We start from the raw sequence: 72,089 nt of genomic DNA, 5'->3' as shown, positions 1-72,089 counted from the left end.
ACTGGAGGGATAAGGAGACTAGCTCGAAGAAGAGAATGAGAATCTCAAAATAAACCTTATTCACTTCCCCTCTTTTTCTCTATTATCCCTCTTTTATCGTCTTTTTGTGAAATGTTGAAACAAACAAAAAATGAAAATCCTCAAGTTGGCCGCGTGAAGCTCTACCATTGGTCCCCCTTTCTATTTCGTTTTTTGCATGCTGAGAAAGAGTAATTAGTTCCACATGGAGCGTGTATATTCCTCCCATTGGTGGGAGAGTCTCTCTTTTTATTTATTTATGCTTTTTTATTTCCAAAACCATAACCTCCTATTATGAGTTATCATTGGATTCCTTTTTGTAATATCCTATTGGCCAATTTTTAAGTGAGATAAAGGGTCTCCATTGAGGGAGTGTCAAGTGTCACCTCTTGGCTGGCAATTTATTTTCTTTGATTTATTTTTATTTCTCTTACTATTTTTGGAATTATAAAACTAAGTTTTTGTAATTAAATTAAAAACAAATAACACAACATAAAATCAAACTGAAAACACAGTTAATTAAATTAATTCTACTGATTATATTGACCAAAAAGTAAAAATAAAAGGATCAAAAATGAATAAAAATTGGGCGCAAAAGTGCCAGAAAAAATAAAATGAATGCACTAAAATGGTCAGCGCAAAATAAACTTCTAGAAAACAGATAGGTTTTAATCAAATTTTGAAGTAAAAAATGTTCAGTTAAAATGGCTTAGGCTGATCAAAATGCGACCGCAAAAGGAGTCAAAAAATAAAACGAGCACACCAGGTTAAGCTACGCGAACTGTAGATTAATAAAACTGACATCTGCAAGCCCAATCTTAAAATTTTATGCACGCTACATTTACGCACATTTGAGAAACGATTCAATCGGTATGTCTGTAAAACCAAAAATTTATTATGGTTGATATTTTAAGCATTATGCAGAAAGAAAAATGTGTTATGATATGTAGGTGATGCGGATGTCTCGTGAATGCATCGATTTATTGATCGAGGGGTAAATTTGGGGTATGATAGTTCCCAATAAGAAAGTACATATCATATGTGTTCTTTTTATCTTATATACTTACATCGCAATCAACATTACAATACCTACCCAAAATTGAGTTGGTGTCTTGTGAGTAAAGAATATCAAGGTTACATGACCCATTGACACACCTTAAGATTATTTTAGTTTGATCTAGATGATTTGCCTTAGATTTCACTTGAGATGTTGCACACACCCAGATTTCATGATCAGACATATACTTCTTCTTGAAGCTCTTTGTTATCTTGTCATGAGACTTGATTTATTTCTCAATGATTTCCTTTTTTATGATGACAAAAAGAAGGTCTTTAACTTTCTTATTCAAGTACCTATCGAGAAGGGCTCTTTTAACGTTCAACTGATAAAGAATAGCCTTATGACTACTTAATTGATTTGGTACCAATATGATGTCTTCAAGAATATCATCATGATATAACCCTCCATCTTCTGCAGCATATAGCACATCTTCACACAATGTTTTTTCAGGATCATGGCTTTTTTCACCACCACTGGATATGACAGTTTTAACATCTTCATGTAAATGATCATTATTTTCCTTATGCATTAGATATTATGCCAACATGTTACACTGAATCCTTGGCACATTTTTAGTTCCCAAATTGATATCCTGGGTCTCCTCACAAAAATCCATGTGATAATGATTCCTCATCGGTCCATTTAGGAGTAGGACATCAATCTTCATTCCTCCATCGGCAAAATCAGTTTTCCCAATATGTGGAAGGTTGATGAGAGTGATATTGAGAACACGTTTCTTGACATACAGCCTGAGACTGGACTTTAAAATTCTAGGAGTAATACCAATCCTAGCGTTACCCAACTCACTATCATGATTTTGGTTAATTTGAACTCCGTACATATAAGAAGGAACGTCATAATTCCTTTTTTACTTCAACTCTTTCTTCTTAACAACTCCTGGTTGTTCATCACTGAGAGGACCTCCATCCTGACATCAGCCATCCTATCAATGAGCAACCCTTGGTTAGGTCCCATAAAGTCCATATGTGGTTAATTAGAAGTATGAGAAAGATGATAAACAATTTGATAATACATCTTGGTTTGCTTCTCAAGATGGAAAACTTCATAGCTACTTCCTTCTTCAGAATTGAGATCATTACATATGTAACAACTCTTTCTAGAATAATCCCCAAGCTTTTTGTTCCACAAATTAGTTTCTATTTATAACATGACTTTCATGATTTTTGACACAAGATCTTCAACAGTCTACTCTAAAGAGATATCCATCATCTTCTTCTTTATAAATTTCCTCATCCTATGGTTATCACAAGGAGCAGCAAATTTTGTTTCTCCAATCATCTGCCTAATGTAATTGCTTTCAATATCCCAATCTTCACAAGAGTACTCCTTGTGGAAAAGACAAGCAAATATTATTTTTTAATTTCCAAGCCAAACTTATTTCCATTCCCTTTAAAGCTTCTAATTCCATCAAGTATATATCAAATACATGGGAATGGAGGAGACTTACTTAAGAAACTGGTAATCATGCTTAACCTGATGTTGAGACATGTTACCTGACATTCTGCATTCTGGTTTCTAAATATAAGCAAAACATATCAAAATTTTATGAGTTTCATTTGAGTTCCACCGGAGTCTTACGTAAGTACCATCAGGGATGGTTAAAGTCCTACATGGGTTCCATCAAGAGTGATTGGGGTATCACTAGAGTCCTACCTAAGTCCCGTGAAGAATGATCAATGATCACTAGAATCCTACTTGAGTCCCATGAAGAGTAATCGAGGATCACTAGAGTCCTACCTGAGTCCTATGAAGAGTGATCAGGGTATCACTAGATTCCAACTTAAGTCCCATGAAGAGTTACCAGGGTATCACTAGAGTCCTACAAGGGTTCCATTAAGAGTTTATCAAAAGGGTTCCACCAGGATTTCTTAGAGTGTTTTGTCGAAAGGTTTCTACCAGGGTTTCATCTAAGGATTTTTATCAAGGGTTTCACACTTGGATTTTATCAAGATGTTTCAGCAAGTTATTATCAAAGGGTTCCACCAGAGTTTCATCAAAGGGTTCCATCAGGGTTTCATCGAGAGTTTTGTCAAAAGGTTTCTACCAAAGTTTCATCTAAGGATTTTTATCAAGGGCTCCACAAGGATTTCACTAAGGTTTTATCAAGAGGTTTCGTCAAGGTATTATCAAAGGCTTCCACCAGGGTTTCATCAAAGGTTTACATCAGGGTTTCATCGAGATTTTTTTCATCAGGATTTCATTAGCAACGACCGGAGGATCGTTAGAGTCCGACCTGAATTTCGTCAAGAATGATCGGAGGATCATTAGAATCGTACACAGGTTTCACCAAGAGTGGTTGAAACTTATTAAAGATTTGGGTTTCATCAAAGTGTTGCATGGATTCCCCAAGGAGAGGTCCAAAGATTGGAGTTCCACTAAGGGTATCATTTGGGTTCCATCATATTGGTTATGTGAATTTCATAGGGGTTCCATCAAAGGTTGGTTTGGATACCAATAGAATACTAGAGCCATCAAGTCCTTATTGATCCCCACAATATATTAACTCCTTGGACAAAATTAGAGTCCCTTTTTATATTTAATTCCCCCTCCCTTCCCAGAGGATGAAGACTCGTCGCCATCATCATCTCAATTTAAAGTTGATTAAATAGGGGTAGCTGTCGTACTGCAAATTTTGTCCATCCTTCATATGCTTTCTAGTGTCACTTTATCTTGAATAAATGAAATAGCACAATTGGTAGAAGAGTGTGTTTAAGGAGCTATAAAGGAGAGGTCTTGAGTTTGATTTCTGATTTTCCCACTTTTTAGAGTCTTTTCTCTTTTTTATGTTTTTACCTTCATTTACATTATTTTATAATTAAAAATTGCACCTTTTTATTTTTTTATTATTTTTTTAATCATTATTATATTATTGATTTTTCATGTTTTTTAGTCTAAAAATTAAGGAAATCAATATAAAAAAAATCAAAGTCCTTTTATTATTAGATTTATCACATTATTTTTTATTTTTAAAATCAATTTCTATTTAATTCATTCACAAAGGCCATGAATCCATCCAGATTCATTGACTTGACCTTTAAAAAATAGATGAAATCATTTCAAAAATAGATAAATCTCATTCAATTTCCTTACTTAATTTTCATTTATAAATAGCACATAGTTTTACACATTTTTTTCATCCACAATTATAAATTCATTATCCTAGAGTTGTTGTTCTTCACATCAAAGAACAACAACACTTAAACCCTAATTTCAGCTTCAGTCACAAAAATGGCATATGAACCCCCTCCGGTGTGATCAACACTGCACCAACTCCGCGACCATTGACGTTGACCGCCCCATCAAACATCATAATCCATTTGGATTCAGGTTCAGGCCCCTCCTCCGGGAGTGGTTCCTCGCAATCTTTCGATTTGAGAAACATGATGTCCTCATCAGGAAAGTCGAACCTCATAGGTTGGTAATCATCAATCGGTTGTCAAGATAGTCTGACAAGACACTTCCTTTGATGGCTTTTTGTGAAGTGTATTGGATGTCATACTCTGTCAGCATCATTTGCCACCTAGCAACCCTGCTGGCTTTTCAAAAATATACTTGACTTGATCCATCTTTGATATCAATAGAGTCGTGTGAGTCAACATATACTGTCTTAGTCGGCGAGCAGCCCATGCCAAAGCGCGACAAGTTTTCTCGAGCAGTGAGTATCTTTGTTCACAGTCGGTAAACTTTTTGCTAAGGTAGTATATTGCATGCTCTTTTCGACCTGACTCGTCATGCTTACCGAGCACACAACCCATTGACCTTTCTAACACAGTCAAGTACATGATCAACGGTCTTTTCCTCTCGGCCTGTAGACTGGCCCCGATCTTGATCTCTTTCTTGTCGTCTTCGGTACCAATGTTGATGGTCTCAACCACCTCCTGATAAGGTGTGATAGCTCGGTCCTCCTGTTTCAACAACCTGGCTAACTCCTCAGGCAATTCACAATCTTCCTCAACCCCTTCTTCGACTTGATAGATAGGATTGTCGAAGTCATACTTGGCCATAGCAGTGTCGTTAGCAGTGAGATCCGGGTGATCAGTTTTACGAGGTGTTTTTTGGAAAGAAAAACGAAAAAGAAACATGAAAAAGAAACATTGCCGTTTTTGTAAAAGTAAAAATAATTGAAAGAAAGAGAACACAAAATTGTTTGCAAAAGCTGTCCTTTATTGATGATGAAAATAATTGCGAAATGTAACTAAATGGATGGCCCTACATATGAGTCATTACACCTTGGTCAAAGTGTAAGACTTTGTTATGCATGTGATAAAAGGAAAACAATAAAAATTACTCCTTCAGTAGAGTAAACCGGACGACTTTTTTAGACGACCAATTATCGAGCTTTTCTCCTGGGACACACGGGCGAATCCAGCTATCTAAGTCACAGTCGCTGTCAGCCTTGTCTTCATCTGCAGCATTGACGGTGTGGGGAGAAACCAAACCCCCGCTGGAGAAAGTACCGACTTCATTCTTCTGAGACCCCGGAGTATACCCCAATCCAAACTTGTCTTCTTTTATGATTGGCTCCACAAATTTGCCCCAGCCTTGGGCATTACCAGCCTTAACCACTTCAACAGCTTGCTTGTATGAAGAGATAGAAGTCCTGACCTTCTCAGACTCAAGTGAAAAGACAGCATCTCATGCATCTCGCCATCCATCTCCACATACTTAAATGTAGACAGGTGGCTAACAAAAATATCCTTTTCACTACAGACGGTGACGATCTGACCTTCTAGTCCATATTTGAGCTTCTGGTGGAGAGTAGAAGTAACAGCACCGGCAACATGAATCCAAGGTCGACCTAGTAGACAGCTATAGGCAGGCTGGATATCCATCACATAAAAGGTACTCTTGAACACCTGCAGTCCAATCTTAACTGGCAACTCAACTTCGCCACAAACAGCTCGCTTAGAGCCATCAAAAGCCCTTACAACTAAATTACTCGGCCTCAGGGTGGCGTCATCGCAATCCAACTTCGTTAAGGCTTTCTTTGGGAGAACATTCAGAGAAGAACCTGTATCATTCTTTGGGCATCATTCTTCACTGGACGAGTCTGATCGAACTGAAGACAACCTTCATCTATCAGTTGTTGAATACCCCTTCTCAAACTATCACATCCGTTCTCGGCGTCTTGACAATTTATGCACTCTTCCCCACAGCCCGGGAAAATCTGTCCTTTCAAGAGTCGGTCTTTGACCACCGATAGCGAAGTCTTCACTTTAGTCACATCAGAAACCAAATTCAAAGTTTCCCCACTATCAACAGCATTAATCCTCTGCCCGCCGTGAGCTGGCATCGGGTTTTGGATAACATTAGGCACCGGAGAAAAATTGATGGCCTGGGCATCTCTCAAATCTTGTACCTTTAGCTGGAGAGCCTTGCAATTATCTATAGTATGGCCAGGTGCGTTGGAGTGAAAAGCACATCTGGCGTTGACATCATAACCTCTAGGCAGATTGTTGGGATCGACCGGTGGGGCCAAAGTTCTCAACGTAACCAGATTCATGTTAATCAGCTTGGGAAGTAATACAGAATAAGGCATTGGGATTGGCTGAATGACCCGGTCCGCCTGCCTTGGACGTTGTTGATAGGGTCTCTGCTGACCCGGATTACCTCCTTGTTGTTGATTGTTGTACCTGGGTTGCTGTTGCGGATGATACTGCGGTTGAGGAACAGGTGTTGGAATAGTGACTACGGCCACTTGATCTTGATAATAATTAGGGCGTCCTCTGCCCCTGCCTCTGCCGGCATATACAACACTCGTCTCACCTTCTCTTCTTTGCTCACCGTTACCAGCAAACGGTTTCTTGGGAACTGGTGAGTTGGAAGCACTGTTGTCTTGAATTCGGCCCATCTTCAACAGACTCTCGATCCTTTCTCCAGCAATCACTATCTCTGCAAATTTGATTGACGGGAAAGCAGCCAATCTCTCGATATAATTGCCTTGAAGAGTGTTCATGAACATGTCCGCCATCTCCCTTTCAGACATAGGGGGTTGGACGGATGCAGCAATCTGTCTCCAACGCTGAGCATATTCTCTAAAGGTTTCCTTGGAAGTCTGAGACATTCCTTGCAACAAGGTCCAATTTGGAGCCATGTCCAAGTTGTATTGATATTGCTTGACAAAAGCCTCTGCCAAGTTTTTCCAGCTCTTGATGGTAGTACGAGACAAATGAGAATACCATTCACGAGAAGCTCCAGTTAAACTGTCTTCAAAATAGTAAATCCACAGCTTTTCATCTTCAGTGTGAGCTTCCAACCTTCACAGATAAGATTGGAGATGAGTGCGTGGGTAAGAAGCCCCGTTGTATTTCTCAAAAGTAGGGGGTTTGAACTTGTGAGGGATCCTTACTCCCTGAACCAGACCAAGATTGGTGACATCAAAACCTAAGGAATTTTGAGACTCCAAATATTTGAGCTTCTCAGCAAGCTCATCCATACGGCGAGTGGTCTCGAGGGCCTCGTCGTGCAAAGAAAATTGATCATACTGACAATCTTCAGTAACGGGGCACCCGTTAATCCGAATCCCTTTATTCACATTGTACCTTCCGCCAATACCATTCCCAACATTTCCCGTGTTACCAACATTACCCGGGTTTCCATCAACATTTGCGTTACCCGCGTTTCCAGTGTTCACAGGGTTATCAGCGTTCCCAGGGTTACCAGGGTTCCCCTCAGCATTTGGTATTTCCACCTCTGGATCGGGCCTCGGTTGCTCAACCAATTCCTTCAGCTTCGCCTGGCCTTCTGCCATACCAGTCATCAATGTCATGAACTGATCCATCCTTTCACGCATATCAGCCAGTTCTTTCTGTATTTGGTCCATTGCTAGTCGTGGACGGTTTTCCTTTGTCGGGTACCTGTGAACTCGCTTGGGACCAATAACTGCCTGATACAGGGAACAAACTTTAGACACTGCGGTGACACCTGCAAAACAAACAAGGGTTAGTATGTATGGTATGCGATGCACTGCTTATTCAATTTTAAGGCACCCCCCTTAAAAAGGGAATACCCTGCAAATGAATAAGCATGAGATGTTGGATGCAAATATGCAGATGATGTTAGGCAATCCAATGGCATGTCAATCAGAATTGCTGGATCCGCTTGAACATCTGTCAGGTTGCACTGCCTGGAGAGAAATTAAGAGGATAAAGCAAAGCACACCAAACAAAGGTCATGGGATGGATCATGTTATCCTTAATATCAACCATCCATTTTTGGTGGATTATGGTTTACACCTTATCAACACCCAAGTTTCATTGATATTAAGGATACCTGAACGGATCGACCATGAATCAAGGGTTTGTTGTAAGTCACGAGCGTGGAGTTTAGGTTAAGAACCACCCAAAGGGAGTGTACTAAGGTTTAAACCTGCCAAACATGTTCTACAAAAGGTTCCCATAGTCATAATCCCATCTTTCGGATATTATCGGAGGAACGACTACTCGTATTCCAAAAATATTCTCAAGAGAGACTCTTATGAGTGTAGTATCGCGTAACAATCGTATCAAATCTTACACTTGAACGACTTTCGCACTACGTCCTACGAATAGGCCAAGATGGGTTTGGTAAACTAAGGTCCTTGGCTTCTAAGGTCTATATTGGAAAAAGTAATGTCTAACCACAACTTACTTGTGTGACATTATTGATCTCAACATGACCTCCACCAAGTGAATGGGCTTGCAAGTCAACTTGCTAAGGAATAACTCCACACAAGTCGACAAGACTATGCCATTCTCCTATCCTAAGTGCACTCGAGTTCGGGTATAGAACTCATCTCACAAACAGAACCAGCAGATACGACAGTCATATGTACACAATGCAATAAAGCAGGTAAATGCTGAAAGATAAATAACTGTACAAAAGAATAAACACCCAATAAACAAATAACCTATAAAAACTAGGAGGGACTCGCTTAGGGAAACCGGTTCCCCAGCAGAGTCGCCAGTTGTCCAAACCTGAAAAATGGAATGCGAAAAAAAAAAATCGGCGAAGAAAGACAGGAGAGTCGCCACCGTGCGTTATTTATCCCAAAGGAGGGAAAGGAAACGCTCGAAGTAAACCTGGAAAAAGGAAAGGACAAGACAGGGTTTCGCAACCAAATCTTGGGTTCGGGAGTCGATTATACGAAGGGAAGGTATTAGCACCCCTACGCATCCGTAGTACTCTACGGGATCCACTTTTGTAGTTCTTGTCTAAAGGGTGTGGGTTTATCTAATATGTTATTTACTAAAAAAAAGGGTCAAAAGAAAATGACTCGCACGGATGTCGCATCCACTGCATACGTATCTCATCTGAATATGAGAATCAGAGTCTTCGTAGCTCGGCTAACTACGGGGTTATGGATTGGGTTTTGGACGAACGACGTTACTACGCAATCTACTGGATGCTCGACCTTTGGAGACTTACTCGCCTGTAGTATTAGGAGAAGAAAAAATCAATGATTTGGTAGGGTTAGGGATGCTCATGCAAAAAGAGTCCTAGACGAAGGAACCTGTAAAAAAAATAAACACACAAAAACATTGTCTCCTATCGAGGTCTTCCAGCTAAGAAAGCGGTAAAAATGCGGGAAAAATGTAAAAGGTACCACGCGGATAAAGATCCGAAGTAACAGTAATTAACGGAACAAGGAAACCCTGAGATCCTCCCAAGCTAACATCATCAAAGAAAGTGGGTCAGTACAGGTAATCGGAATGAACCTCCAGGGGGTATCCCACAAATAAAGTGGAATATCATGCAAACCATCTCTGCAAGAGTCATATGAGCCCTCACAAAACAAAACTCAACAAACAGGTTAGAGAAACAAAATAGGGTAATCAAGAGTTGCCCCCAAATCAAAATGTAACCACATGAATCATGCCCTTTCAATTCACAAAAAGCTCACAAAAAGCAACCAAGGGTAGGAGGCCTAAACCTCTTGTCAAACACATGCATCAAAAGGGTATCAAATTCACCCATAATACCTCATACATTTAGAGCATTCAAATTAAAGGCATAAAGATGATGGATATAGGGCAAACCTGATTGGAGAGATCGATTGAAATTGAGTTGCACCCGTAAGGTTTACAAAACAATCTTTATGGTTTATGTGAGGCAGAGGTGATTCTGTGCAGTTGAGTTCCCTTCAGGGTTTGGAGGCTACTCTGAGTTCTCTGTCAGGTTTCTCTCCAGGTTTTGTCCAGGGTTTTGTTCCAAGGAAACCTCAGAGTATTTTGCTTCTCTTCCTTTCTCTGTCTGTTTTGTTTCAATGAAACTCTAGTATTTATAGGCTAATATTGGTAGCTTAGTGGGTTTTTGAGAGAGGTCCAAGTTTGAGATTTTTTTTTCTTCTTTTTTTTTTCCTAAAAATAAAACTTCTTGGATCTGATTCTGATTGACATGATGAAATGCAATATGAAATGTTAAATGACCTAAAAATGAATGCATGAATTAGGAGGACAAATTTTGGGGTGTTACAGTCATGGGCAGTTGTATCAAAGTCGGATGAAGAGAGCCTTTGATCATAAAGTGTGTCCTCGATGCTTCCAGGTCGGAGATTTGGTGTTGAAAAGGATCCTTCCTCCTCAGACAGATCACAGGGGCAAGTGGACTCCTAACTATGATGGACCGTATATTGTCACCAAGGTTTTTTATGGTGGGGCCTTAATGCTTGCAACTATGGATGGTGAAAACTTCACTTCCCCTGTGAACTCAGACGCAGTTAAAAAATACTTCGCATAAAATAGACCCGCTGGACAGTAAAAAGAATAGTCCAGGCGAAAATGGGCATCCCGACGAACCAAGAAAATGAAAAGGTTCGGGCAAAAATTAGGGATTAAAAATGAAAAGATCGTACACCCGGTAAGTTGAAAACCTGAAAAGGCAACTTAGGCAAAAATGGGTATCCCGGTGAATTGAAAACCCGAAAAGGGCGATCCAGGAAAAAGTTAGGGATTAAACGAATGATTGCATTCTGAGTAGTTCTGAATCTCATCTCGTGTCAATGACTGGAAACTTTTGAAGGATAGGAAACAGTCCAATCACTCTTTTCAGAAAGCTGATCATCTGGAGGATCTTGAAGACGAGCAAGTCATAGCAGAATTGGAACCCAATAGAAATCCATTTCACATTGCCATTAGATGAATTTCTATTTTTATCTTTTGTGCGATTACCTCTTTCTAGGGATTGCTTCCTGATGTAAATGCCTATTCAGAGGCCATTCAATCAATAAAATCATGTTATTCAGTATATCTCTGTTTTCATTTTCATTTTACTGTTTTGTTTGCAAAAATGACGTCCGAATTTTTGATAAACATTGCATCATGAAACATAAGAGCTTTACAGGTACATGCTTAATAAACATTTAAAATTGTTGTAAATGTTAAGTGCTTTAGATCGTCTATTCAGAACAGGTACCCTCGGGGCATTTCCTTAAGGTTCCCAGCCGATGATCGTGAATGTTTTCCCCCAACAGTCGAAGTTGGTATCTTATCCCTGCAGAGCTGATCAGAGCATTGGATTCTTCGATCCCCAGCAGGCTCTCACTGTTGTACCTCCCCCAAGCGGTTGTTTCAGAATATACACTCCCTAGTAGAGTTGACAGTGTCAGACTATACATCCCCAGCGGAGTTGACAGTGCCAGACTGTATCTTCCCAGCAGAAGCGGTTGCTCCTCAGGGTTCGATGCCAGATCGATGATCTCGACGCCAGATCCATGGTCTCTTTCCTTGAAGCAGAATCTCGGTACCGTATCGGTGTTTGATTCCCCTGCTAAGTCGTCTCTCTCGCAGATTATGGTTGCCAGAACCACTATCGTTGTCCCCAACAGCAGGTTTTCAGTGTCGTTCTCTCCCCAGTCAGAGTCTCGGTATTTCGTCATTGCTAGAACACCGTGTGGCGGGTCATTTCCCCACAGAGTTCTTGGCACTGTGCATCTCCAACAGCCTTGCCAGGGTCCAGAAGATGGTGATCATTTCCCCAGCAGATTCCCTTGCCTCGGCTTGGCATTCTACCTAGCATTTCGCATCCCTGCATGTAAAATCATATTGCATTACATCCTCCCAAATCGCATAGCATTTCCATTTTCATGGAGCATTACGCCATTGAAAAATTCAAACATACGCATGTAAGCATAAAACATTCTCGGTATCCCAAGTGATAAGCCAGAAGTTGTTTCCAGTACTCAGACTGAAGATTGTTCATGACTTACCTTTATTATCCCCAGCAAGTGTCATTGGCCCATGCGCCGCCTCTATTATCTTTCCCTATTTCTGCCGATGTTGACAGGCATGAAGTTTTTCCGGTATTCAGACCGAAGTGGCATTCAGGCCAATTTTCCGATGTTCAGATCGAAGAAGTTTCTGACATTCAGGTCGATGCAACTTGTGGCATTCAGGCCAGTTTCCGGTATTCAGACCGAAGTGGCATTCAGGCCAGTTTCCGGTATTCAGACCGAAGTGGCGTTCAGGCCAGTTTTCCGATGTTCAGATCGAAGAAGTTTCTGACGTTCAGGTCGATGCAACTTGTGGCATTCAAGACAATTTCCGGTATTCAGACCGAAGTGGCATTCAGGCCAGTTTCCGGTATTCAGACCGAAGTGGCATTCAGGCCAGTTTCCGGTATTCAGACCGAAGTGGCGTTCAGGCCAGTTTTCCGATGTTCAAATCGAAGAAGTTTCCGACATTCAGGTCGATGCAACTTGTGGCATTCAGGCCAATTCTCCGATATTCAGATCGAAGTGGCATTCAGGCCAGTTTTTCGATGTTCAGATCGAAGAAGTTTCCGACATCCAGGTCGACGCAACTTGTGGCATTCAGGCCAGCCTCTCGGTGTTCAGACCGATATTAATAATCTTATATCTTTCAATGTTCAGATCGAAGTCATTTCCAGTATTCAGACTGATGAGCGGCATTCAGGGCATGGTTATTTCTGTGTTACCATTTATTTTGGTATCCAGATTAACATTCTTTTTCGGTATTCAGACTGACTCTCACCGTACCAGACGGATTCTTCTTTCAAGACCACCTCTTTGCCGATTCTGACAGGCATTGTTACTTCACTTCACTTCAGTGCAAATTTTCGGTCTTTTATCGTATTCAATCCCTTGATACCTCGAAAGTGCGAAAGCCACTGCTATCTTCTTTTCGGGTCTCCAGTTGATTGAATAGGGGCAGCTGTAATACCTCAAAATTTGCCCCCCTCATTCATGCATTCATTTTTAGGTCATTTAACATTTCATATTGCATTTCATCATGTCAATCGGAATTAGATCCAAGAAGCTTGAATATCATCCGAGACACTTTGTGGGTCCTATCTGGGTGATCAGTCAACACAAGGGAATGGCTTGAGATACTTCCAACATGTTCAAATGGGGTATATTCATCAGTCAAAATGTTAATCTTGAAGGAGCAAAAGTTTGTTCGTGAACTGTCATGCTCGCTAGGCGAGCCGAATGGGTCGCCTAGCGAGTCCCAAGAAAAGCCACCAGAATCACCTGCGCTCAGAGGAATTTCCTGAACTGTCATGCTCGCTAGGCGAAGCCCACGCGTTTTGAAAAAAAAAACGAAAAATAAATGAAAAATAAATAAATAAATAAATAAAATATAACAGAAAAATGTTGGACTTGGACCTCTCTCATTTGAGCCCACAAAGCCACGAAAATCAAGTTATAAATTTTGAAATTTCAGTAAAGGAAAAAGAAGAGGAGAGAGTGAGAATTGGTGAAAGCTGAAAACACTCTGAAGTTTCCTTGGAACAGAACCCTAGAGAGATTCTAACTAATTCAGAGCAACCTCCAGAGACTGAAGGGAACTCATCTGCAAAGAACCAATTCCCTCTCATATAAACCCTAAGATTGTTCTGCAAAGCCAACGGTGCAATTCAATTTCAATCGATCCTCCCCAATCAGGTATGCCCTATTTCCACTACTTTATACTTTCAACCTGAAATTTATGAATGTATGAGGTATTATGGGTGAATTTGGAAGAGTGGGTATCGTTAGGTTTTGCATGTGGGCACATGTTTTAGTATGTATGTCATGTCTTGATGTGTGGATCCTTGCCCCCTGACTTTGAATTTTGATACCCTTTTGATGCATGTGTTTGACAAGAGGTTTAGGCCTCCTATACTTGGTTGCTTTTTGTGAGCTCTTTTTGTGAATTTTAATGGCATGATTCATGTGGTTACATTTTGATTTGGGGCAACTCTTGATTGCACCCCATCTTGTCACTCTAACCTGTTTGTTGAGTTTTTCGTGAGGGCTTACATGACTCCTGAAAGGATAGCTTGCTTGGCATTCCACTTTATTTGTGGGATACCATTTGGAGATTTATTCCGATTACCTGTATTGACTTGATTTCTTTGATGGTGCCAGCTCGAGAGATCTCTGGGTTTCTTATTTCTTTAGCTGTTATTACTTCGGATCTTCATCTGTGTGGTAGACCTCTTGATCCCTTTATCTTTCCCGCATTTTACCGCTTTCTTAGCTGGAAGACCTTGATAGGAGGCAATGTTTTCTTTTGTTTGTTTACTTTTGTACCTAAAGACCTCCACGAAGAGGCAATTGACGGATAAAAGGGATTAGTAGTCAATCCCCCGTTATTCAGTGTGTCGTTCTTTATGCTCGCACTACGTGTCGAAGCTTCAGAACAAAAGCCCAAGATCTTTTGTCCGGTCAGTCAGTGGAGAGGGTTCCACCTTTCTGAATCCCCACTTTTTGTCATGAGCTCACCCTGTCCAGGGTTAAGAGCTATAAGGTCTTATCCTCATTACCCTTTTGATCTGCTCACCCTGACGTTCAATGTCAGTGGTTAAGAGCCCATTTGATTACCTATTCCATGGCTTGTTTGTCGAGGTTGATATGACCCCTCTTGACTAAAGCCCTACCCATGTAGGTTTGAGCCCCCTTGGTGGCATTTTACTTTATGCATGTTTGTTTTGTATGGTGTGATCGTCTCCCCATAGGATTGCTAGGCTTCGTATAGTCTCTCGTTTGCATGTCAATTAAGGTAGCATTGTTCCTTCGTCTAGGACTTCCTTTTTTTGCATGAGCATTCCTAAAACCCAAACAAACTCATTGATTTTTCTTCTCCTAAGAACACGTTAACTCCTTCTACTACAGGCGAGTAAGTCTCCAAAGGTCGAGCATCCGGTAGATTGCGTAGTAACGCCGTTCATCTAAAAAACACAACCCTTAACCCGTAGTTAGCCGAACTACGGTTTGCTCTGATTCTCATTCCAGATGAGATACGTAGGCATAAGACGCGATATCTTAGCGAGCACACTCCTCTTTAACCCATAGGTAGCTGAGCTACAAAGACTCTGATTCTCATATTCAGATGAGATACGTATGCAGTGGATGCGACATCCGTGCGAGTCATTTTCTTTTGACCCCTTTTTTAGTAAATAGTACATTAGATATACCCACACCCTTTAGACAAGAACAACAAAAGTGGATCCCATAGAGTACTACGGATGCGTAGGGGTGCTAATACCTTCCCTTCGCATAATCGACTCCTGAACCCAAGATTTGGTTGCGAGGCCTTGTCTTTTCCTTTCCTTTTTCCAGGTTTACTTCGAGCGTTTCCTTTCCCTCCTTTGGGATAAATAACGCGCAGTGGCGACTCTTCTGTCATTTCTTTCTCGCCGGTTGTTTTTTCGCATTCTCCTTTTTCAGGTTGCGACACCTAACCTACGTTGATGCGAGTTGGTTCGTTGGTTAGACGGAGACATACCTAAAGGCAAAAAAATTAGAAGTGTTGAGAGACTATATGCCTGACGTGGATGGGTGCGAGTAAAAATGATAAGGATGTTATGGAAGTGATGTTTTGACCAAATGATATTTGTTTGATTGTTGTAATCAGTTAGGAATATTGTGGTTATCGCACAAAAAGTCAATTGTTGACCAAAAGTCAATTGTTGTATAATTGGTCAAATTTGTAGTCTTTGTATATGTATGGACTTTGAATGTGATTGTATGAAATGATATTTTATGTTTGAATGGATTGACTATTTGAAATGAATTGTATAGATATGAAAGATATTGAAATGAACATGATAACATTAATCAATGGACACGAATTTTGAATGAATCAAGACCTAAGGACCAAAATGGATAATGATTAGGACCTATCCAACGATTCATGGACCAAACACCAATGAAAATGACATGGAATAGACTAAGTGATGAACTTGATGAATATCTAATCATGGATCAATGGACATGACCATAACTTGGATGAACAATGTCAAACATGAAACAAAAACTCTAGCAAAGCCCAAGATGTACAATGAACTAGGTCATAATTAAAGATTCATGGACCAAACAACAATGGAAATGCAAATTGCATGAATGAAATTGGCCAGATGAAATAGGTTAGGCATGGACTAAGCATGAGGATATGATCATATTTAATGTTAGGGATGAATTGAATCAAGTGGAAGTTGTGATGCCATGGAAATAGGCTTGAACCAACGAACATAAACAAGCAAAAGATGAACATGTAAGGCCAAGAAGTGAATGCTAAACAGACCAAAGAAACCTCCATAATAGACCATCAACAAATGGGCCTTGAATGGATCTTGACCAGGCAAGTGAAGCATACACAATGGATGATGCAACAACCATATGGCTACCAAACACCACAACTATCATTTCAACATTTCCTTGATGCATCATTCACACCAATGTCTCCCTTCAATTGTCTTGGTCGTCCTCCAATAACTCAAACACATCCCAACTACTCTAGCATGGGCCAGGAACTCAACTATGGAGGTAGTGCTTCATTACAGGTGGTGGTGATGTTCCTGGGCCCTCAAATCCTCAAACACCTGGGGTGAATCACCAACGTGGGTTAGGGCCACACATTCGGGTATCTAGGGAATGTGGTACCAGAGGTCGGTTAGGTCATCCCGGTCAACGACATTAGTCTTTATGGTATTCGTATGTAAACACATATTAATATTAATATCAATTGGTCTGATTTTTACTTTTATCTAAAACGTACATTGTTTTTCAAAAAAAAATCATGTAATACATAGAGGCGTCAAACCAATTGGTGTCTCCTCTCCTTTTTACACATGGGCGCCAATTGGATTGGCAACACCAAGTGCACTAGTCAATCTAATTGGCGCCACCTCTTTAACTTAGAGAGCAAGTGCCAATTCATCTGGTGCCACCTCTTCAAAGTGGGGTAGTTTGGGAATTAATCTGAAAAGTGAGTTATTTTGGGATTTTTTTTGAAAAAGTAGGTTAGTTGAGTAAAAATTTCTGACACTACCACTCAACTCTAGACAAACCTTATATGTCAAGTTATTAAAACATTAAGGTGTACATACATGAATAACAAGAACTCAAACTAAACCCTAGCACTTTAAATCTTCAATGTATTGCTTGGTTTCCAATGTAGGTTTTGAGCTCCTTATATAGCATAATAATATTGGGATTTTCTTCATGGATTTGAGATTTAATTTCGTACATAATTCATGCAGAACATGTTGGATATTATTTGTTCCATAAATATCTCCAACAATATATGATTTGTTTTAATTTAAATATTCATTTAAATTTGAGTCAATCTTCGCCCAGTTGTCAAACAAATCACCTAATCATATTGATAAGTAAATTAGCAATAAAATAGAACTGGATCTTCTCAAAAGATTCATTCAAAACACAACAATCTGGTGAATGTTGAGTAAGGCCCAAATGGCATACCAACATGTTGGAGCATCACGCCCATCATGTGTCATTTATATAGCTTAAGCAAGCTATAACAATCTTGAACACTTGGGCCCCTCTCAATGTTGGTGTTTTTCTAAATTCAGTCAATCCAAAGGGTCAATCCAATAGGAACTACAATGATCATACCTAATCATCTGTGTTTAATATTCAACTTATAAGACTACAATTATCATTATCATTAATCATCAACAACGAATCACATCAAATTTTCATGCTTCATTTATCAAATTATCACATAGCATATGAACATCAACAATTCAATCTTTAGTACATATTTACATGAATTTCACAATACTAATAACTAATTTAGCATCAGTAATATAGAAACAAAATCCACAATTACAAAACCATGGAGGTTTTGCACAAACCTCACATAATTCCACAGCAACTCATACAAAAGGAAAAAGGGATTAAGGGATCCCTATTATCCCTATGCTTAACACCCATCATGAAATAATCTCCCCACGTTACCGGATTAAATCGAACCTTGAGATTTTTGGTGATTGAAGTTCCTAACCTTGAAAATTTCTCTTATAGGGCTACCTCAACTTTTCTCCTTGTTTTTGCTCTACTGACACGTTCTAAACTTCCCTCGGCTTTTTTATAAAATTAGGTTTTATTTTAATTATTCTCACTAATTTCCCATATTTTATTAATTCTAATTATTTAGCCCATTATTTCTAAATAATCACAACCCTCCCTATTTTCTATTATTCTATTTGATTTTAATAACTCTTATTTTATTTTATTAAATCATCAATAATAACACAAATTAAATCACAAGGCACATCAAAAATTCAATTAAAATTCTAATAAAATCCTAATAAAGTTTTCGTGGTGTTACTTCGGCGCATCTAAGGTACCACCTCCATCCATAAAGCCTAGACCCTCCAAGAAGGAAACAGACCCGACCTATCTTCCAATGCCTTTTCTTATGACTCGTGCATATAGTTAATCGAAGTATTAATCCCATTATGGATAACAAGCACTTATGAAGGGGTAACGAGCATCCCTTGAAGCAGGAGCACAGTCTTTTGTCATGCTCTATGTGAGAGTCCGACCAATCAGCATAAAATAGACCAACATCCCAGTAAGCATTTTCCATTATGTGTGCCTCTTAAACACAAAGTTCATCACTAAAATGTCCCTTTTCACTCGAGGATACTGATTTGCATTAGTAAGAAGCACGAGATCTTACTGTTCCCTCCAAACCAACTCATATTCACTGTCAACAACTAAAAAAATCATGACAGTGAGTTCTGGAACATTCTTGAAATCCAAAGTACCACCTAACCTCATCATCACTAGGTTCCCGTCTATTTAAGGTTCTAAAAGCTTTAATATAAGTATGAGCCCTCAAGTTTCCCCGATACTCCCAAGCGCCTACGGGTTTAGAATGAGTACTTAAAAAAAAGTAAAGTCACTGACAACTTCCCTAATATCAAGCATAAATGGGTTAGATTCCCCCATCTTTCTCTACGGGCTCCTCCAGGTCCTACTTACATTGAGGGGCCCCATATTCATCATTGTCATCATCAAAACTCCCCCTTAAGTCAAAGTTATCATTAATTTCTGTAGAGTTTACAATAAGGGGTCTTATCGCTAGAGAGACAACATCCAATATCTTACGATCAACTAGCCTAGCACGCGAAGAAGCGCCACTTTTGTCGTCCCCACTAAATAAGTCTACAAATGCCATATTTGAGTTTCCTAAGTTGGTCATAGCTAAGCAATAAATGGGAATAACAATAATGAAGTAAATAGACAAATAGTACCTTAAAGAGACTGTGAAGTTGAAGACAAACAAGAAGTAGAGAAAATCATCAGAAACTTAGAAACACTAATTAAATGCAAAGAAAAAAGGAGGAAAAGTAGTGAGACGCCAATAGGGATGATACCTAAGCTCATAGAAAGATAACTAGAAATGAAAGAAATGCTAGGCATTTAGACAAATAAGCAAAAAGAAAAATCGTGGTAAAAGATCCCATTTATATAGGCAGACAAAGAAGACAAATATACAGTAAAAAATATAGGGAAGTTGACGGTGAAATTAATGGTTTAAGATCGATCTCCATATCGCAATGATACTTGAGTGCACTCGATTGTTATAAGCGAGATTTTCATTCCCTGCCTTAGGGCCCTAGAGCCACATGTAAGGTTTACACTACAAACCATTTCAGTTATAAGACAGACATTTGATATGCATGTTTTCGAGACCAACTACTCTCACTCAACAGACTATTATGTTCCCATTCTCTAAGCCGAATACATACCTAGATAATCAAAGACAAGGAAGAACAGTGGTCTGAAGGTCGGACGCAGACCTTCTAATGTAATCCTAACTTCACTTGTGATAGCAAGGACTTGTTGAAAAACTGTTTTGGGTCGGGCAAAGGCTCGGTAAGATAAGCCCAATTACAATGGTGCAACCCAAGACATCATTGAGGAAGGGCAACTAATAGGTGGAACCTCGGAAAAAGGATCGCACACCTAATCTGAGCTGCAAATCCATTATCCACTATAAGATCTAATCGGATACTTCCCCATGACGCATATCGAATTAAATGGAGACAATTTTAACCATCTACCATATATAAGCACTACAATTAGAGGTGGCAAACGTGTACATTTGTCCCATTTAGGAGAGGAGAAGGCGGAAATTATTGAGGGCACGTGGCTAAAACTTTGGCTCGCCTCATAAAAAATGAGGGCAAAGCGAGCTCGTGGGTACTGTACCTTTAAAGTTTAAAATTTGCAAAAATTTATGTTAATGATCGCGTTCGCAAAAGACAGCAAAAAATGGAGCGGGCATAATATAGGGTCTCGACATAAAAATTTGGTATGCCCCCGTAAAAATTTGTGAGCAAAACGAGTATTGCCCGGTGGACCGAGTCCGTTTTGCGACTGCCATGCATCATAATTGGTATATCATATCATTCTCACTCTTACAAGTTACACCCGACTAACCTTACTTATTTGAGCAATAACTTTACATATTTACTATATTTTCCGTAAGATTCGTATCACGGCACCAATGGACTCCCTCCACATCATTGATCTCTCGTAATGTGATTGGAACATTTGTTTATTAAAAAAAAGTATTTTTATTGTTAAAATATATTTTTAATGTTAAACTAATGATATAAAATTATTTTGGGAATGTATTCAATAATTTTTTGAGGGGTTCGTTTAGATATACAAAGTCGTTATTAAATACGAATATTAAAATTTATAATTGAATGATGTGTATATGTGGAATCCACTTAGAGTTTTATTGGTTACATCGTGATTACATGCAAAAATGATCAGCGAGTGTACCCTCGATGAAAAGGGAGAAAAAATTAAGTTATGCGGTGAGCGTGGATCGAACACGCGACCTTCAGATCTTCAGTCTGACGCTCTCCCAACTGAGCTATCCCCGCTTGATGCTAATACTGACACGATTAATTTAGTTAATATAAACCTTTACTGATTCTAAATACTTCGTGATGTTATTTGCGTGTTATAACTTATAAGTGAGACATACTCTTTTGTAAGTGAAAAACATATTTTTTATTTTGATGCTTTATTAGATTTAAAAGTTAAAATAGCGTCAAATTATATTAGTATTAGGTGTTTAATTTCATTATATATGTATTTGGAAAAGAAATAATTTTGAATTGAGCTGGAATATTTGTACAAAAAAACAACTTTACGTGTTTGGAGAGACTTTCTCACATCCATGAAAAAATTATCAATCTAAATCTAGGGCCTCACATTAATATACAGTGTCTTGCCTCTTTACATCAATGAGTCAACATATATTGTCCTAATAATTATAGCTAAAATAATAAATAATACAGGGTAGTATTTAACATATTTTGGTGATGAATATTCAATGTTTAGTGGTGGAGATTTAATTTCTGAGAGAGTATTTTTTTTCAAGGTTTTAGATTTGTATTTTATTAAATTCTAATAATTATTGTGTTGAACCAGTCTATATTAAATTTTTCTTTAACTTTAAATAAGATCTTCCACTAATAAATGGTGAAATTTGTTCTCTTAGATGATATCAAGATTAAAAAATTAAAAATTAAAAAAAAAAGATTTTCCAAAAGGAAAATAGATTTTCAAAGTTGTTTATGGTGCCCTATATATCTTTTTTATAAATTTTACGAAAGTTATTTTTTGAACGAATGTATTACATTGTTGTTTATTTGATATCACTGAATAAAAGTTTAAAAAATTATGTTCTAGAACATAATATTCGTACATACCATATAGAGAAGTTAATTTCTCGAACATAATATTTGTACGCATCATATAGAGAAGTTAACTTCTAGAAGTATGTTGATATAATATGAAATGATTTTCCCTCTTTTATTTAGTAACTTTAAAAAAACTCCAAAATACATCTTTTATTTAGTAACTTTGAAAAAGTTAGTCTCACCCCTAGATGTTAACACTAACAATTGAATAGCTTATTTATGTAGAAGTAATATCAATAATTTTAAGCATATGTAGTATGTATTTATTGATCTTATACATTAGAATCAATTATTAATACATTGAAAATGTGTTAACAATTTGATGTATTTTGAATACGTCTAAAAGAATATCTCAAACAAATGTTCAATCCTAGACACTATCTATATCTAAAAACATAATTATGTTCATTCAACAGTTTCAAGAACGATTACATTTCAAATATTTAACCTCTTATTGACGTGTTGTTTGTATGTCGAATATTATAAACTTATTTAATATTTGAGATATTATCAAACTTGTTTTGTTATGAGTTGTGAAGCATGGGTACACTATTTTAGACAAAGTACATGTACCAGATACGTATCATACGTATCAGATACTTGTACGTGTTCGGAGACGTATGGTATGTACCAAGTCCGTACCCTTATTTTATTTTATTTTTTCATGTTTGGTATGCGCGTTGGTACAAGATTGGTACATGTATCCACAAAAAATATAGCTTTTTTCTTCGGTCCATATAGTTTCAGATTATTTTAGTGACTCAAATATAAGTTTTTAATTTATTTATAAAAGAAGAAGTAAAAATTCAATTTTATATAATGTTACACTTTTGCTATGCAACTTTCAAATCTTAGCCATTTATTTCATGAATTATTGACACGTTTCAAATGTGATTTTTTTTATGTTATTGATCTTGATTTTTTTTTAACAAATTACTTTTTAATTTTGATGTTTTGTTATCATCTGAACAATATAATTCCTTCATATTTTTTAACAATATAATTATTTTATGATATTTTTATAATCATATCTAAAAAATTATAATGATGTACCCGTATGTACCCGTACCTTAGGTTTTTTAAAAATGCAGTATTTCGTTCTTGTACCCGTACTGGATACTGGGTACGTATCTGGACTTGTGCAACGCAAGTTGTGAGTATGTTTTTTAGAAGAACTAATGGTCATCTTAGCAACAATTTTATTCTCTTCACAATCAAAATGGCTGACAACAGGATTATCAATTAACTTGCGATCCAATATATGATTATGTACACCACACAACCTATTAAATTTTCAAACATTTTGCGTCATATACTACCCGCGCAACTGAAAAAGACATATACATTTTCTTGTTATTGTGTCATCACAAATCAACTTCTAGATAGGTTATTTATATTCACCATTTCTTGCACATCACATCATAATAAATTATTGTCGTTTATCTTCTCTCAAGACTAGAATGAGACCTCCTGAAAATTATCCCAAAATCTAATTTAACAACATCCAACATCAATGTATGCAACATCGGATTTAGGAACATTAGGTTTAAGAACACCTGACACACCAACCTTTAGTGAATTGCACTCCCTCTGTCTCATAATGAGTGATCTAGTTGATCATTTCACATAGATTTAAAAAAATGAAAGAGATAGAATAGTACTTTTACTAAATCACCGTTATCATGTATTTGAAATGATAAAGTAATATAAATTAGAAGGTAAAATTGAAAAATATATATTGGAAATTAAAATAGATCCCTCATTTTAAAATACTTTTTTATTCCAAATAGACCACTAAGTGGGACGCGGTAATTGTCAACAATATCTATAATCATTGAAAAAGTAATAATAGTCAAACAACTATTCTATTGGTTTAGAAATTATTATTCAGAAGAAAAAAAATTTAAGGTTTTACAAGAAGATAGAGCTAAACAACTATTTTTCAAACAATTTATGCATACACAAAAAGAATTAGATTAATGAATATGAGAAGAGATAAAATGTACATTACCTATAATTTAAGATAATTATAAAGTTTATGAATATTGATAAAATACAGTAATTAATTAAAAAGGTAAGAATTTTTTAAAGAGTTTAAAAGTATATGACATAAAGTCTTGAATGAGAGAGTTTAAAAAGTTAATCAAGTATAAAACATTACTATCTAGAAATTAGCTTCTAAATAATGTTACTTGAGTTCTATAAGTAATCTTTCGGAATGATAAATTTTTTATTCCTTTTCACATTCCAAAAAAAAAGACAAACAGAGTGCGTCTGAAAATTAATTTTAAAGTTTTATGGATTTATACGAATATTTATCAAGTATAATAGAGCAATATCCATAAATTTAATTTTAGAATCCTTGTCCTACTTAGAACTTCTTGTAAAAACTATGGAGTATATTTAAAATGGATTGATTTTACTCTGCATAAACAATTTAAATGGCATGCTTAATAACAGTAAAAACGTTACATGGTACTTAGTTGGGTAGAAATGAAAGCGAGGAAATTCTGAAATCATGGAGGAAAAAAAATCAGAAAGAGGGAGAATAATGTCTTTAGAAGTAAATGGTATAAAAAATAACTTCATAGTGGGCCAACTTTGTTGAAGCAAGTTAGGGGTGGGTCGTTCGTCACATCTTAAATCAGTCAAAAAAAAACTCCGATAGACACACTGTGTCAAGTGAAATGGCCTTAAAAATTTAACTGTTCCGCTAAAATGATAGGTTGGAATGCGGCGGATTTGTCGACCTATTTTTTTTATTTTTTAATACATTAAAATGTTTTTTTATATATATTTCAATTAAAATGCATCAAACCAACACTTTAAAAACATAAAATGACAACTTAAAGTCTAAAATCATAAAGAAATTTCACCTAAAATAAAATCATAAAAAAGAATTTTAAAATTTCAATTCAAATCGTCATTTTTTGACGGATGCGCGGATTGATCCGTTTTGTCACCCCTAAAACAAATCATATATGAGCTTAACAAATGGCATTACTATTTACACCCCTCTTTTTTCTAATACATGGGTAGAGTCCTCTCAAAAAATCTAAAAATGATCATAGTGGGCTAATTTGTTTTGTCTTTTTTTTTAAATGATTTTTAGAAGATTTTACCTCACACCCCTACTTTTATTCCTATATTCCTATATTTTATAAAAATATTAATTTGTATATTTTTAACTAATTTACCATTTTACTTTTTAAATATTTTTTTTAACTTTTATTTTGTATTCCCGAAGATTTTGTAAAAGAGTTTTGGTAGTCGGTTTTTAACATTAACCTTTATTTTGTGTATCAGAAAACTTTGCAAAATAGTTCTGGTAGTCAATTTTTTAAATATTTTTTAACTCTTATTTTGCGTATCAAAAGACTTCGTAAAAGAGTTCTGTTAGTCAGTTTTTAATATTAATTTTATTTTATGTATTAGAAGATTTTGCAAAAGAGTTTCAGTACTCAGTTTTAAACTTTTACTTTGTGTATCGAAAAAATTTACAAAAGAGTTCTTGTAATCATTTTTAAAATATTTTTCATTATTATTTTGTGCATCAAAAGACTTTGCAAAAGAATTTCGATAGCCTATTTTTAAAGTTAATTTTTATTTTGTATATTGAAAAACTTAGCAAAAGAATTTCAGTAGTCAATTTTTTAATATTTTTTCTTTTAGTTTTATTTTTGTGTATCGAAAAACTTTGCAAAACAGTTTTTATAGTCAATTTTTTAAATATTTTTTAACTTTTAATAAATCATTTATATGAGGGTATTTTAGTATAGAATAAAGGGAATAAATGATATGGTATAAAGTGAAATTTTCTGATTTTTATAGTGTAATATAATTTTACATAAAAAAATTTATAAAGAAATTTTTCATAAAAAATTTAATTTTGAATAATTAGTTTTAAAATGTTATTTTAGATATTTCAAATTGAAATTTTTTTAAATATCAAAATTTTAAAAAATCAGTTAATTTTGAAATTATTTTAAATTATTTTCATAAAAATTATTTTTAATATACAACTTTTAAAAACTTTTATTATATTTTGATCTTTAATACTATATACTTATTTTATAAGATGTCAAAATTAATTTTTTCTAATTTAAGAGAAAAATATATAAAGAAACTCATAATATTTTTAAAAATAATTTTATAAAGAGTAATGCTAACTTGTGTTTGTTCTACCATGTTGTTTGTACACTTGAAAGTCAATCTTACTGTAAAGGGAAAATGCGTGTCTTGAGGAGTAATAATCACTGCCCCAATGTCATTACCATACTGATTAATGCCATGTTGTTTGTACACTTGAAAGTCAATCTAGCTGTAAAGGAAAAATGCGTGTCTTGAGGAGTAACAATCACTGCCCCAATGCCATTACCATATAGCTGTAAAGGGAAAATGTGTGTCTTGAGGAGTAACAATCACTGCCCCAATGCCATTACCATACTGATTAACAGCTCCATCAAACACCATGCCCCAACGAGAACCAGGTTCTGGCCCTTCTTCAAGCAATGGTTCATCACAATCTTTCATTTTCAAGTATAAGATCTCTTCATCAGGAAAATCATATTGTACTGACCGATAATCTTCAATCAATTGGTGAGTCAAATGGTCAGCCAAGATACTACCCTTGATCGCTTTTTGAGATTGAGATCGGTATTAGATATCATACTCTAATAACAACATCTACCAACGGGCTTTGGGGCACAAGTTAAGAGATAAATATAAAAACAAATTTTTAGAAATTATGTATTGAATTTATTAAAAACTTATAATTAATAATTTTATTTATTTATTCAATACAAATTTTTTATTTGTGAATTTCTTAACATATATTTGGGGCACAAATTAGCATTACCCTTTTATAAAATCTATTTTTAAAAATAAATAAAAATTTATTGGCGAACCTTGATTAAAATGATTTTTTTTAAGGTTTTTCATGTCACTTGCCTTAGGCCCTGTATACAACATAAAAATGTAAATCAATTTGAAGGCATTTTCCTATACAATAAACATGAGAAATTATATGAATTTAAAACTTAATCATTTGCAGGCTTAAGTCTACCCAACGACTTGCCACTAAGAAAAAGATAAAGTAACTCATATATACAGCCCTTTAAATATTCAAGATGGAAAACTCAGCTCCGACGATATGGTGACCCGAACTAATGCTTGAGCCAGTAATTCCGAAGTTGGGCCATATGAAGGAGAATCTCATCACGGCCCTGATGGGTTACATTACTGGTCATGATCCATGGAGGCACGGTTTCGAAGGAGCTGCGAATCAACTCCTGAAAATCATTGACATTATCTTCAGGTCTTTTGCCTCCATTCTTTGCCTTCTTCCGTTTGTCGCATTTGGTGAAGATAAATGTCATCGGGATCTGAAAGGAAAAAACATATTAAACCAACTTTCATTACCAAAATAAACTGATAAATTTGATCTGCTGAGTATCAGACGTAGTAATGCAGGTGTGATATCAGTTAGGCAGGATAAATGAACAACTTTGGGAAGCATGTAGTGTTTGTTGAATGAAGGAAATTTTGATGCATTACCTGATTCTCACCCAACCATCTAGCATACTCAAGATCAATTTTTTTAGCAGGGATGCTAGCATCTATTAGAAGGAAAACCGAAACTAATGTTGACCGATTCAGTAAAAAGTCTTTGGTGAATTTCGCCCAATCCATTCTAAGTTCATGAGGCGCAGATGCATACCTAATGAAAAGAACAAAATGTCATATAATTATATCACTCTCTACAAAACTGAGCATGATTAAACTACTCATTGGCAGTTATCCTTGAAAAAGAAGTAGTCGTATAAACTAACGTTGAAAAAAATGTCTAGCCCAACAAATAATATGTCAAGACTCATTAACAACACTTAGAACCTAGGTAAAACCGCCACTTCAGATCAAAGATGGGTCAAGTGTCTAACATGAGTCAATAACTGGCACGATACAACACTGACACATGTCATTGCATTGCATTTTTAAGTTGTTAATCACAGATAGCGTCAAGCAGCACCGACCCCCTAAAATGCTAGTCGTATAGCGGGATAACCGCTATTGCAAAGACTAGAAATCCGTGCAAAGTTATAAAAAAATACTCGAAAGTAGAATAATACACCAAATTAAAGATAACTACATACTTAATAATAACATGGAAGAAAAACATAACATAACTGAACCAAAAATATGACGAACATAACAATTGTTTATGAGCAAGAACATAACATTTCTCTTGAAAGAATCTGAACTGGCATTTATACCCTTAAAAAGGGTTTAAGAAAAGTTTTGGGTGATTTTGCCCCGAAATTCAAATAGCAGCCGTGATAGGACGAACCAAAAATAGGATGAACATAACCATTGTTTGAGCAAGAACATAACAATTGCTTATGAGCAAGAACATAACATTACTCTTGAAAGAATCTGAACTGGCATTTATACCCTTAAAAAAGGTTTACGACAAATTTTTGGGTAATTTTGTCCCGAAACCCAAATAGTGGCCGTGATATCAGTTTGGAGCTGCTACAACCACTATTGCTTACGGTAGTTCACATGCCAAAAATGTTGCCCTGAATCCTACAACCGCTAAGCTAATCTGCTATAGCGCCGCAATAACACTATATCATGGCAAAAGATAAGGAAACTACTATGTCCACTTGTGTTGTGTCTGCACTTCATAGTAAGACATTTATATGAAAATATTTCCAACCTCGAGTAATTAATAGAATCCAAAAGAATTAAAACTATAATGAATTTCGACTTTACTAAGTTTTACACTAAATTCTAATAATATTTGCAAACTATAAACATACTAATATGATCATATCAAATACATTAGTAAGTAGTAATTCCAATGCTAAGCCTCAAAACCCCAAATGTGTAACCTAAAATGAGAATGCATACCCATAACCAGGCAAATCAACCAAGTACCAACTATCATTTACTCGAAAATGGTTAATCAATTGCGTCTTCCCTACAAACAAAATGATAAAAAAAAACATCAAATTTCACAGATTCAAAAACAAAATTGAAAGAAATACAGCAATAAGATACCAACCAGGTTTCTTCGAAGTCAAAGCAAGATTCTTGCGTCGCACAATAGAATTAAGAAGCGAGGATTTCCCGACATTGGACCTCCCAACGAGCGCGAACTCAGGAAGACCATCAGAAGGACAATCTCCAGTTCCAACGCTGCTTTTAACAAAATCGGCTTGTATAATCTTAGCATCGGTGGCGTAATTGCTGAGTAATATATTAGAACCGTTCAAGATTCTTGCGTTTTCGTGAGTGACATGGGTGTTTGGAGGAACAAAGAGTTTTTCGAGAGATAGGGTTTCGGGTTTAGGGGTTATTGTGGAGACTTGGATTGGTTCTGAATCTGTGAGAGTGGATTTTGGTGGATGTAGAAGAGTGTTGAAGGTGCGTGAGGCTCGACGAGAGAATGATGGAGAGGAGAGTGTGGAAAGGGAAGAGGATAACCTTGGGAGATGAAGGAGAGCCATGAAGATGTGTTTCTCTGGCGGGAGCTTCGGTTTGGGTAACCTAACAAATCCAAAATCCAAAATCCAATGATGTAACCATGCTGATATGACAATTACTGCCTCAATTTTTTATTATAAATTGTTTATGCAGAAAAAATGTACTAGTACTAACATTGTTATAAATCTTTTGTAATTTATGTTTGTCATAAAATAATGATTGTGTTTTTTAAGATTGAAAATTAGGTGAACATTATTCTCATCAAATATCTTAAGTATTGTAACAAAATAAATTTATAGTAAAGAAGTGCTTTCTTAATTTATTGTGGTAATGATTTTGAATTTTTTATTATTAATTTGATTAAATTTAATAACTTAATTATATATATTTTTGTATATTTGTAGATTTCGCAGAGACGTGGACGTGGAAAAAATCTTTTAGTGGTGGGAGTCTAAAATGGAGATGGGGGAATTGATTCGAGACGGGGTGGAGATGCATCCCCCGATACAACCTATTAATCTATTGACATTCCTATTTATCAAATATCATGATGTGTGGAAGATTGCTCAATTCATTCTTTAAAATATGGTATTATATGTTAGACATGAGACTTGAAATGAGAATGGTGAATTGTGTGGGATTCAAAATTCATTTTTTGTTTAAATCTTTTGCAAAAATAAAGTTTAAGTATAAGTAGCGAAAATAAAAATATATATATAGGATTGCAGCGGAAATAAATAATTGAAAAATAAAGAGTTATTAATATTTTATATTAAAATTGAATATAAAAAGTTATTAATATTTTACAAAACAAAAAACAATTAATTTCAATTAAAAATAAATAAAATATGGCTAAATTTAGGAGTGTTCAAAACCAAACCAACCCAATAGAAAACCGCAAACCAAACCAAAACCGCAAAAAAACGCATTTGGTTCGGATCCGTTTGGGTCATTCTCTAACAAAACCGCACGGTTTGATTTGGTTTGCGGTTTTATTTTTCAAACCGAACTAAACCAAACCAAACCGCATTATGTTACAACTCAAACTTCAATTATCCCACATCCAATCCAAAACTCAAACTTAGTATGCCTTAACCTTACAATTAAAAACGATTTTCTCTTACTTACACTTAGGATTTCAATTTCAACCTTCTTAAATCTCTCCCAGTAGTATCGCACATTCTTCTCATCTTCTTTACTATGTACGTTTCGTTTTTTCTACTCTAATATTTCATCTCTTACGTTCTTTCTTTTTTATCTTTTATGTTACTATTTTCTCTTTCAATTACGTTTTTATCGCACATTTCTTCTCAATCCCGCATCTCATATGTTCTTTTTTTCATCTTCTCTAATCTCTCTTCTCATATGTTTTTTAGGTTTTATTATAATATCTTTGATATTATTTTATTCTACTATTATATATATATATATATATATATATATATATATATAATATATTATATTATATATATATATATATATATATATATATATATATATTTTATTCCATTTTTGTCTAATCTAATTTTGTGTATATTGAATGCGGAGTTTTTGTCTAAATATGATAAGTTTTTATGTTATTTAGTAATGTATGAATGACTAAATGCAAAGTTACGTTGTTCTCTATAGGTGTATGTATAACTCAATAAAAATATTGTAAAAAACCGAACCAACCGAATCAATCCAAACCGCATTGGTTTGGTTTGTTTTGGTTTGGTTTTATTTGTAAAAGTCAACCGAACCAAACCGAACCGCATGCTTTTTCTCTTGCGGTTCGGATGATTTTTATCGTCAAAATCGCCTAAACCGCACCGCAAACACCCCTAGCTAAATCCATTGTAGTAGTGTCACACATTAATGAGGAGCACACATGTGCAAAACTAGTGATGATCAACAAAGTCCTAAGGAAAGTAAAGTTGAGGGACAAAAAACTAACTTTTGAAATGAGGACAAAAAGTTTAAAAACATAAAAATAGGGGGATCAAAAATCAAAATTACATTTAAGAAAAAAAATTATTTCAAAACAATCATAAGAAAAAAAAATAGGCTTAATTCATCTTTTAGTCCTTTAACTTAATTTTTGTTTCGATTTAGTCCCTTAATTCAAAAACGTTACACTATAGTCCCTTAAAACACTTATGTTAGCCTAATAAATCCCTTATGTTAAATTCTATAGGAAAAAACTTTAATAAACGCCTATGTGGCAGTTGTGTAGTATATATAAAATATGACATGGCATATTGTTTTTGTTTTTCCAATTATTAATGAAGTTATTTTAATTTAAGTTATGAAAATCTTTTCTAACTTTAGAAATATCATTTCTTAAATTTTCACCTATAAATAAAAGCATATTTGTCTCTCAAAACTCTTTAGTTTCAAACTCTAGCTCACTGTTCTACTCTCTCATAGTCTGAAATCCTAGTTGTGAAGAAGAAGAGTTAGAGCGACGAAGAAGACGATACTTGGAGCGACGAAAAAGACGAAGAAATCCCTAGCTCATTGTTTATTTCCAGTTTTCTTCCAAGGTACGATCATCTAACTTATTTACTATGTTAAAAAGTAAACCTTTGTCGTTTTCTACTTCTTCAAAGACTCATTTCTTCATTATTTGGTCTGAATAGGTCATGTCTGATAGGTTTCAATGTGTTATCCATCATGGGAGTGTGTTTGTTGAGAAAAATAATGGACAAACATACATGTAATATGGATTATAAGGTTAGATTCCTTAATTCCAAATGGTTGGGTAAAAAGATTCAAACTAATGTAAGAGATAATCCTAATTTAATGTTGATTGATATAATGGATAAAACAAAACAAAAGTGGAATGTAGGGATCAATAAGACACTTGCATACATAGCAAAGTCACCTGCTGTTGACATTGTTGATGGTTCATTTAGGGATAAATGTACAAGAATCCATGACTATGGTCATGAGTTGTTAAGGGCAAATCCTATATCAACTGTGAAAATTATAAGTCAACCAATTCAAAGAGGAGAGAAAAGTAATGAGCATCCTAAGAGGTATTTGAATCCACATTTCCAAAGGATTTATATATGCTTCAAAGCTTGCAAAGATAGTTTCTTCAAGTTCATACATATCATAGGATTGTATTAATGTTTTTTAAAGGGCTATTATGGTGGACAAATACTTGCAGCCATTGGGAAAGATCTAAATGACCAAATGTTCCCAACAACATTTATTGTTGTTAAGTGTGAAACCAAAAATTCATGGTGTTGGTTTTAGAGCTATTGACATCTGATTTGGGAGGTGTCAGATTATGCAAGACTTATATATTTACAAGTGATCAACAAAAGGTGGAATTGACTGATATGTTTTAAATATTTCTCACATATTAAGGTGGAAATGACTGACATGTTTTAACTATAATGCATGGTTTATTGACAACACTTGATGAGTTTCTACCAGAGGTTTACCAAAGGTTTTGTGTTAGGTACTCATACTTGTATAAGTCGTATTTGATATGTGATATTTGGATACTTGATGTTTGAATACTTGATATAGGTCATGTTTGATATTTGATATGTGATATTTGGATACTTGATGTTGTGATACTTGATATAAGTCATGTTTGATATTTGATATGTGATATTTGGATACTTGATATTTGTGTTAGGCATTTATCCAGCAATTTCATAAAGAAGTTTCAAGGTGTTAAACTAAAGGGACTGATGTGGAAGGCTACTATTACTACTCATGTAAATGTTTGGGAAAAATAATGCATGAAATGAGAAGTGTTAATGAAAAGGCATTCAAGCACCTTTGGAAGATTCCACCAAGGTTCTGGAGCAAATCAAGGTTTAGAACTAGTCCAATGTGTGATACTTTGGTGAATAACATGTCAAAGGCATTCAACTCAGTATTTGTAGTTGCAAGAGCCAAGCCTATTGTGACTATGATTGAAGAAATAAGAGTGTACCTGATGCAAGGAGTCTAACAAAAATAAGATTGCCAAATTTGATGGTAACATTCTACCAAATATAAAAAAGAAATTGGAAAAGGAATCACAAAGAACAAACTATTGGATTGCTAGGTAATGCTTCATACTTGTGCTTGAGACATTAACACATGACTTAATATATCATTGGTTCATACTTGTTTGAGACATTAACATATGACTTGATATAGCAGTGGTTCATACTTATTTTCTGCATTTGTAACATGCGTGCAGGGTAATTTGACTACGAGTTTAGACATATATCATTTAATGGAAAAAAGTTTGTTGTTAATCTTTCAAAACATGAATGTTAATGTAGAAGGTGGATGTTGACAGGGCTGCCATGTTGTCATGCAATTTCATGCATGAAAGATCAACAGTTAGAAGTTGATGATTTTGTGTCTGACTATCACAAAAATAAGTGTTACAAGGCTTGCTATACACCAATGGTATATACAGTTAATGAGGAATCTCTATGGATAAAAAAAACGTTGTTGATCTACAACCACCACCCATAAAAATGAAACTCGGTATATCTAAGAAGAAAATGAACAAGGAGGCTATAGAACAAGTGATAAATAAGTCACATCTCAAACGAGCAAATTTTGGTATCAAATGTAGTCGGTGCCATAAGGATGGTCACAACAAGGCCACATGCAAGCTTCCTACAACTTCAACTCAACTAACATCAGTTGCTACTTCAACTCAACCAACACCAACTGCTACTTTAACTCAACCAACACTGCCTGCTGCTTCAACTCAACCAACATTTCCTGCTGCTTCAACTCAACCAACATCAACTGCAACTTCAACTCAGCAACCACCCAAAAAGAAAATGAGACTTCAAAAAGGCCTAAAACCTGTTATGATTCAACCCTAATAGTTAAGTTTTATTGTTTTTATGTGCACTAACTATGCCATTTTTGTACAACATATGGCTTACACTGCTTATTTTGTAGTTTGTGACTTATAATGATAATTTTTGTAACTTATGGCTTATAATGCCACTATTGTGTAACATATGAATTACAATGCCTCTTTTGTAGTTTATGACTTATGGATTATAATTCCACTTTAGTTATGGTTATGGCTTATTATTGGAATGATATGAAATGTTATGGTTATGTTGCATGTTCCAAATTATATGCAGTTCTGCTCTGATATGTTCATGCGACACAAATTGCAGTTACAAATAACATTTCACTATTAACATCATGACAAATACATTTCACTCATAACAATGTTGATGGCATTAATAACATCATGACATATATATTCCACTCATAAACTCATTACACAAAAGTACATTTATAAACCAAAGGCACCCAAAATATATAACAATGTTGACAGATATATTTCATATATGGCAGATACAATACACTCATGACAGATAAAATTCCAACCTAAAAATAAACTGTTACAAAAACAACATTCAACACTAAGCTCAAAATTCCAACCACAATGGACATTTTCAACCATCCTCTAGTGTAGATAACCTGATTCTTCAATTTGTAAATTTCCTTCTTTTGCCTTTGAATCTTCAAATCCCTTTCATAAACAATTTTGTCATCTAACCACTTAAAGAAATTACAACCCTTTTTCATATGATTTATGTAATTTCTACAACCCAAAAATTCCCCCCCAAAATTTACACTATTTATGTCACCCACAGTACGAAGGACACATTCATCTTGGCAATAACACTCCCTCCTCTTGTTTCTACGAATAATGGAACCAACTGTTTAAATGGAAGCACTACTTGACAAATTTGAAATTGGAGAATATTAAAATCCTAGAAATGCAGCTTTAAGATCCAGAGAGATGAAATGCAACTTGAAAACAAGCTTGGTTATAACGCAAGAAAGAAAAACCCAAAAACAAATATGAGATTGAGAATAAAATCAACTTGAATCAAAGACACTGCAAAAATTTCTGCAAACGCATTTTGATTTGATGAATGAAACATTAAACATGTTTGATACAAGTGAAAACCTTAAATAATGATATTTTTATCCTTTTGCTTAGTAATTATATAGTGCATTGCTTAGTTGTCATACCACGTTGGCAAATCTTAACTTTTTCTTAGTAAAGTTAACGGAAAGGACCAATAATGCTAACTGAACTAATTTTAAGGGACCGAATTGTAACATTTTTTAAGGGACTAAAGCGGAACTTAAGATTAACTTAAGAAACCAGATGATTAATTATACCAAAAAACTAAATTTTTACGAATGTCGAACAATATCAAAAGCATTTGACGCAAATTTTAATGAGTAAATTACCAAATATTTACACATTCTTAACGAGAGTGATGATTTCATTGAATTGTAATTCCTTGTGTCGAAGCAGGTAGTGCTCGACAGAAACAAGAATGCATCGAAACATGTAGTGTGCGTCGACTTGTATTGGATGTCGAAGTGTCGAAGCAGGTTGCTTGACACAGAGTTTCGATTTAGACCAAAATAGGTATTTAAGGCCTTTATAATTTTTGGGTTTTAGCTTAGAGAGAAAGCTAGCTCAATTATAAATATAGGGAGTAACCCATATTTTCATAAAAATCTTGTAATCACTTGTAGTTGCAAAATTAACGAGAACTTTCACAGGTTGTGGACAGAGAGAGACTTTGCATAAATCATCTTCTTCCCCAATTTTCGTCAAACCCTAATCTTCTTTCTTATTCAATTTTATTTTATTGTTTTCATCGTCATTATGCAGCGATACAATCTTGCAATTAAGGTTGGTTGAATCACTCGAGTGAATAGTGAAGAACAAGTGGGAATTTGATTAGTTGATTAAATCTTGTTCATTGAGATTGACTCGGAATTACTCAAAGTTCTGGGTTTAATTCCAACATCTGGTATCAGAGCACTGACTGGGCGATTCGTGGGAAGCAAAACATGATGGTGATGAATCATCCGAACGAACATTTTCCGGTGAGTCTCCCAATTATGAAGAATCAGAATGACGAGAATTAGTGCAAGCAGATAAAGGTTATCTTTCTCTATCAAGATCTTTGGGATCTTTTGAAGAAGGGAGTGACACTACTTGAAGAAAAAAGATTATAAAGCTCTCTTTATAATCCATCAATATGTTGATTTTGATACTTTTGAAAATATTAGTGATGTTGAATCAGCGAAAGAAGCATGTGAAATTCTTGAAAAATCGTTTGGAGGCGTAGAGAATGTGAAAAATGTGAGGTTACAAAATTACAAAAGAACATGTAAATTTCTTCATATGAAAGACAATGAAAGCATAACTGATTTTTTCACTAGGATTACAAAACTGGTGAATCAAATCAAGGTATGTGGAGAAGTGTTGACATCAAGATCAGTTATTTCAAAGATCTTAAGGTAATTGGCTCCGAAGTTTGACCATGTGTTAGTAGCCATAGAAGAGCCGAAATATTTGTTAGCATTGACAAAGGAAGAGCTTAAAGGGTTGCTTGAATCTAGAACAAAGAATGTATGAAAGAGTTGCAGGCAAGTCGAAGAGTGATGTGGCTTTGTCAGCGCAATGAGTAACAGAAAAGAAAGGCAAATGGAAATGGGTCGATAATAAAGGTATAAGAGGCTACAACAATTCGACTATTTGAAATTAGCAAGAAGGAGGTTGGTTGAATCGGAGAAGACCATCATACTAAAGTAACCAAATACATGATGTTGTAGATAGAGGAAAAGGTGGTGATCGAAAACCCGACAAAAGTCACATTCAGTGTTTCAATTGTCACAAGTCTCAAGTGATTGTCCTGAAAAACATAAAAATCTAGAAATTGATGCAAAGTTTGCAAATCATGAAGAAGAAGAGATGTTATTGATGGTCACAACAAGAGATGAAGAAAAATTCAAGGACCAGTGGTACTTTGACTCAGGATGCTCATCACACGTGACTGGTAGGAAAGATTGGTTTGTCAACATGCAACCCCAATGAAGAATATGATAAAATTTTCAAATGACAATACTCTAGCAGTTGGAGGTATTGGTGATGTTTTGATTATAAGGAAAAATGGCAAAAGGTAAGTAATTTCCAATGTACTATACATACCAAGCATGGAAAGTAATTTGCTCAGCATGAGGCAATTGGTCGAAAATAACTATAAAGTGTCGATCAAAGACAAGATGATGAGAGTTCTTGGCTCAGGTGGAAGGTTAGTCTTGAAAACACTTATGTCTCATAATAGAACCTTCAGGATTGAACTTAATGTGATGGAGCACAAGTGCCTTGCAACTGCAACTAGCATGGATGAATGAATATGGCACTATAGACTTAACCATCTCAATTTCAAAGACATCAGAGATCTGAAGAAACGGAATATGGTTTCAGGGTTACTAGAAATCGACATTTCAAATGAAGCATGTAAAGAATGTGTGCAGACGATGTAACACAAGAACAACTTCAACAAGGATGCAGGAAGCAAGTCGAGGCAATTCTTGAAGTCATATACTATGATGTGTATGGTTTTATCCAGGTGGATTCGATTGGAGTTAACATATACTTTGTCACATTCATATATGATTTCAGTCGAAAAATGTGGACTTTCCTGATCAAGAAGAAAATTGATCGAGGTAGTTGCCAAGTTTAAATCTAAGGTCAAAAGACAAAGTCGTCGAAAGCTCAAGATTTTAAGGACTGATGATGGTAGAGAGTATGTGTCGAAAGACTTCGAAAAACTATGTGAGAAAGAAGGGATTGTGCATGAGGTGGTGCCACCCTACACTCCACAATAAAATAGCCATCATGAACATGGTGAGAAGTATGTTGAAAGGCAAGCATCTACCAAAAGAACTACGGGGAGAAGCAATGTCGATAGCTACATATATTTTGAACAGATCTCCGACGAAGAAGCTAGAAGGAGTTATGCCAGAAGAATGTTGGTCTGGTGTCAAGCCTAGTTTGAGTCATCTGAAGGTATTTGGATCTATAACACATAGACATGTGCTTGATCAGTTGAGAAGAAAACTTGATGACAAGTCGAGTCAGATGATCCTAATAGGATATCATTCGACTGAAGGTTACAATTTGTTCGACCTAGTGAACAAGTAAGTAGTAATCAACATGGACGTCATCATAAATGAGCTTAAGGAATGAGATTGGACTGAAAATATTAAGAAAGATTCAATGCGAATATTATATGAAGAACCAACAATTGAAGTCGAAAGAGAAGTTCGACAGGAATAAGTCAGAGGTCAAGCAAGCACAAGTAGGCCTAAAAGAACAAGACATATGTCTGCAAGGTTGCAAGAATGTGTGATTATATCAGATGATGTGGTCGATGATGAAGGTGATCTGGTACATTATACTTTCTATGCAGATGTCAAACCAGTCAATACAGCCGAGGCTTTGAAGGATACAAGGTGGGTGAAAGCAATGAATGAGGAACTAAAGTCCATCGAAGACAACGACATCTGGTCACTTGTCAAATTGCCTAAAAGAAAGAAGGCAATCAATGTGAAGTGGGTAAACAATATGAATTTGAATCCCAAAGGTGAAGTAACTCGACACAAGTATTTTTTCAGAAAGAAGGAATCAACTTCGACTAAGTTTTTGCACCTGTTGCTAGGATCGAAGCAATCAGGTTGGTTGTTGGTCTAATAAACATGAACAAATTGCACACGTGTCAGATGGACGTGAAATGTGTGTTCCTGAATGACCCATTATATGAAGAAGTGTATGTTGCACAACTAGTTGGGTTTGTGAAACATGGCGAAGAAAGCAAGGTATACAAGCTGCATAAAGCTATGTATGGACTTAAGCAAGCTCCAAGAGCTTGGAATAAGAAGGTAGATAACTTTCTAAGGGAGAATGAATTTGTGAAGTGCACAACTGAGCATAAAGTATATGTAAGGAGAAGCAATAATGATTTGCTTATACTATGTCTCTATGTCGATGACCTGTTGATAACATGAAGTTGCAAGAAGGAAATCGAAGATTTCAAACATGACCTAAGTGAGGAGTTTGAAATGTCATACTTGGGAAATCTCTCATATTTCCTTGCCATCGAATTCTATAAGAGTAGTAGAGGCTTGATGATGCACCAAAGAAGATATGCATGCAAAATACACAAGAGATTTGAGATGCAGGATTGCAACCCAACTTCGACTCCAGCTGAGCCTAAATTACAACTGTCGAAAGAAACAAATGAAGATGATGTCAATCCAACGTAGTACAAAAGACTCATTGGATCATTTCAATATCTTTGTCACATAATGCATGATCTAGCATATAGTGTAGGTATGGTGAGTAGATTCACGCAGAAGCCAAAGGTATCACACCTAGAAGCGACGAAGAGGATACTAAGGTATCTGAAAGGAACTCTCGACTATGATATTTTGTTTCCTGTAGCTGATGAATGAAAAGAATGCAAGCTAGTGGGATACACCGACTTAAGTTGGTGTAGTGATGCTGATGATAGAAAATCCATAATTGATTATGTGTTTATGTTAGGTGGTGCACCAGTTGCTTGGAGTTCGGGAAAGGAACCAGTAGTGACACTGTCGCCGTGTGAAACAAAGTACATAACTGATTCTCTTTGTGCATGTCAAACAACATGGATGGTGAATCTGGTCGAGGAGATTAAAGGGAAGAATCATGGAGCTACCATGAAGATCGACAACATGTCCGCTATCAATCTAGCGAAGAATCCGATAACACATGGACGAAGCAAGCACATCGAAACAAGGTTCCATTATCTTCGAGAGTAGGTAGCAGAAGCGAAGCTGAACTTGAAACACTGCAAAGCTGAGAATCATATTGCATATATCATGACGAAAGGAGTGCAAGTCGAAGTGTTTAAGAAGTTAAGGTATATGATGGATGTAGATAACTTATACACAATGAACTAGGTGGTCTGTTGAATTGTAATTCCTTGTGTCGAAGTAGGTAGTGCTCGACAAAGACAAAGATATGGCAAACACATGTAGTGTGCGTCGAGTTGTATCAGATGTCGAAGTGTTGAAGCATGTTGATTGACACAAAATTTGACATAGACAAAAATATGTATTTTGGGCCTTTGTAATTTTTGTGCTTTAACTTAGGGAGTAAGCTAGGTCAATTATGAAAAGAGGGAGTAACCCCTATTTTCATAAAAATCTTGTAATCATTTGCAGTTGCAAAATTAACGAGATTTTCCATAGGCTGTAGGCCGATAAAGACTTTGCAGAAATCATCTCGTTCCCCAATTTTCGTTAAATCCTAATCTTCTTTCTTTTTCAATTTTCTTTTCTTGTTTTCATCATCATTGTGCAGCGATATAATCTTGCAATCAATGTTAGTTGATTCACTCGAGTGAAGAGTGAAAAATAAGTGATAATTTGATCGGTTGATTAAATCTTGTTCATCAAGATTGACCCGGAATTACTCAAAATTTTGAGTTTAATTCCAATAGATTTACTTTTAGAGCGTTTTTTATTTTACATGAAAAATATTAATTTTGAATGAATTGATTATGTAACATTGATATAATCTTGCAATCAATGTTAGTTGATTCACTCCAGTGAAGAGTGAAAAATAAGTGATAATTTGATCGGTTGATTAAATCTTGTTCACCAAGATTGACCTGAAATTACTCAAAATTTTGAGTTTAATTCCAATAGATTTACTTTTAGAGCGTCTTTTATTTTACATGAAAAATATTAATTTTGAATAAATTGATTGTGTAAAATTGATTTTCGTTCAGCTTTACATAAGAAATTAATTTTGAATGAATTGATTATGTAAAATAGTTTTTTTTTTTGGGTTTAACTTAAATTGAATAGAAAATTTTGATCTAAAATTCAAAATCACGTTTAGATTACAAAACTATAAATTCTAAAATTAAGTAAATCAATTTTAAGAAAATATAATCAATTTTGGATGCACGAAAATTGAAATCAAACTTACACTAATTTAACAATCTCATAACTGTCTAGGAAGGGTAAAATAGAGAGACAATATAAGGCAATCAGATCTCGCCACTTCAGCTTCTACTACGTCGAAAAAACCGTATCTGCAGGTGTAATAATTTTCAATTTCAATTTTATATTTTTCATCACACCTTTTCTCATTCCCAAATTTCAAGTTACCGTATATCCCAATTTTATCGACTCCATTTTTGATAAAAAAAAAGTTACAAGCTGAATCATCACTGCAATCCACAACTACCGATCTTCATCGTCATCATCATCATCATCTATCTTTGTTCAGATCTCACTTTCTTTCAAAGACGGCGCGAATTGCCAGAACGGTTGTTATCAGTCAACTTCCAGTGGCCATGGCTCCTCCACCACCGCAATCTCAACGATCTCCCTCCCCGTCTCAACCGTCCGGGTCCGTTCCCACACTCATCTCTTCGTCTCACTTGTTTTCTATTTGAACGATCCACAATTTCAATTCGAACTCATCGATGTAACCATCGCATATCAATTGCTGCATTTTGGATATACGCATTTTCTAGGTTATCATGAACATTGCAGATCCAATGCCGCTGCTTTTTGTCCTATTTTTTTTTTATATCTCAAATGTGTTCTCTATTATTGATATTATTACAGTTATTTTTTGTACATGTGGTGGATTGTTTCTTCTCCGGGGTGTTATGTACTTGTGTCACTTTGAGTCTTGACCTAATGTTTGATTTTAACCAGGAAGAGTGAAGTCTCTGATTTAAAATTACAGCTCCGGCAGCTTGCTGGTAGCCGAGCTCCGGGTACTGATGATTCTAAGAGGGATCTTTTTAAGAAGGTGATATCCAACATGACTATAGGTATTGATGTCTCTGCTCTTTTTGGGGAGATGGTGATGTGCTCGGCGACATCAGACATTGTTTTGAAAAAAATGTGTTATCTGTATGTTGGAAACTATGCCAAGGTCAATCCCGATCTTGCTCTCTTGACGATTAATTTTCTACAAAGGGATTGCAAGGATCAGGATCCAATGATTCGAGGACTAGCATTGAGGAGTTTGTGTTCACTCCGAGTGGCGAATTTGGTGGAGTATTTGGTTGGGCCTTTAGGGTCAGGGTTGAAGGATAATAATAGTTATGTCAGGACGGTGGCAGTTATTGGGGTTTTGAAACTGTATCATATATCAGCAACGACATGTATGGATGCGGATTTTCCAGAAACACTGAAGCATTTGATGCTCAATGACCAGGATACTCAGGTGAGGATTATGTTTTTCTGGTGACTTCATCACCAACCTATGATAAATCACAACAGTTCTGTTCAACTTTGTTAGACTTAAGAGATTCCCTTAGAACAAATCTAATTTACATAATCCAATCAATAGTGTTAGTCGGTTTCTTGGTGGATTCAGTTACCGAATAGTAAAAAGGGGAAAGGGAATGTAAATTGAGGGGGGAGTTAATGAAGGGGGTTATTCCTTTTTGTTTGGCGTGTGCTTTTTTTGTGATAGGAGTTAGCTCCATAGTTGGGAGCTTTGGCCCTTATTTTCTTTTGTAAGCACACTTCACTCTACATTATAGTATGATCCCCCATCTATTAGACAGGGATCGATTGCTCTCGCCTCTTATAGTATAAAGGCATGTATTCATACTCATATTATAAATCATTTCATTTTAGTTTTTTTTCCACTTATAATTTATTATATTTGGCTGGGCATGTCAACCTTCTAAGCTGTTAGCCAGAATTATTTTTTTAATTATTATTATTATTATTATTATTATTATTATCAGCCCCTACAACATGTTCCGTGAATTTTTCTATTTTCTTCTTTGTAGCTTCATTACAGATAATTTGATTTCCTTGACCTTAAGATATAATATAAAAGATTGATGTTGTTCTCATTTTCTTATTCGTTTTTCTCTCATCATGTGAGTTTAATCTGTTATCACTTGTCAAAATGAAGTGTATATTACACATTAAGCTGAACTTCCACTAACTACTATATTTTTAAATTCCTTATGCTCCTTAAAAAAATGTTCCTTTCTTTGTTCTTTCTTTTGTTGTTCATGAATATATCAGGATGGCAAAATTCTTCCTATTACAAAAATTAGAAATGACAGCATTTGCCAAATGAATTTACACTTATACATGGTGATGTTTGTTTCATCAGGTAGTTGCAAATTGTTTGTCTGGTTTACAAGAAATTTGGACCTTAGAGTCGACCACCTCAGAGGAAGCAGCCAGGGAAAGAGAGACTCTGCATAGCAAGCCAGTTGTTTATTACTTTCTCAATCGGTAATATTTTCTCAAGTAGTTTCTTGCTTTCCGGTAATTTTTGAACTACTTAGGAAAGCTATGGTGTTGAATTAATGTTTTTCATTATCGACACATACCAGATATACTGAAACTTCTTAACCACCCTCTGGTATTCCCGTGTAAACTTTTTTTTTATATCTTTCTAGTTTTCATTTTGACAAATGCTATAGCTACTGTATATAATCTGCCAACATTCTAGTTTCTTTGTCCTTCTATACAACTGTAAATCAATTATACTTGATATTATTGTGGGAGTAAGTGGTTGACTGAATAGTTACTTCACAAATATGAATAAGAATTTTGAATACCTTAGTGGCTAATTGTGTTCGTTTTAGACTATAAAATGTGTTTTTTTTTTGTTGTGGCAGGCGTCAGAGATAATAGCAGTTGTAGTATTTTGAAAAAATACTAATTTTTAAACTTATCAGTTTCTTGTTTTGCAACATGCAGCATTAAGGAATTTAGTGAATGGGCACAATGTCTTGTGATGGAATTAGTGGCCAAGTACATCCCTTCAGATAACAGTGAAATATTTGATATAATGAATCTCCTTGAAGATAGACTCCAGCATGCAAATGGTGCTGTTGTCTTGGCAACTATAAAAGTATTTCTGCACTTGACTTTGTCTATGGCTGATGTTCATCAGCAGGTATGTATTGATTTGTGTGTGTGCGTGAAACCATTATTTATACTACCTGTTTTTCTTTATAACATAGGTGATTATTTGACTATACATTTCATTCTCTGGCATAGATTATACTAGATTTCTATCTTGTAATGGAGGACATGCATTTCTCATTAAGGTTCTGGAAAGGGGAGGCTTGTGGTATTCATATATTGACACATAGTTGAGTTATTGTTGTGACCTTAGCCTTAGGGATGCAAGTAAACTAAGCCATCTGTGAGTTCTTTTGGTTGAAACTAGTTTGGCTCAGTTCACCATGGATTCTGTATTGCATATATAAGCCTGATCAGTATACTGAAGCTCGTTTAGTCAATTTAACAATGATGCTTGGCTTGTCTAGCTCACGAGCAGCTCAATTGTTGATAATTGTTTCCTTTGGCTCCATATCTGTTTTTTTAAAATCCTGTTTTTGTGTATGGTTTGGTTTGTATTGTTTTTTTTACATCCTATCCTGTCAATAATTAACAGTGTGTTTGGGTAAATAGCTTAATTAAATGCTTATTCAATAAGTGCTGATCATGTAAGAGATTTCGTATAAATGTTTTACAATAGAAGAGGAAATGAGAGCGAAGTTTGCATAATCTCTGTATATGCTGTTTCTGATAGACATGTCACAAACTATTTTTATAATCTCTCTCATGCACTTGTACAATTGTTTATGTCATAATATAAGTTCTAATAAACTCTTCCAGACACCCCTAAAAATATGTACATGACTATATGTGCCTCCCAAAAAGATCTAACTTAGTTTAATTTATGTTTTGAATTCCTTGCTATTTCTTTATTTCCATCATGCCGTGATGTGTCTTATGTTTGGGGAATGTTTTATTTTTTGGTGCCAGTTAGAGGTGTTAATGTCATGTTTATGCACCCTCAGTTTGTAGGTGGTATATGATTTAAATTACGGATTTGCCTATTTGTCAACACTGATCTTATTTATATGCATGACTAGTATATGAAGTATATGAATCGGTATTTATAACATTGATTACAAACGCTATGTCATATATGTTACATAGTACAATATTTAGCAACTAGGAGAAAAATAAAGATCGACAATGTACTCAAGAAGCATAAGAATTACATGCTTCATTCTAGCAAAAAGAAATCAACAGGTCATATACATCAATATTGTTAATTTGTATGTGAATAAATGTGTTATTTTATTATATCATATGTGAAACCTATTTAAACTATCACTTTTATTATTTAAACCTTTTGTTTTGATCTTGTAGTTATTTTGATTGGTTGCTTGCCAGGAGCAATGTGATTTCTGATTCAATTTCTTGTTGTTCAGGTATATGAGCGTATCAAGGCCCCTCTCTTAACTCAAGTGAGCTCAGGAAGTCCGGAACAATCTTATGCAATTCTTAGCCACCTGCATCTCTTGGTCATGCGTGCCCCTTATATATTTTCCTCAGACTACAAACACTTCTATTGCCAGTATAATGAACCATCGTATGTCAAAAAGTTGAAGCTTGAAATGCTGACTGCAGTTGCAAATGAAAGTAACACCTACGAGATAGGTAAGTGGCTCCCCCAATGTGCTAGAGAAAAAAGGGGGTTAGAGAGGGAGAAATTATGCTAATTGCATTTTTCCTTTTGATGTTTTTGATCCCCAGTTTCATTCGCCCCCTTTTCATTCTGGTAATGCTTACACAAGAACTTTTTGTGTCCCACTTCAGTGACAGAATTATGTGAATATGCTGCAAATGTTGACATCCCAATTGCAAGGGAATCTATTCGGGCTGTTGGAAAGATAGCATTGCAGCAGTATGATGTCAATGCTATTGTTGATCGACTTCTACAGTTTCTGGAGATGGAAAAGGACTATGTTACATCTGAAGCTCTGGTAAATATGACGAATACCTGCTAGTTACCCTGGAATTTTTGCCCGAGTAATATTGCAGTGCTTCCCATTAATATATGAATACGTGTAAAAATCATGACATTTTGATTTGATCTCGTAGTGATGGAATGGACTGACAAATTTGAAAGTTCATTTTATGCAGGTGCTTGTGAAAGATCTTCTAAGAAAATATCCTCAATGGAGTCAGGATTGTATTGCTGTTGTTGGGAATATCAGTAGCAACAATGTCCAAGAACCTAAGGCTAAGGCAGCTCTCATATGGATGTTAGGGGAATATTCTCAGGAGATGCATGATGCTCCATATGTCCTGGAAAGTCTAATTGAAAATTGGGACGAGGAGCATTCTGCCGAGGTAGTATACATATCTCTTTTTATGGTTCACAGTCTTGTAATGTTACATTTATGATTTATATTTCAGTATCTGATGCTGTTGAACAGTTAATAATGTTCTCAGTTGAAATTTAATACGTATAATCTTATTGAAATTAACCTGGGAAGCATGAATATTTTTTCAAAATTCAAGCCATAGTTTAGGTTACAAGGTAAGGTGAAAATATATTTAGACTCATAACCATTTCGAACATCACTATAGTATTGAGTTAATGAAAATGTGTATGAGCAAAATTCTTGTAAAACAACAATTCAAATATTCACTACAAATAATTATTTTTCATCCAATCAGTTTAATGTTGATAATTTTGAAATTTGAAGAGGGAAGACACTTAAAAACTAAGGTTGATATAGTGTTATTGATACCAGGAAGTCCCATATTAGTCAGCTCTAGTGCCAGAAGCGGCCCCCGATATACTATATTGGACACGGTTGTCGCTAGAGCCTAGACAGTAGTTGTTAAATCTCACGGGCCAATATTCTGAGGACCATGGGTCACCTTGTAACATCCCACGATCCCACAATCTTTGAAGATCCCATGGTGCGGCGATGCACATGGGATCAGGAATTGCAGGATCGTGAAATTGCATCAAAACCGCGAGTCAATTCCTAGTTGTATTTCCATAAATCTATCCTTTTTTTTCTCACAAAAAACCTTTTTTTTTAATGAAAGAGACCCTGGTCGGGTTTGATGGGAAAACCTGGAACCTTGTTTATTTGACGGTGATGGCTGAACTGGGCCTTGCGTAGGAGCCTTACCAAGTTCCTCTCAACAATCAGTACAATTAGGGTTTTCTAATTTTGAGGGGATCTGTTGTTACGACCCATAGTCCTAAACTTTATTTTTTATGCACTTAATTGTTTTTTATGGTTATGAACTTAATTGATTTTTTTAATGAAAGTTATGAACTTGGTTTGATGTTATAATTAGTGGTTCTTTTCTTCATGTATGATAAATTTTATGCACATGTGTGTGTGTGTATAATCCCATGGGGGCATAGCTATTAAGTCATAGATTCTACGTAGTTATATAGGGGGCAGGGGCAGTGAGTTTGTTGCTCGCGACCTACTTTATGCATATTTGGTAATAAATTTCACAGTTAAGTGGTGTTGTGTTAAATAGTCCTGTTTGTGAGTGAGTGAGTTTGACTAAATCTTTGGTCTGTAATTTTGACCCGTTCAGTTTGCAATTCCGAGCTCAAAGCAGCCAAGATTCAACTCACTGATGGGATAAGCTATACTGTGTTTGTTTTAATAACTGTCGGTGTAAATATAATATTTTACATTATGTTTTCAAATACATAGTTTCATAAGTTTTTTTTTGGGTAACAAGTTGGTTTAATTTAAAGTATCATGACAATTGTCACATAGCACAGCCGCAAGCATTATTCATCTATTCTTTTGGCACTTCAAAATTGGCTGATTCACTAATTCCCTCCAGCCCCAGTAGAGACGTGAATCACTGCAGTCATACCATGACTACCCATGTCTGCCAAGTATTCATTGTTGGGTTTGTACCTACCAATGGTGTGACAAGGCATAGGCATAAACGTTATCCACTTGTTCTTTTTACACTTGATGACCCCTACTTCAATAATTCCCTCCTGCCTCAGCAGAAACATGAAAAGTACAAACATTTTGATTCATCCTAAATTCTTCATATATTCATGGAGAATAGAGGTGGAAGTCATGTTGGGTTTTGATCTGGACAAGAATATAACTTTATTGTCCTATAATTCTATGGCTATATTTAATAGAAAATATGCATACATCATTGACACCTCCTTGCGGTTGCATGTTAATCATCAAATCTTTTTTTAATCTGGTAAATAAAAGAAGATATTTCATGTCTTCATCACTTATTTGAAGCATGGGTAACTTTTGTCTTGATGCAGGTTCGCTTACATCTTCTTACTGCAGTAATGAAGTGTTTCTTTAAGAGACCCCCTGAGACTCAGAAAGCGTTAGGAGCTGCGCTGGCCGCAGGTCTTGCTGACTTTCACCAGGTTTGAGTTGTTACTGCCTACTATTTGAATTGTCCAAACAATGCAATTTAAATACTTGTTTGCGTCAGCAGCATTGTGTTACATGTGCTTTTGTTGATTGCAGGATGTTCATGATAGGGCCTTATTTTATTACAGGCTTCTACAATACAATGTATCAGTGGCAGAGAGTGTGGTCAACCCTCCCAAACAAGCAGTTTCCGTATTTGCAGATACTCAGAGCAGTGAAGTTAAAGATCGCATATTTGATGAATTTAACAGTTTGTCTGTTGTATACCAAAAGGTAACTATCTACTGAATTGCCTCCAAGAGGTTGGTTTATAATGAACACAATTTACTGCGATAATATTTTATGTTTTAACTATGAAGTACAAACACTCATTGGTTAGGCGTGTTCCGAGCGACACAGTGTTTAGACTTTTTTTTTTCTTTGATTGGACACACTTTGGATATTTCTCAGACACAACACACTCATCTTTGGTAATAATGGACACGTGATTTAACAAAGAATTTTTTTAAGTAATATAGCAATATTTTAATCAGGTATGTAAAAAACAATGAGGGGGCTAAATATCCCAAATTTGATTACTTTTTTGTAAGTTTTTTTGGTTGGGATGGATGAATAAAGGTGACATACTAACATATCTTGTATTAGATTATATTCTTGTAACAAAACAAATTGATCAATGTTTTTGATATTTTTTTTCTCTTCTCAATTTAGATATTTTATAAATGTTCATAATTTATTTAATTCTAAAAAACAAATATATATGTATTGGTGTCTTATGTTTTTGACATGGACGGCATCAATGTGTCCGTCTTAGAATCTGTGGTTTATATAAACGGATATAACAATAAAATGAAGGAAAAGATGATAATTGGGTCATCTTACCATTTAAGCTATGTTTTCTCCTCTATTGAATAACTTGTGGCATTCTAATCATGTCATGTTGAGTCTTGTGTCAACTGTTGAATAACCTGGGACATTCTAGATAATTATGTTAGGATTTTTATTTTTAACATGTCAATAATGTGAAACCTCATAATTCATCTACACTTGTGCTTCAATGCCATGGCTTGAGAGTTACACACACGGTGACAAGCTAACACTTCGTTTTTTACTATCGGATGTTTGAAACATGTTTATATTATAGTGATCCTGGTCTATTTCTTCCCCTCCCTCTCTTATTGTTGTATATTAAATTCTGTCAAACTAACGATAGCAAATTCATCCAGCCTTCTTACATGTTCACCGATAAGGAACACCGAGGGACATTTGAGTTTTCAGATGAACTTGGAAATCTATCTATTAATGCAGAATCAGGAGATTCTGTTGTTCCTGCTCAGAGAGTGGAGGAAAATGACAAGGATCTGCTTCTAAGTACCACAGAAAAAGATGATGTTAGAGATCCTGGTAGTAATGGTTCTGCCTATAATGCTCCTTCCTATAATGGATCTGCCCCTTCTGCTTCTGCTACTTCACAACCACTTGCAGATTTGGCATTTTCAAGTACAAGCGCAACTGGTCAAGCTCCAGCATCTATCTCGGCAATAGATGATCTGCTTGGTTTTGATTTTTCAGTTGGGACTGCTACCACGCCGCCACCTCCCCCATTGACCCTCAACCCAAAAGCTGTACTGGATCCTGGCACATTTCAGCAAAAATGGCGTCAACTACCAATATCGTTATCAGAGGTTTGCTTCGAAATTATAATTTCAGTTTTTTTAATACGACATCATTGACATGATTTAATTCTTCAACCAGTATTCATTGGCAAGCCAACTAAATAATACTGTACGACAACAAATCAAAGGATGTCTAGCATTTTGGTTTATTTTTGGTTTGTAACATTTAATAATATGATGCAGGAATATTCTTTAAGTCCTCTTGGAGTTGCATCCTTGACGACTCCCCACGCACTCCTTCGGCACATGCAAAGTCATTCGATACAGTGCATTGCATCCGGCGGCCAGGCTCCTAATTTCAAATTCTTTTTCTTTGCTCAAAATGCGGAAGAAGCATCAATATATCTTGTAGAATGTATAATCAACACTTCATCGGCTAAGTCACAAATTAAAATAAAAGCCGATGACCAAAGCTCATCACAGGCATTCTGGACTTTATTCCAATCAGCCTTGTCCAAATTTGGTTTGCCCTGAAACTTATGGGTGCATACTTTTGAGCTGTGAAGTAGACAATAATGAAATTTGGAATCCTAGCTTGAATACATAAAGAATGGAGATAGATATGGGTTCCATACTCACCCCTCCCCCAAAACGGATCAAATCAGTGTATAACAGAAAATGCAGGGGATTTCATTGCTAAAAGATTTTGTAGTTTGTTTGTATCCATTCCAATGTGATGATTCATTAGGAGATATTCAGTTGTAGAAAACACGAGTCTGGGTTGTATGTGTGCAGAGCTTTTACGTTGATTTCGTGAAGTTTATTCAAGCGCTTATTGTGTATGACATGCATGCATGCTCAAATGTGAGATTGGACATCTCCCCCTTTTCTAATATAAATGTAATTAGGATCCTTAATCCCCAACAAGTGTTAATCGAGCAAAACGAGATGAATTTTATTGTATTGAAAGAATTAATGTAACATCAGATGTACTAACTGCAAGCTATAGAAACAACTATTCCTATCAAAGCCACGAGTCTAACAACTAAAGCTTAAAACTAGGGCCCCACTAACAATAGCAAATAATGACACATGGATTGATAGTGCACAGACTAAGGAGAAGGGTAAATTTGTCATTTGGAGGATTTATCAAAGGAGAAATAAAATAAATAAGTAATATAATTTTATTGGGTTAGTTTAAATTCAAATAGTTAGTTATTGGTTGATGTTTTGGATGATATATAAATTGTTGTTTATTGTTTTTTAGGGGAGTGAGAAGTTTATTTGGAAGTTACTAGGCCAGAAGAAGTTATCTTCTAAGAGAACAAACTGTTCTTGTAGTTTTTCAAATTGTATTTCTTTTATTTTATTTATAAAAATTTGCAAGTTCTTTGCAATTTCTTTCTCTGTAATTTTGTTCTATCGGGGCACTGTTCATCGTATCAAATTAGTCCGACCTACCGGATGCCACCGGAGAAGATGGAGGCAAAAGTGCAAATTCGTCCGACCTACCGGATGCCACCGAAGAAGATGGAGGCGCAAAAGTGATTGCACTTGATACGATGAACAGTGCTCCGGTAGAACATAATTATAGAGAAAGAGAAATTGCAAGGAACTTGCGAATTTTTATTGATAAAATAAAAGAAATACAATCTGAAAATCTACAAGAGCAGTTGCTCTCTTAGAAGATAACTTCTTCAGACCTAGTAACTTCCAAATAAACTTTTCACTCCCCTAAAAAAGCAATAAACCATAACTTATATATCATCCAAAACATCACCCAATAACTAACTATTTGAATTTAAACTAACACAATAAAATTATATTACTTATTTTATTTCTCCTTTGATAAACCCTCTAAATGACAGGTTTACCCTTCTCCTTAGTCTGTGCGCTATCAATGCCACCTCCAAGAGAAACAACCTTGTCCTCAAGGCTGAAGGATGGAAATTGAACAGTGATGAAATCCTTATCTTCCCAAGTAGCTTCCTCAATAGTCTTGTTCTTCCAATGGATAAGAACTTGAGAAGTAGATATACCCCGTCAGATCACTGTCCTTTGGTCTAAAGCTGTCTCTGGTTCCCACACTGAGTCTTCATTAATCTCTAAACTAGCAGGGAGAGTTGGATTAACAACACCATCACCAACCGCTTTCTTAAGCAAAGAAACATGGAAAACAGGATGGATCCGAGAGGTGGGATGTAACTCCAACCTGTAAGCAACAACCCCAACCCGTTCAATCACCTTAAACGGGCCAAAATACCTTGGAGACAACTTGGGACGGATTTTAGCCACAACAGGTTGTTGCACAAAGGTCTCAACTCCAAGAAAACCAAGTCACCAACTGCGTAAGAGCATTCTTTACGATGTCTATCTGCCTGTGTCTTCATCCGGTCACGAGCACGAGCTAGATGATGCTTCAGTTGTCGCAAGCATTCATCACGATAGCCAAGTCTCGTTGAACATCTTACACTTTAACTTCGCCCGGCAAATAATTAGTGATTACCGAAGGGGGACGACCATACACCACTTCAAATGGAGTTGTACCTGTAGAAGCATGAAAAGTAGTGTTGTACCAATATTCTGCCCAAGAAAGCCACATGGCCCAAGTCTTAGGCTGGTCAGCAATAAAACAACAAAGAAAAGTCTCCAAACAACGGTTAACTACTTCTGTTTGACCATTAGTCTGAGGGTGGTATGCAGTGCTGAGCTTCAAATATGTACCTTGTTGTTTAAAGAGTTCCTTCCATAAATTACTAACAAAGATGTGATCTCTGTCACTCACAATAGATTCCGGAATTCGGTGAAGTCGGACCACTTCTTTGGTGAAAGTTTCAGCCAAAGATCTTGCAGAATAGGGACGCTTAAGAAGGATGAAATGAGCATATTTTGATAGTCGGTCTACCACCACAAAAATGGCTTCGAATCCCTTGGACTTTGGAAGACCAGTAATGAAGTCCATAAAAGTATCTGCCCACACTTGATTTGGTATTGGAAGTGGCTGGAGAAGACCATCGGGTGTTGAAGTTGCATACTTGTTGCATTGACAGACAATACATTTCTGCATAAAATTCTGGATATCCTTCTTCATACCAATCCAATACAAATTAGCAGCCAAACAACTATAAGTGCGATAAAACCCGGAATGCCCACCCTGAGGGGTACTGTGAAATTCCTTGAGAATTATAGGAACAAAAGTAGATGAAGCAGACACAACTAATCTGTCCTAATACAAAAGAACCCCATTTTGTAGTGCAAACCCAGGTTTTATGGTTTCCCCCTTTTGTAAAGCCAAAATGATTGCATGCAATGTTGGATCCTGTTGTACTTCTTCATGGACAACCTTGAAATCTAACCATTCATGACGGAAAATCATAAAATTAAGGATTAACTTGTCATCTGAATCAGCAAGGACCGTCATGGTGTTGTTTGGGGATGTATCAAACTGACGGGATAACGCATCAGCACCCTTGTTCTCAAGACCAGGTTTATAGACTACATCAAATTGATATCCCAAAAGCTTAGCCACCCAATTTTGTTGATCCATTGTGGTTACACGTTGCTACATTAATTGTTTCAAACTCTTTTGATATGTGCACACCGTGAACTTGTTCCCTATGAGATATGGGCGCCAATGTTGGATTGCGAGAGCCACAACCATTAATTGTTTTTCATATGCTGATTTGTTCAAATTATGATCACTGAGTCCCTTGCTGAAAAATGCGATAGGCTTCTTGTCTTATATTAAGATTGCACCCAACCCATTGTCAGATGCATCACTCTCAATGAAGAATTCTTTGGTGAAGTCAAGCAATGCTAAAACTAGGGCTGAAGTTACCTTGTGCTTAAGTTCCTCAAAAGCTGCTTGTTCCTTGGCTCCCCACTTAAAACCCTCTTTCTTAGTCAAATCAGTTAATGGTCTTGCAATCTTGCCATAGTCACGAATGAACTTTCTGTAATTCCCGGTCAATCCCAGGAATCCTCTGACACCTTTGACATTCTTTGGCACATGCCATTCTACCACACTGCTGCTTTTCGATGGATCCATAGAAACCCCTTCATGAGAAATCACGTGACCCAAATACTCAACCGACAATTGGCCAAACGAACATTTCTTTTGATTGGCCACCAATTGTTGCTCAGCTAGCACACTTAAAACTCAATTCACATGTAGAATATGGTCTGGCCACGTCATACTATACACTAAAATGTCGGCAAAAAATACTAAAACATACCTCCGCAACATTGGCTTGAAAACTTCATTCATTAATGCTTGAAAGGTGGATGGAGAATTTGTTAAACCAAAAGGCATCACTAAGAATTCATAATGACCCTCATGAGTGCGGAAAGTTGTTTTATGAATGTCTTCTTTTCGCATGCGTACTTGGTGGTAGCCAGACTTAAGATCAATTTTGGAAAAGTATCGTGCACCATGTAACTCATCCAATAACTCATCAATGACCTGGATAGGAAACTTATCCGGAATAGTTACCTTATTTAAAGCACGGTAGTCAACACACATCCTCCAAGAGTTATCCTTCTTCTTGACTAGAATAATCAGACTTGAAAAGGAACTCTCGCTAGGTCTGATCACACCAGACAGTAGTAACTCCTTCACTTGTTTCTCAATTTTTGTCTTGTGGTGGTGAGGGTAGCGATATGGTCGAACATTAATTGGGCACTGGCCGGTCAATAAGTGTATATCATGTTCTTGCTGTCTTTTAGGAGGCAATCCTTGTGGTTCCTTGAAAACATTAACAAGCATCCCAACTTTCTGCCTTCAACAGGGTATGAGCTCTTTCCAAAAGAAAACTTAGTGAAAACCCTTTGGTATTCCCTTTGGTCTCTAAGTTGTCTTTTGCTTCCTTTTCATCCATGTGAAGCGCATTGGCAATGACCTCAAGGGGCAAAGATTCATCTGTCCCTTCAAATAGTGACTTGTCCTTCATAGGGATCCTAACAAGACGCTCAAATTCTTCCAGCGTTGGTGCTAGCTGGAAGTATTGGAATGTGAAGCATCTTAAAGGTAAATCATAAAATTGGGCTAAAGTGATCAAGGCTGTATGGTTCACTTGTTGATTGAGGATGCTGAGCAAATTGCCATAATTCTTTCCAAAGTTGATTCTGTATACAGGGTGCATCTGAGAGACCAAGTTACGTAAATTCTTTAGATCGGGATCCTTGAACTTGAAGGAGTAAATGTTTCTTTTGCTTGATTCCATGTTTCTTGAATTCCTGCAACTCATGATACTCAGATTCCTTGGAAATAAAATAATATGAATGCTATGCTATGAATGATATTATGTGTGTCACATGTAGGTTAATATACAGGTCGTGATGACAGGTATTCTTGATTACTAAACAAAACCCTTTTGGGAGGATGCTAAAGTTAAAAGGTTCCCAAAGTCATCAATCAATATCTAGGAACGACAATTATTTGACTAACCAAGTAAGAGAACTTGTATTCAAATAATTGAGGAGAAAAAAATTGAAGACTCAAAGTCATCTCCCTTTCGGTTTCTTGTTATAAAAGGATTTGATTTGTTTGTACTTAAAGGATTTAGAAATGACGACCATTTGACTAACCGAGTAAGAAAACTCGTATTCAAATAATCGAGGAGAGGAGTTGAAAACTCAAAACCATCCCCCTTTTCATTTTCAAATGAAGTGTTGTTTAGATGTGATTAAGTATTTTAATTTAACTTTCGATGTCGGATCGAGGTTTTAAAATTTGCATTCTTATGAATGAATTGAATTTATTTAGTGAATAATCCATCTAATCGATTAATTAAAACCGAATAGGTCTCATTGTAAGAAGGCCCAAGAGTAAGCCATGTGAGGTTGATGGCGATGCTTTTACAAGCGATCGACTTACAGAGGTGTTTTGAAAATGGGCTCGACTTTGAATCGAGAAGTATGTGATTTGAAATCGGCTCAGATTATTTTAAAATCGATGAAAGCGACGTGATTTTGTCACAATTATAACATATCATTTCGTGTACACTCAAGGTTCAATATAAACAAATAGATAAAGAATAATCATGCACATACACTCCTTAAAATAAATAAACATCTAAATTATGAAGGTCATTTGTGATTCTATAGTCAATTAATTAATTGGATGTTTAACTAATTATTTTATTTTAATTAAATAATAAGTAGTAATTGTATACATGCGTTTTCGACGCCATGGGATTTGGTGTACAAAATGTTTCTTCCGACAAATAACAACATGGGATGAACGTTTGGCTAATAAGTATGGTTCGACACTTCGACAAAATGTAGTATATCGACAATTCGACAAAAAGCCTGAAGGAAGACGTCATTTCGACTTAAAGTACAAATTCAAATTCAAAAGAGTTGTGACGTTTGGCAGAAGACGCGTGGAAGCATCTGGCGAAAGGAAGAAAGCCATGTGTCACAGTTTTAGGATTTGGTCGTTAGTAACAGTTATGTTATTTGTATATAAATAGGGTAGTTGTTATCGGAAAAAAGGTGTGAAAAATTACTTGTACAGAATTTCTGAAAACACTCAAAGTACCCGTGTGAGAGAAAAGAGTCATATTTGGAAAATGTATGTGTAAACAAACACCAATTTCTTTCAAAGTTATATTTTATAGAAAACAAAGTTCTTTATATTTTCCCTTTATGTTTTCCAGTTTGTTACCTTTCTACGCTTTATTTTCGACACTTTACATTTCGTCAGTTTATTTTCTGCCATTTTACCTTATTTTGTCAAATTTACATCTCTTTAAACACTTTAATCAACATTTCTTCGACGTAAAACACTTAGAGAACAAAAATGAGATATATGAAAGTGGTTCTAGACATCTTCAAGACCATCTAGATCTGCACATGTCCTAGGATTTGTGTGGTTGATCCTGCAAGTAACCCAATTCTACAAGTTTTGGTAAACCAGAGGTTGTTCGCCAAAATTCACAGCGAACAAATTGGCACGCCTAGTGGGACAATGCAGAAATCTAGAAATTTAGATAATCACTAATCAAAGTTTGTTCTTCGTTGTATGAGACTGAGAAGCGGTAAATTAGCCGTATCCGAAGTAGAAATACCTAAAAGAACAAGAGTAAGGAAAATGGCGAACCAGCCAAATAATCCAAACGAATCCATCCCAGTATCCAACCCCACCCCTTCGACAGAAGGCAATATAGGATCGGTCCTTGTGTCAGAGGCTGTACCTTCGTCAACAGGGTCGATGCCAGCGGTTTCGATATCGTAAAACGCGCCTAGTTCGTCCTTCAGGGCACAACAAATGCCCGTTGGGACACCCCCTCCTGTGGGGAACACTTCTAGGCCTTTTTTAACAAATTTCACCTTGCCTCCGCCTGGTAGGGAACAACCCTTTGGAATGCCAACTTCGGTGATGGCAAATTTACACAATTCCCCGTTAATATATTCGGATTCAATGGCCAACGTGTCTTCACCCTTACAATGGTCAGGATATGGTGGAAACATGAATAGATTGAATCAACAACCACTTTACGTGCCGCCGATAACAAATAATTCGGCGCAAGTAATTAGACAACAGATGGACGAGAGTAATCATGATATGGTCCAAATGTTGACACAACAAATGGGAGCGGTGTTTAACCCCCTAATACAAAACACCACCCAAACAAACCAAGTATTGGCAGCGCAGATGACGCGCATTGCTGATTTCTTTGGAGTCCCTCAAACTCGACACAGAGAACAAGTGATTCATAACCCAGTGGTAACGGTCCAGGAAGAGCCTACGATAAACCAGATACCGTTGGATAATCCTCAAACAAACGTCAGAAACCAAGAGGATGTAGTCGAACAGCCTCGTGTCGAAATCCCTATTCCACAAGAGCCTAGAAGGATAGTAATCCAGAGAGGTCAGGACGCGGATGCTGTATTGCAACAACGGATACGGTATAATAATCCGCCTGTCGAAAACAATTTGGCAGCCATGGTCGAAACGATAATGGCACAAAATGGGATGAACATGGGTTTACAAAGGCCTAGTTACGCATCCCCACTATCGGAATATATTCTGCAAGAAGAACTGCCACCAAGGTGGAAAGTCCCTAAGTTCACAAAGTTCTCAGGGGACACTAGTGAGTCCACTATAGAACATGTGGCACGTTATCTGATCGAGGCAGGGGAAATAGCCCGTAATGAAAATTTGAAAATAAAATATTTCCCTAGTTCCTTAACAAAAAACGCGTTTACTTGGTTTACATCTTTGCCTGCAAACTCAGTATACACGTGGACCCAGTTAGAAAGGCTGTTCCATGAACAATTCTACATGGGACAAACAAAAATAAGTCTGAAAGAATTAGCCAGTGTTAAGAGAAAACACTCCGAACCAATAGATGATTATTTAAATAGGTTTAGATTGCTAAAGGCTAGATGTTTCACCCCAGTGCCAGAACATGAGTTGGTCGAAATGGCCGCAGGGGGACTAGATTATTCTATAAGGAAGAAACTAGATACCCAGTATCTGAGGGATATGGCACAATTAGCAGATAGGGTGAGACAGGTCGAAAGGTTAAGGGACGAAAAATTCAGGGCAAATAAGAATAAAAAAGAGAGGGTAGCCTACGTAGGGGTTCGCCAAGATGATGAGTACGACGAAAACGAACCAAGTAACTTCGACGAACAAGAGATTGACCTAGAAGAACTAAAGCAAGGCCCACCTTATTCGTGCAAAGTACTAACTCCGTCGAACGGAAACCCAGTCAAAACCAACGACAAGTTCCCCAAAAGGACTTATACGTTCGACATCACCAAATGTGACGAAATCTTCGATCTGTTGGTTAAAGATGGTTAATTAATAAAACCTCCAGGCGCTAAAGAACCGCCTATGGAACAACAGAAAAAGAGAGGTTTTTGTAAATACCATAATTTTCTGGGCCATAAGACGTCTCGTTGTTTCCTTTTCAGGGATCTCGTTCAAAATGCTATCCGTGACGGAAGGCTGAAGTTTGGTGACAAACCAAAACAACAGATGAAGATCGATTCGAATCCTATGCAGGCAGTCGAAGCCCACTACGCTGAACCATCCGTCGTGAACATGGTAGAGGCCGAAGTTGCTCCTGATGGCAATTTGGAAATGGTGGAAGCCCCTGGAAGTTTCGACGCCAATGTCAACATGGTCGAGATTGCTGATGATCTCGCAAGCCAGAAAAGAATAGAAACTACTGAAGGTTTCGACAAGAAGGACGGTGACAATGCTGTCGAGAATGTGGAGTTTCAACAAGAGGAGAATTGGGACCGCTTGGGACAGCCAAGTGGGAAATATGATTATCTTGTGAAGTACAATGCGCCGGCAAGCTCTCAGATCGACATCAACACAATCCGACCAAGCGGCTGGGGAGATGCTTCTTCAGACAACGATGAAGAAACAGTCGACGAAATTGAGCATTCCCCTAATACGAAAGAGAGGGTTACTGAAGACCTCGTGATTGAAAACAAGGCTGCTGAAGGCCTTGATTCTAACAAAACGAAGAAAGGTGATATCGCCAACTGCGTCAACACTATGGGGCCTTTCAGTAAAGAAGTCACAAAAATCAAAGCGGAAGCCGCTAACGGTCCTTCGAAGCCCGTGATCAGTGGGATTCTGCGTAGGACAATGGAAGACCCCAGAAGAAATTGGAACAAATGCTGTTGCAAACATGCTCCCAGGACCATATCTTGGTGCTGCTGCCCAGAGAAAGAGTTCGACCAAACACCAAAAGGCGTCGAAGGCGAAGAAGAGAGGCTCATTAGAAAGATGAACGAATTAAGCATCGCCGACGAACGAAATGTTGGGGTAAATATGGTGGAAATATCTCAGAAGGACCAGGCCGAAGAGGGCGAAGATCGTCGTCGGAAAGAGTACCAAAGGCTGGCGTATCCTAGAGAGGAGGAGAACTTAATGGAATTCATCAAGAGGTGCCAAAGGATGAAAACCGAAGTGATGTTGTGCCCACGCTGTAGTGCAGTCTTCGACAGGAAGGCAGCAGCCAACCTGGAAGCGGTGGATAAGACCAAGAGGAAAGAGAATTGGGGAACAGTGAGATATGACCCAAGGAGAAGTGATCACCACCAGTGGAGGCACGGAGAGAGACGCCAGAACACCTATAAACCATCTGACAAAGCAACGGACGACAAATGGGTTCAACCCATTAGAGACGCCCAGGGGCAGAAGAAATGGGGAAAGTTTGAGGTTCAGAGAGGCGCGTCGATGGAGGGCAAGAAGGAAATGGAAAAATACAAGCCAAGACCATACCCTTCAGAGAATTACAAAGGCAAAAACCCCATGTCCAGATCCCAATGGAGGAGGTTCCAGAGGCAGAAGAGGGCAGAAATAGAGATGGCGAAAAAGAACATGAATGGACCAGACGAAGCAGAATCTAGCAACAATCGCTAGACAAGGAGCAGAAAAGAGACTCCCCTCCAGATCAATCCTAGTAGAGTTGTCGAATCAGTGGCGTCGAAGGAGAAGATGCAGGAAGATGACGAAGTAACTGACAGTTTCAACTCTGACTCAGAATCATCCTTCAACGTGATCTGCAACGTGGTCTCCGTTCTCCCTAGAGACTATGATAGAGTCATGGAGGTCGAAGATGAAGAAGACGAGATGGAAGAGGAAACGATGGCACACAAGCCCGTCTGTTACTACGTGATGAATAACGGGTGCGTCGAAGAGCAGAACGCTTTCTTCGAAAGACCAGACGACTCCATGAAAGCGCATTTGAAACCTTTGTTTATAAAAGGGAGGGTGGAAAATGTCGGTGTGAATAAGATACTGGTGGATGGGGGAGCGGCAGTGAATTTGATGCCCCACTACATGCTGAAGAAGATTGGAAAAGACGATTCAGACGCGAAACCCCACAACATGGTGCTGTCGAATTACGAAGGGAAAGTAGGAACAACTATGGGCGTCATCCAAGTAAACTTAACTGTTGGAACCATAACAAGGCCAACCATGTTCATAGTCATCGCTTCAAAGGCCAACTACAACCTACTGCTTGGAAGGGAGTGGATTCATGGTGTAGGAGCCGTACCCTCTTCGATGCATCAGCGAATAGCCATATGGAGGCCAGACGGGATCGTCGAAAACATTGAGGCAGATCAAAGCTACTTCATGACAGAAATAAACAATATCAACAGCCAAAGCTTCGACAAAAACCTGGCTCACATACCTCCATGCAGTCCAGCCGAATTCGATTTAAAGGCGACAGACAATGCCTACTGCTCCATGTACCTTCATCCTACGCATGGTTTCCAGTGGGATAAAGAAGTGATTGGCGAAACCTATATGTGGGGAACTACTCACATAGCGCCAATAGGATGGGGAAGCGAATTTGACGATGACGAGTGAACAGTCAGCGCTCGAGAAGATTACGGCTTACATAGCCGAAAACAAACTCAAAGAGGCCCTCGAGGCTGAAGTGAAATATATGGCTGTCGAAGCCAACCAAGAAAACTCCAACAAACAATGTCCCCAAGAAGACGTGGCGGAAGATCACGATAACAACCAAATGGGCGGATGGCAACACCAAAAGCTTGACGCCATTTATGACGACGAACCTCTAGGATTCGAAAAAGATCCGGTGTCAACTAACGAGAAGATGGTGGCGCAGGATCCATTAGAAGAAATAAACTTAGGAGTGGGGGCAGAACATAGACCAACATACATAAGCGCAAAAATGGACCCCCAGTTCAAGGTCGAAATAGTCCAGTTGCTGAAAGAGTTCAAAGACTGCTTCGCATGGGATTATGACGAAATGCCTGGTCTTGACAGAAGTCTGGTCGAAATGCAGTTGCCAATAATGGAAGGAAAGAAGCCAGTAAAGCAGACTCCGAGACGCTTCGCACCAGAAATCCTGTCGAAAATAAAAGAAGAGGTCGAAAGACTTCTAAGATGCAAGTTCATCCGCACAACCAGGTATGTCGAATGGATTGCAAATATTGTTCCAGTAATTAAGAAAAATGGCAAACTTAGGGTATGCATTGATTTTCGAGACTTAAACTCGGCTACCCCAAAGGATGAATATCCTATGCCAGTGGCAGAAATGCTCATAGATTCTGCAGCCGGCCATGAGTACTTAAGTATGTTAGACGGATACTCTGGCTATAACCAAATTTTTATCGCTGAAGAAGATGTTCCTAAAACGGCTTTCCGTTGTCCTGGAGCAATAGGAACGTACGAATGGATAGTAATGCCTTTTGGTTTAAAGAACGCTGGAGCGACTTACCAACGTGCCATGAATTCCATCTTTCATGACTTTATCGAAACTTTCATGCAAGTGTATATTGACGACATTGTGATTAAGTCTGTTTCAGGAAAAAGTCATATAGATCATCTTCGATAATCCTTTGAAAGGATGAGGAAGTTTGGTTTGAAAATGAACCCACTTAAATGTGCTTTTGGTGTGCAGGCGGGTGATTTCTTAGGCTTTGTGGTCCATAAGAAGGGGATCGAAATAAACGAAAATAAAGCCAAGACCATAATGGAAGCGAAAGCGCCATCAACCAAAAAGGGGTTGCAGTCTCTGCTAGGGAAAATCAACTTTCTCAGAAGATTCATCTCCAACCTCAGTGGGAAGACACAAGCTTTCTCTCCTCTACTTCGACTAAAGAAGGAAGACTTCGCATGGGGGCAAGAACAACAAGCGGCTTTCGACAAAATCAAGGAGTACCTGGCTAGTCCCCCAATCCTGATGTCTCCTTGCAGAAAAAGAAATATGAGATTGTACATTTCGGCGTCAGACAAAACATTAGGAAGTATGTTGTGTCAAGAAGACGAGAATGGCGTCGAAAGAGCCATTTATTATCTCAGTAGAGTCCTAAATGATGCCGAAACTAGATATAGCATTATAGAAAAGCTATGCCTATGTGTATATTTCTCTTGTATGAAATTGAAGCATTATATAAAACCTGTCGATGTATATATTTCTTCCCATTTCGACGTAATAAAGTATATGTTATCTAAATCTATTTTACATAGTCGAATTGGAAAGTGGGCTTTAGCGTTAACAGAATACTCCTTGAAATATCTGCCTTTAAAAGCGGTGAAAGGACAAGTGGTCGCTGATTTCATAGCCGACCATTCTATAAACGAAGATGTGGAGTACGTCGAATTAGAACCTTGGAAATTGTATTTTGACGGTTCCAATCATAAAAAAGGAACGGGAGTGGGGATGTTGATTATTTCTCCTGAGAGAATTCCAACAAAATTCAAGTACAAAGTTGAAAGTCTGTGTTCAAACAATGAAGCAGAATATGAAGCTTTGATCGCTGGACTTGAAATCTTGTTGAAATTGGGGGCAACGAGAGTCAAAATAATGGGTGATTCCGAACTGGTGATAAAGCAGTTGACGAAAGAGTATAAGTGCGTGAAAGAAAATTTAATCATGTACTTTATAATAGCCAATAGACTTCTCAAGGAGTTCGACAATGTCGTCTTCAGGCACATTCCTAGGTTGGAGAATCAAGAAGCAAACGATCTTGCTCAACTAGCATCCGGATACAAAGTGTCGAAGGAAAAGTTAGAAGAAGCCATTGAAGTCAGAGGAAGAGTCGTATCCACCAAGTTGTCCCCATCAGATCTGGAGTCAATAAGATTAGGATACGGTGACGAAGAAAACTTTGAGATATTCAACATAGATGATTCAGGAATAACAGACTGGAGAAAGCCTATCAAGAATTATCTACAAGACCCAAATCAGAAAGCAGAAAGAAGGATAAAATACAGAGCTTTGAGTTACGTACTTTTGGGAAATGAATTGTTCAAAAAGACTGCAGAAGGAGTCTTGTTGAAATGCCTGAGTGAAGACGAAGCCTACATAGCCTTGTCGAATGTACACAGTGGAGCGTGTGGTGCACACCAAGCAGGTCACAAAATGAAGTGGCTATTATTTCGACAAGGAATGTATTGGCCAACAATACTGAAAGACTGTGTCGAATTCGCAAAAGGTTGTCAGGAATGTCAAGTACATGCAGGCATACCCCATGTCCCTGCAAGTGAGTTGCACTCAATTATAAAACCTTGGCCATTCAGAGGATGGGCGTTGGACTTAATCGGGGAAATTCGACCAGCTTCCTCAAAAGGACAAAGGTACATTTTGGTCGGGATAGACTATTTCACAAAATGGACTGAAGCTATACCACTGGCGAATGTGGATCAAGAAGCAGTCATAGACTTTATCCAAAAATACATAATTTACAGATTTGGGATACCTGAGACAATAACAACAGATCAAGGATCTGTGTTCACCGGTAAAAACATGCAGAAATTTGCACAAGAAACAGGTTTTAAGCTCCTTACTTCGACACCTTACTACGCTCAAGCCAATGGGCAAGTTGAAGCAGCCAACAAGGTAGTGATAAACTTGATTAAGAAGCATGTGGGGAAAAAACCTAGGAATTGGCATAAGACTTTGGATCAAGCCTTGTGGGCTTGTCGAACGTCCCCCAAAGAGGCAACGAATTCGACTCCATTCAAGTTGACTTACGGACATGATGCAGTTTTGCCAGTCGAAATATATCTGCAGTCGGTTAGAGTGCAAAGGCATCATGAAATCCCATCAGATACATATTGGAGTATGATGATGGACGAACTAGTTGACTTAGACGAGGAAAGGCTGCGCGCGCTAGACCTAATAAGAAGACAAAAGGAGAGAGTCGAAAGATTTTACAATAAGAAAGTAAGATTCAAGACCTTCTTAATAGGTGACCTTGTGTGGAAAGTAATCCTTCCTATGGATCGAAAGGATAAATTAATGGGAAAGTGGTCTCCTAAATGGGAGGGACCTTTCCAGGTTTTGAAAACATTTTCAAACGGCGCGTACGAAATAGAAGAAATAGAGAAGGATAAGAGAATCCTAAGAATAAATGGCAAGTATTTGAAAAAGTATAAGCCTATATTGCAGGAAGTAAAAGTAGTAACAGAATAAGTGCAAACATAATTGTGATAAGATGGGCCAAATAAAAATGGCATTCAAAAGTTATTACAAAGAAAGCCTCAAAGGGCTGAGAGTTGCTAAATAAATTCGACTACAAATTAAAATTGGCAAAAGTATCCTTCAAAGTGGCGAATTTCTGCCTCTGAAACTGGAGTCGATGATCACAAAGACTCTTGTGAGTAGAGAGAGTCTCAATCTCCTGACTAAGTTGCTGGGCTTTTTCTGCATGTCGAATACCCACCCTCAATTCTTCGTCAATCTCGCTCTGCTTGGGTTGCTGTATGGATGCCTTACGTTTCTCCTCTTGAGAGATCTTTTCTTGAAGTGCTGCTATCTGTTTTTTCCATTTTTTGATATTGTCATCGCAAGCAGCAACTTCTTTGACATAAGTTTCAGAAAGCTTTTGCATTTTTGAAACCTTGTCAGTCGAAGTCGAAACGGCATCCCATTCAGCAGTTTGAGTTTCAGACTTGGAGGAGATCTGATTGGTGAGATCTCTTTGACGATGGAGATCTGCAGTGGCCAAGTCAATGAGAGTCATCAGCTCCATCACAAAACTTCCAATCTCAGCAGAAGCTTCCAGGACATTCACTTGCTTCAAAATTTTCTTAAGATCAATTTGAGCAAGGGAATTCTCTTCCAAGACTTTAAACAAATCGACATCAAGGATTTTCGTTTTAATTTTGGTCAAGATGTTGCCAAGTGATGGTGCTTCAGAAGTTGCCCCAGAAGTGGTCGAACTACTCTGCGAAGAATCCTGGAAATTAAAACGGGTGCTAAGCATGGCTTTCAGATACTCCAAAGGTCTTTGCACCTTGAGATTTTCAAGCTCCTCGCGAGAGAAACTGGTCGAACCAGGTGATTTGCCACTCCCTTGGGTCCGGTCAGGAGCAGGTGGAGTGTTTCGCGTCGAAGTATGCTCAGCCTCTGTTTGTTTCGACTGGTTGTCCCCATCTCTGGCAGCTCCATCTTCAGGATCATCTTCGACCACAACCTCCATATCAATGTCATCACCCTGAGGTGCAACATTTAATCCCGGATGAGGAGGAGATTCATCTTCAGAAGCTTCACCCACTGTAGTGTCGAATTCTGCTACGGTTTGCATGTCATGGTCACTTGTGGGGATATCTTCCTCTGGGGATGTTTCCTCCAGAATTTTCTCAGGCGTTCTTTCGACAGCCACTTGTTCCTAAAAATAAATTCTAAGATTTAGAAGAAAAGATGTAGGAAAGGTGAACATATGCTGTCGAAATAAAAAATTACCTCAGGAATTTCAGTATTAAAGCCGGATTTCCCACTCCCCGTGTCTTTCGACTGAGGCTTAGCAGGAGGAGTACTGGCAGAATCCTTCCTAATTGGGTTAACGATGGATCTTTGGGAAGAGACCTTCGTGAGTTTCTTCTTCTTCTGAGGGGGAGGGATTAACTCTGGAGATTCGTCACCAGACTCTTCATTAGGGACTTTATCCTCGCCTCTCTCCTCTTCACTCTTTTTCTTTTGGATTGTTGGGGGTTTTCGACTTACCTAGTCATGCAGGCCAAAGCCAGTTAGTTTTGAAAAAGGGAAGATGAATAATAAGAAGAGAAAAAGTTTTGTACCTTTGTCGAAGGCTTCTTAGCAGTACTGGGCGACGCTTCGACAACAGCTTTCTTAGCAGGGATCTTCACGGCTAAGGAAAGAAAGGAGATTAAAAAATAAGTGTAAGAGATACATGATAATATAGTTAGAATAACAAAAGAAAAAAATCGTGTTTTTCTGTGAACACCTTCAAGAATGGGATCCTCCACGCGAACGTGTTCTATTCCAATATGAAGGTGTCCTGGGTATTCGCCCAGATGATACTTAGTCGGAACCACACGCTCAGCAGGTTTTTTGTACTGTTGACGGAGAATTTTCATAAAGTCCCCACAAACAAACCAATCTGGAAATGGAGGGCTAAATGCCACCCCAAATTCAGCGGTTGGCAAAGGAGGAAATTTTGGTGGATGACAGCTGAAAGCCAGGTCATAACGCGCCTCTGGTCGAAGGTTTGAAGGCAATGACAGGTTTTCAAACTTCTCCGTCAGTTTGCGTTTCAATTCTGTTGCTGCTTCGTGTATGGTTCGACTAAGATCATCAGGTCTATACGCAGTTTCAAAATACTTTTGAAATTTTTGTATTTCCCTAATGTGTCTTTGAATACCTTTTTTGGTCCGATCCTGCACAAAAGCGAAAGCATTTGTCAAATGTGTAGTAAAGGCAGTTACGTCAAAAAATCTATTGGAGTAGTAATCTTTCCACCATTCGTCAAACTCAGGAGTGCATAAGAATGATGGTCGAAATATAACTGGTCGAATATCGAGAGAATCATCAGCTAGTTTCTTCGACAGCTCTTTGCCTTCGTCTTCAGTATGAAGGGAGTTATAAAAGATGATGGATCCTTTCTTGGGAAATATAGGTCGAGGTTTTATCTGGATTAGGCCAAACTGTCTAGAAACAAGGTTGGGTTGATAAACTATCAAAGCAATTTGGTTTTTAGTGGTGTTACGGTAAGAAAAAAGGAGCCTAAGGGTTAAGAATGATTCCCAAACATTCAGAAATGTATTTTCATCCCTTTGCATCTCCAAAGGCAGTTGTTGGGTAAACCACTTAGGTCCGATCTTTCTATCAGCAAAAGGGGCCATGGTCGAAGTAAATTGATAACTCTTAGCAAACATCATGACATAGCTTTTGAAAGCTTGTCGAAGGCTGATTCCTTCGTCAGTTGGCGTTATTAGCACCAACCTTGGCCATTCGACAGTCCTATTTTTTACTTCTTCTTCATCTATTTCTGGTGCTACAGGAAGATTGGCTTCAAATGTGGCATTGAGCCATAATTGCAAGAGCCAGAAAGGTCCTGATAAGTTGATTTTACCTTGGGTTTTGGTGTTTTTTAAAAGATGTACGCTCTCACTCAGAGATTCATAAAGGTTCGCCAGAATCATTTCGCTCAAGCATAGTTTTGTGCCTGCATGAAGTTGATTGGCTATGGTAATGAATCTCTTAGCAACCTGGAGAGAGCGAGAACAAAACACATATTTGGATAGCCATAGTGTTAGAAAAGCTATATGTTCGACATCTAAAACTTCAGTAGTACTCTTATCGTGATAATAGGACATGAATAAGGAGTAGGGTGCAAGGCTAGTCTCGAAAGAAATGGTATCTTCATTTAAGACAGTAGGGTCGAAATCTATACCATTGGGATGAAGACCAACAATGGCTGCTGCGTCGAAAAGGGTAGGCGTAACCATCCCACAAGGGAGGTGAAAGGTGTTGTAAGTACTATCCCAGAAGTAGAGAGAAGTTAAAAGCATATTTGGACAAATATTGGGTCCTACTCTCGACAACTGGATAAGGTCGAAAATGCCTACCTCTTTCCAAAAAGCCCCTTTAACTTTTTCGATTTTATCTAACCAAGATACATAGTCGGAAGGGTCTTTCGACCATGGGCAAGTTCTAAATATCCTGGGATAGTTCAAATAGGCCAAGTCCAACTCTCCAATATCCGTCGAACTCGATGAGTCTTTTGGTTCTACAACTTTCTCTTTAGGCTGAGGTTTTCTTCCAGCGCCTATGGGTTTTGTGTGAAAGTAAGATGGAAAAAATTCCTTTAAGCGATCTGGTTTTATCTCTAAATTTGGAAGGGGGCCTAACATAGCATGACAATTCCCAGAAATAAGAACAGGGATTAGTACCTGAGATTTATAGATGCATTCTTTTTCTTTCTCATTTGGAGGTTCTGGAACATACTGTTGGTTTCCAATCGTCATTGGTCCTTTTAAATCATGCACAGGAGAGAAAGCTGAGTCTTGTTTCTTCTTGGAATGTTTGCTGCTTGAAGGTTTTTGAGGCGCCATTGCTAGGAAGAACTTAGGAAGATTTCTCAGAAAATTGTGAAAAGCTTGAGAAATGGGTATGAAGAAAGGAAATCTGAAGCGGAAAAGGGTTTAAAGAAAAGGTTTATGGGTATTTATAGGAAGAAGATGTTGAAACGTTTTAGGATGGTAATGATGTTAGTGGGACACATGGCCATTTCTGATGGGAATGATAAAGAGGTGGAAGTTGAAAAGAGACCATGATGTGAGGAAATGATGGTAGTAGGCTGTGAACGTGGGCTAGACGTGACATTGTGAAGAAAGTGTAATGATGGATCTGCATTGGAAATTGAGATTATCAGACTTGGATTTAATAAAGATTAAATGACATGGCATCAAAACATTGGTTGACAACAAATGACTGTTTCTCCAGAAAACACAGTCGAAACGTCTTTGCTGGGGGGAAATTTGTATACATGCGTTTTCGACGCCATGGGATTTGGTGTACAAAATGTTTCTTCCGACAAATAACAACATGGGATGAACGTTTGGCTAATAAGTATGGTTCGACACTTCGACAAAATGTAGTATATCGACAATTCGACAAAAAGCCTGAAGGAAGACGTCATTTCGACTTAAAGTACAAATTCAAATTCAAAAGAGTTGTGACGTTTGGCAGAAGACGCGTGGAAGCATCTGGCGAAAGGAAGAAAGCCATGTGTCACAGTTTTAGGATTTGGTCGTTAGTAACAGTTATGTTATTTGTATATAAATAGGGTAGTTGTTATCGGAAAAAAGGTGTGAAAAATTACTTGTACAGAATTTCTGAAAACACTCAAAGTACCCGTGTGAGAGAAAAGAGTCATATTTGGAAAATGTATGTGTAAACAAACACCAATTTCTTTCAAAGTTATATTTCATAGAAAACAAAGTTCTTTATATTTTCCCTTTACGCTTTCCAGTTTGTTACCTTTCTACGCTTTATTTTCGACACTTTACATTTCGTCAGTTTATTTTCTGCCATTTTACCTTATTTTGTCAAATTTACATCTCTTTAAACGCTTTAATCAACATTTCTTCGACGTAAAACACTTAGAGAACAAAAATGAGATATATGAAAGTGGTTCTAGACATCTTCAAGACCATCTAGATCTGCACATGTCCTAGGATTTGTGTGGTTGATCCTGCAAGTAACCCAATTCTACAAGTTTTGGTAAACCAGAGGTTGTTCGCCAAAATTCACAGCGAACAGTAATAAAAAAATGAATATAACCAAATAATTAAATATTAATAATGATAACAACCATATAATTGTGTATTTATTTTTTTAATAATAATAATAGTAATATAATTACATATTTACTATATATATAAAAAATAATATTAACAATAGTATAATTATAATTTCGAAAATAAGATAAAATAATATTAACAATGGTATGATTATAATTTCGAAAATAAAATAATATTAACAATTAGAGCATTTGTTCTATTCTAAACTGTGGGGGTGTGAAAAATCAACGAACATGGGCCTAAGAGCAAAGGAAAACCCATGAAGGGTCTGGTCAAACTTGTTGACCTAGGAGGCTTCATCTTCTGAACGGTGACAAGTGTCCAGGGTCGGTGACACTTGTCACCGCCACCTCACCAATACCAAACACGGTTAAAAAAAGAAAATAGGAAAATAAAACATCATTATTCAAAAGCTTTTCTCTCTCTTCAAACCAAACTCAAACGAAAGGGCTCTGTACAGAGCGCCTCCCTCCGCAAACCCTAAATTTCTTCTCTCTTGGAGAAGATGATCGGAGGCGGCGGCTTACGACGGAGCCTCCGCTCTTCTCCGTCGCTTCACTCTCTCTCTTCCCAAACTCTATTTCATGAATCACTTCCCTCTTTCTCCTTCTCATAATTTCGAGCCACACAACATAAAATCATACGAAAACAAACTCAACCGAAAAACGATTCTCAAACACGCACACAGCAAAATCACATAAAATTTCAGAGGAAAACTAGCTATCAATTACCACGGGTTTAGTTCGACACGGAAGGATGACGGTTGTATTAAAGTGTGCTGGAAAATATCTACAAAAAGGGAAACTCATGGAAGAAGATAGGTGTGAATCGTTTACCAAATCGGAAGTTCTGAAAATCTCCGGGTTCGGTGAGATCCTCCGGATGCCGACAACGGTTCTCTTCGGCGAGCGATTCTTCAATGAGGTAAACCACCCTCCCTTTGCTTTTCCGTAAGTTTTTAGGTTTTTTGAGAAATTTCTTGTTGTTGTTGTTCTGATGTGTGAAAAAAATCGCTATGTTCTTGTGTTCGTTTTTTAGGGTTTTCCGAAAAATTGCTCTGTTGTTCTTGCTGTTGTGTTTTGCTGTTAGCTTTTTAGGACTTTCAGAAAATATTGCTCTGTTGTTTGGGTTTTAAAAAACGAATTGCTCTGTTATTCTTGTTTAAGGTTTTTTTTTGAGAAATAATCTTGTTGTCTTCTGTTAACTTCTCCATCTCTTTATGAAGAATTTTTAAGTCTTAGAAACTCCTTCATGTTGTACCCTTTTTCTCCAGATTATATGGGGTTCTACTTTTGATAATTTGTTACTGTTTTAAGCTATTGTCAAAATGCTTTTTCGAGTATTCATGTTAACCTGCTGGGTAAAGTTTTAAGCCAAATAGTTTATTTAGTTATTTTTCAGTTTCTTAAGCGCTTCTGAAAAGTGCTTTTTATTTAAGCTATTTTTTTCTCTTTGCAGATTACATGAATGAAGTGACTTTGATGGAATGGAAAAGTGGCTGCTCCAAGCTTCAAGACAACATGTTTTCGCGCCTAGGTCCAAAGGAGGGTTTAATCAGTCCATTGATTTTGGTCTTTAGGATTTGTTTCCATCTGTAGCAATTTCCACTTAATTAAAATGTAATTACTTAGTTTAGTTTTTTTTTAAGACAAAATGTGTATTTGGGCTATTTGTAACTTGTTGGATTTGAAGTCTAATGGCCATTAATAACTGTGTATTCAACATGATTTTAAAATTATTTCAAACAATTTCTCCATATTAAT

The 72,089-nt window shown here is 37.0% G+C and overlaps 2 protein-coding genes and 1 non-coding gene across 3 annotated transcripts; 1 reads left to right on the top strand and 2 right to left on the bottom strand.

Annotated features, from left to right (window-relative positions):
• Positions 1–21,162: 21,162 nt before the first annotated feature.
• On the bottom strand, positions 21,163–21,235 carry TRNAF-GAA (transfer RNA phenylalanine (anticodon GAA)). Its single transcript has one exon. It is a non-coding gene; the product is annotated as a tRNA-Phe (tRNA).
• Positions 21,236–27,023: 5,788 nt separating this feature from the next.
• On the bottom strand, positions 27,024–29,670 carry LOC127085022 (GTP-binding protein At2g22870). Its single transcript, XM_051025570.1, has 4 exons — positions 29,127–29,670; positions 28,973–29,042; positions 27,617–27,779; positions 27,024–27,444 (listed from the first exon to the last, which is right to left on the bottom strand). The coding sequence occupies exons 1-4, from the start codon at positions 29,569–29,571 to the stop codon at positions 27,226–27,228; spliced, it is 897 nt and encodes a 298-aa protein (XP_050881527.1). The 5' UTR covers positions 29,572–29,670; the 3' UTR covers positions 27,024–27,225.
• Positions 29,671–41,451: 11,781 nt separating this feature from the next.
• LOC127085021 (beta-adaptin-like protein A) lies at positions 41,452–51,112 on the top strand. Its single transcript, XM_051025569.1, has 11 exons — positions 41,452–41,804; positions 42,119–42,635; positions 43,548–43,672; positions 44,144–44,342; positions 45,676–45,904; positions 46,064–46,230; positions 46,391–46,600; positions 48,534–48,644; positions 48,748–48,924; positions 49,878–50,336; positions 50,511–51,112. The coding sequence occupies exons 1-11, from the start codon at positions 41,749–41,751 to the stop codon at positions 50,799–50,801; spliced, it is 2,541 nt and encodes an 846-aa protein (XP_050881526.1). The 5' UTR covers positions 41,452–41,748; the 3' UTR covers positions 50,802–51,112.
• The last annotated feature ends 20,977 nt before the right edge of the window (positions 51,113–72,089 follow it).

The sequence above is a fragment of the Lathyrus oleraceus genome, chromosome 5 (genome assembly GCF_024323335.1).
Source record: "Lathyrus oleraceus cultivar Zhongwan6 chromosome 5, CAAS_Psat_ZW6_1.0, whole genome shotgun sequence".
NCBI classification, from domain to species: domain Eukaryota; kingdom Viridiplantae; phylum Streptophyta; class Magnoliopsida; order Fabales; family Fabaceae; genus Lathyrus; species Lathyrus oleraceus.
This window is presented reverse-complemented; position numbering and strand designations above follow the sequence as displayed.

Bases quoted from the DNA above. Each gene is read 5' to 3' on its own strand.
- LOC127085021 (XM_051025569.1), top strand. From the start codon at position 41,749: ATGGCTCCTCCACCACCGCAATCTCAACGATCTCCCTCCCCGTCTCAA. The intron at 42,636-43,547 runs GTGAGGATTATG...TTGTTTCATCAG, and splicing joins TCAATGACCAGGATACTCAG to GTAGTTGCAAATTGTTTGTC. The intron at 45,905-46,063 runs GTAAGTGGCTCC...GTCCCACTTCAG, and splicing joins AAGTAACACCTACGAGATAG to TGACAGAATTATGTGAATAT.
- LOC127085022 (XM_051025570.1), bottom strand. From the start codon at position 29,571: ATGGCTCTCCTTCATCTCCCAAGGTTATCCTCTTCCCTTTCCACACTC. The intron at 29,043-29,126 runs GTTGGTATCTTA...TTTTGTTTGTAG, and splicing joins TTTGACTTCGAAGAAACCTG to GGAAGACGCAATTGATTAAC. The intron at 27,780-28,972 runs GTATGCATTCTC...TCTTTTCATTAG, and splicing joins GTTGATTTGCCTGGTTATGG to GTATGCATCTGCGCCTCATG.